The following is a 72,089-nucleotide window of genomic DNA, read 5'->3' on the forward strand; positions in this document are numbered from 1 at the left end:
GTACTTTGTTGAAGCAACTTTGGGAGTGATTACAGCCTTGATTCTTCTTGGGTATGACGCTACAAGCTTGGCACATCTGAATTTGGGGAGTCTTCCATCTCAAGCTCTGTCAGGTTGGATGGTTGCTGCACAGCTACAGTTGAAGTCGGAAGTTTACATACAGCTTAGCCAAATACATTTAAACTCAGTTTTTCACAATTCCTGACATTTAATCCCAGTAAAAATTCCCAGTCTTAGGTCAGTTAGGATCACCACTTTATTTTAAGAATGTGAAATGTCAGAATAATAGTAGAGAGAATGATTTATTTCAGATTTTATTTCTTTCATTACATTCCCAGTGGGTCAGAAGTTTACATACACTCAATTGGTATTTGTTAGCATTGCCTTTAAATTGTTTAACTTGGGTCAAATGTTTCGGGTAGCCTTCCACAAGCTTCCCACAATCAGTTGGGTGAATTTTGGCCCATTCCTCCTGACAGAGCTGGTGTAACTTTGTCAGGTTTGTAGGCCTCTTTGTTTGCACACGCTTTTTCTGTTCTGCCCACAAATTTTCTACAGGATTGAGGTCAGAGCTTTGTGATGGCCACTCCAATACTTTGACTTTGTTGTCCTTAAGCCATTTTGCCACAACTTTGTAAGTATGCTTGGGGTCATTGTCTATTTGGAAGACCTATTTGCGACCAAGCTTTAACTTCCTGACTGATGTCTTGAAATGTTGCTTCAATATATCCAGATAATTTTCCTGCTTCATGATGCCATTTATTTTGTGAAGTGCACCAGTCCCTCCTGCAGCAAAGCACCCCCACAACATGATGCTGCCACCCCGTGCTTCACGGTTGGGATGATGTTCTTCGGCTTGCAAGCGACCCCCTTTTTCCTCCAAACAAAACGATGGTCATTATGGTCAAACAGTTCCATTTTTGTTTCATCAGACCAGAGGGCATTTCTCCAAAAAGTATGATCTTTGTCCCCATGTGCAGTTGCAAACCGTAGTCTGGCTTTTATATGGCAGTTTTGGAGTAGTGGCTTCTTCCTTGCTGAGCGGCCGTTTATGTTATGTCTATAGGACTTGTTTTACTGTGGATATAGATACTTTTGTCAATTTTCTCCTCCAGCATCTTCACAAGGTCCTTTGCTGTTGTTCTGGGATTGATTTGCACTTTTCGCACCAAAGTACGTTCATCTCTAGGAGACAGAACGCGTCTCCTTCCTGAGCGGTATGACGGCTGCGTGGTTCCATGGTGTTTATACTTACGTACTATTGTTTGTACAGTCATGGCCAAAAGTTTTGAGAATGACACAAATATACATTTTCACAAAGTTTGCTGCTTCAGTGTTTTTAGACATTTTTGTCAGATGTTACTATGGAATACTGAAGTATAATTACAAGCATTTCATAAGTGTCGAAGGCTTTTATTGACAATTACATGAAGTTGATGCAAAGAGTTTCTTTATCCGCCCTGGCATGCTGTCAATTAACTTCTGGGCCCCATCCTGACTGATGGCAGCCCATTCTTGCATAATCAATGCTTGTAGTTTGTCAGAATTTGTGGGTTTTGTTTGTTCACCCGCCTCTTGATGATTGACCACAAGTTCTCAATGGGATTAAGGTCTGGGGAGTTTCCTGGCCATGGACCCAAAATATTGATGTTTTGTTCCCCGAGCCACTTAGTTATCACTTTTGCCTTATGGCAAGGTGCTCCATCATGCTGGAATAGGCATTGTTTGTCACCAAACTGTTCCTGGATGGTTGGGAGAAGTTGCTCTCGGAGGATGTGTTGGTACCATTCTTTATTCATGGCTGTGTTCTTAGGAAAAATTGTGAGTGAGCCCACTCCCTTGGCTGAGAAGCAACCCCACACATGAATGGTCTCAGGATGCTTTACTGTTGGCATGACACAGGACTGATGGTAGCGCTCACCTTGTCTTCTCCGGACAAGCTTCTTTTCCAGATGCCCCAAACAATCGGAAAGGGGATTCATCAGAGAAAATGACTTTACCCCAGTCCTCAGCAGTCCAATCCCTGTACCTTTTGCAGAATATCAGTCTGTCCCTGATGTTTTTCCTGGAGAGAAGTGGCTTCTTTGCTGCCCTTCTTGACACCAGACCATCCTCCAAAAGTATTTTCCTCACTGTGCATGCAGAACAACTCTCACCTGCCTGCTGCCATTCCTGAGCATGCCCAGCAAGCTCAGCTCAGGCTTGGGCAGGTGCCCTGATCCCGCAGTTGAATCAACTTTAGGAGACGGTCCTGGCGCTTGCTGGACTTTCTTGGGCGCCCTGAAGCCTTCTTCACAACAATTGAACTGCTCTCCTTGAAGTTCTTGATGATCCGATAAATGGTTGATTTATGTGCAATCTTACTGGCAGCAATATCCTTGCCTGTGAAGCCGTTTTTGTGCAAAGCAATGATGACGGCACATGTTTTGCATGGTTGACAGAGGAAAAACAATGATTCCAAGCACCACCCTCCTTTTGAAGCTTCCAGTCTGTTATTCGAACCCAATTAGCATGACGGAGTGATCTCCAGCCTTGTCCTCATCAACACTCACACCTGTGTTAACGAGAGAATCACTGACATGATGTCAGCTGGTCCTTTTGTGGCAGGGCTGAAATGTGGTGGAAATGTTTTTGGGGGATTCAGTTGATTTGTATGGCAAAGGGGGACTTTAATTCGTCTGATCACTTTTCATAACATTCTGGAGTATATGCAAATTGCTATCATACAAACTGAGGCAGCAGACTTTGTGAAAATGTATATTTGTGTCATTTGTTCTCATAACTTTTGGCCACGACTGTACAGATGAACGTGGTACCTTCAGGCGTTAGGAAATTGCTCCCAAGGATGAACCAGACTTGTGGATGTCTACACATTATTTTCTGAGGTCTTGCGTGATTTCTTTTTGCTTGACATCATGGGAAAATCAAGAGGCACTGAGTTTGAAGGTAGGCCTTGAAATACATCCACAGGTACACCTCCAATTGACTGAAATTATATCAATTAGCCTATCAGAAGCTTCTAAAGCCATGACATAATTTTCGGGAATTTTCCAAGCTGTTTAAAGGCACAGGCAACTTAGTGTATGTAAACTTCTGACCCACTAGAATTGTGATACAGTGAATTATAAGTGAAATAATCTGTCTGTAAACAATTGTTTGAAAAATGACTTGTGTCATGCACACAGTAGATGTCCTGACCAACTCGCCAAAACTATAGTTTGTTAACAAGAAATTTGTGGAGTGGTTGAAAAACAAGTTTTAATGACTCCAACCTAAATGTATGTAAACTTCCGACTTCAAATGTATTTTCAGGTTTCTCGAGATGTTCGATCGAGATGAAGTCCGGGCTCTGGCTGGGCCGCTCAAGGACATTCAGAGACTTGTCCCGAAGCCACTCCTGCGTTGTCTTGACTGTGTGCTTAGGGTTGTTGTCCTGTTGCAAGGTGAACTTTCGACCCAGTCTGAGGTCCTGAGCGCTCTGGAGCAGGTTTTCATCAAGGATCTCTCAGTACTTTGCTCCGTTCATCTTTGCCTCGATCCTGACAAGTCTCTCAGTCCCTGCCATTGAAAAACAGGGATGGTGCCAGGTTTTCGGCCATTCAGGCCAACGAATTCAATCTTGGTTTCATCAGACCAGAGAATCTTGTTTCTCATGGTCTGAGAGCCTTTAAGTGCCTTTTAGTAAACTCCAAGCAGGCTGTCATGTGTGTTTTCCTTGTTTCTGTCTGGCCACTCTACCATAAATGGCTGATTGGTGGAGTGCTTCAGAGATGGTTGTCCTGCTGGAAGGTTCTCCCATCTCCACAGAGGAACTCTGGAGCTCTGTCAGAGTGACTATTAGGTTCTTGGTCACCGGCTCAGTTTGGCCGGGTGGCCTGCTCTATGAAGAATTTTGCTCTTAACTGACTTGCCTAGTTAAATAAATACATTTTAAATATGTTTCCCCATTTATCTGTGTCTGGTGTCAGCTAGTTACTGGCTAGCTAGGCCTTCATCTGTGTCTGGTATTAGTTACTGGATGGAACAAAAGGGTGGGAAAAGTTGTTCAAAACGCAGACTCAGTTGTCATGTCAACACATCCATTAACGTGCCACAAGAGACATGCCAAACGGGAGATGTACAACACATTTTTACACCATTGATGCAATTTCAATGTTGTTTGAGTTGCTTTGTGTATCACCACATTTGCTTGAGATGGAGTAGAGTAGCAGGGGGGACTATGTAGGTGATAGAGGGTGTGTTGACCTCCTGCCCTGTTCCCTGTCACTGCTCACTGCATTCAAGTTGCTTGGCGTTTCAAAGAGCTGTCAGTCAAGGCGAACTCATGAATATAAGCTCCTCGTCCACTCTTGTGTCTTGTATTCCGTCAATTACTAAGGAAAACTGAGTGATCGGATGGTATCGGCTATTCTTCAGATTACGTCATTGCTTATTAAGTTAAGAATCCCGTTCTGTATCTTACCGCTAGTTTAATCATGGTTGCGCGTTTTTAAACCAGCTCTGAAGGACTGTCATCTTCTGCCTTTTTAAAAAGTTGTTACAGATTTCCGCGTTCTTCCTCATGATCTCTTAAAACCTGTTTGGGATAGGGGGCAGCATTTTCACGTTTGGATGAAAAGCGTGTCCAGAGTAAACTTCCTGCTACTCAGTCCCAGTTGCTAATATATGCATATTATTAGTAGATTTGGATAGAAAACACTCTGAAGTTTCTAAAACTGTTTGAATGATGTCTGTGAGTAAGTATAACAGAACTCATATGGCAGGCGAAAACCTGAGAAAAATCCAACCAGGAAGTGGGACATTCGAGTTTGTAGTTTTTCAACTCTTTGCCTATCGATTATAGTGTCTATGAGGTCAAATTGCACTTCCTAGGGCTTCCACTAGATGTCAACAGTCTTTAGAACCTTGTTTGGTGCTTCTACTGTAAAAGAGGGGGGAATGAGAGGGGATTGAGTCAGTGGTCTGGCAGAGTGCCATGAGCTGACCACGCGCGTTCACGTGAGAGTTAGCTTGAGTTCCATTGCATTTCTGAAGACAAAGGAATTCTCCGGTTGGAACATTAGTGAAAGCGGAACCCCGTTCCCAGACAGGTTTAAGGCCTCACTCTGTCTTGCTAAGTTCTTCACTGAACCTACAATCTTCGTTAGAAAATGTCTTGCTTCCAGTAGATAACTCTGAGTCCTACTGTCTTGCTTGCAGTAGATAACGCTGAGTCCTACTGCCTTGCTTCCAGTAGATAACTCTGAGTCCATATGGGTTGGTTCTAGTGCACTCACTGTAACTGAGCTGCAGTGGGAGTGACTTTTAGCATGAGCTGAGAACTTCTCAATAGTCTCGTTCCAATTTCTAAAGCCAGTGTTGACAAATGCAGGATCTGATATTGTGCCAAAGGGAGTCCTCTTATTCAGAAAAAAAATGTTGGTGCAATGGAAGCATAAAACTCCCTATAAAAAGAGGTGCTGTAATGCAGCCAGGGGAAATCTTGAAACCACATCTCTTGAAATTACAAAGTCAGCTCGTGTCTGAATAACAATAAACTTGGGATGTGATTGATTTGGCTTTGTGCTGGTGCTAATATCCATCACTTGTATCTGTTTTGTTATAGCACTTGGGCTACAGTCAGCAAAGATGCAGAGTTGAACTGATAGTGGCTTTTAACTCAAAATCTCACCCGATGACCTGTTCGTCCTCTCCCTGCCTCAACATGGGTTCGTCATCTCTCTCTCTATATTGCCTGTCTTTGAACCCTGCCAATATCATATGACCAAATGTCAATATCATATGACCAAATGTCAATATCATATGACCAAATGTCATTATCATATGACCAAATGTCATTATCATATGCCCAAAATGACATTATCATATGACCAAATGTCATTATCATATGACCACATGTCATTATCATATGACCAAATGCCATTATCACAAGACCAAATGCCATTATCATATGACCAAATGTCATTATCATATGACCAAATACCATTATCATATGACCACATGTCATTATCATATGACCAAATACCATTATCATATGACCAAATACCATTATCATATGACCAAATACCATTATCATATGACCAAATACCATTATCATATGACCAAATACCATTATCATATGACCAAATACCATTATCATATGACCAAATGTCAATATCATATGACCAAATGTCAATATCATATGCCCAAATGCCATTATCATATGACCAAATACCATTATCATATGACCAAATGTCATTATCATATGACCAAATACCATTATCATATGACCAAATGCCATTATCATATGACCAAATACCATTATCATATGACCAAATGTCATTATCATATGACCAAATACCATTATCATATGACCAAATGTCATTATCATATGACCAAATACCATTATCATATGACCAAATACCATTATCATATGACCAAATGTCATTATCATATGACCAAATGTCATTATCATATGACCAAAATGATGGGGTTAGTTTATCAACATGAATTAGATTCTGCTTTTATTAGCCACATTATTTATTTACTGTGTCAAAAAAATATAATTTTTCTCAAAACATATGTGTTTTACCCTTAAGTGTGTGTACATTACTGTATTTATTTGTGGGATATTATTTTTTCAACAGGAAAAGTTCCTATATAGCTTGAATGCCTCCTAAAACACTTTTTAAATAATGTTCAGTAAATAGTTAAATAATTGTTAAATGTAAAGATATATATTTATATATATATATATATATATATAAATATATATATATATATATATATATATATATATATATATATATATATATATATATATATATAGTTATGTATGTTTGTATGTATGTATGTATTTGTCTGCTAATACAGGGCTATTAAAGAACCAGTGCACTACTTTTGGTAAAAATATATATTTTCCAAAATATACTATACTTATTTTTTATTTTAATTATTTTATATTCTTCTGATTCTTCAGGGGGTGCTGCCGCACTCTCAGCAGCCCTTCTTCCAGTGGCTATGTGCTTGTGTAATTCTCTCCCAGGTTGACGGTATAACAAACAGAGTGTGAAGAAGCTGACTTGGTAGCTCTCAGCACGAACGTGCATTATTTAATTCTCCTTGTAAATTGTTTATCACGTTCATATTTACCCATATATCTAGTAATTCATGTATCCTACATGTATATACTGTTATTTTCCACTTTTGCCAGTATCACAAGTATTTACTGTACACAAGGGTAATTATGTGTTGTGGAAATATTTGATCGAGTTGCATCCCATAGGGCGGTGCACAATTGGCCCAGCGTCGTCCGGGTTTGGCCCCGGGGGTAGGCCGTCATTGTAAATAAGAATTTGTTCTTAACTGATTTCCCTAGTTAAATAAAGGTTACATTGTGACGCATTTCAGTTTCATATTTACAGTGCCTTCGGGAAAGTATTCAGGCCGCTTTATTCTTTTCACATTTTGTTATGTTACAACATTATTCTGAAATGGATAAGAAAAAAATTATCCTCAGCAATTTACACCCCCCCCCCCCCCCCAATAATGATGAAGCGAAAACATGTTTTTAGAAATGTTAGCAAATTTATTTTCAAAACAAACAGAAATACGTTATTGACATAAGTATTCAGACCCTTTACGATGAGACTCGAAATTGAGCTCAGGTGCATCCTGTTTCCATTGATCATCCTTGAGATGGTTCTACAACTTGATTGGAGTCCACCTGTGGTAAAATCAATTGATTTGACATGATTTGGAAAGGCACACACCTGTCTACATAAGGTCCCACAGTTGACAGTGCATGTCAGAGCAAAAAAACCAAGCCAAGAGGTCCAAGGAATTGTCCGTAGAGCTCCGAGACAGGATTGTGTCGAGGCACAGATCTGGGGAACGGGACCAAAACCATTTCTGCAGCACTGAAAGTTCCCAAGAACACAGTGGCCTCCATCGTTCTTAAATGGAAAAAGTTTTGTCACCGCTGTATCCACACCCAGTGTTGTTTCTAATGCTTGTACGACTCATCTGACTTCAGATTGTGTTATGTTGTTTCTGTCTGTCTTGTTCAATATTAAATTCAAGCATTTAATTTTTCTATTTCTCTTAACGTTGGAGTATTATTTTGACTTCCAGTATTTAAGTAATAGCTTCTTCAATTTATGTGACAAAGAATATTGTTCAACCCATTCGGTATCTCACTATCAATCAATCAAATGTATTTCTAAAGCCCTTTTTACATCAGCCGATGTCACAAAGTGCTGTACAGAAACCCAGACAGAAAAACCCAAACAGCAAGTAATGTAGATGTAGAAGCACAGTAGCTAGGAAAAACTCCCTGGAAAGGCCAGAAGCTAGGAAGAAACCTAGAGAGGAATCAGGCTCTGAGGGGTGGCCAGTCCTCTTCTGGCTGTGCCGGGTAGAGGTTATAACAGAACATGGCCAATCAGAGTTAGAGAGATAGACGATACTGTCCAACGATACCCCCGGAAAGGGCCAAACGGGCAGGATATAACCCCACCCACTTTGCCGAAGCACAGCCCCCACACCACTAGAGGGATACCTTCAATTACCAACTTACCATCCTGAGACAAGGCCGAGTATAGCCCACGAAGATCTCCCCCACGGCACGAACCCGGACAGGAAGATCACGTCAGTGACTCAACCCACTCAAGTGACGCACCCCTCCTAAGGACGGCATGGAAGAGCACCAGTAAGCCAGTGACTCAGCTCCCCCCCGTAATAGGGTTAGAGGCAGAGAATCCCAGTGGAGAGAGGCGAACCGGCCAGGCATAGACAGCAAGGAGGGTTCGTCGCTCCAGTGCCTTTCACCCTCACATGCCTTGTCTTGAAATATGCAGATAGACGGATTACAAGTAAACTTACATTGTAAAACTTCTGACAGCCAGCTTTATAGCACTTTCAGAAGGCGTGAATTATTAACGCATTGGCAACATGACTCTGCTGTTGTGCTGTAGAATTTGTGAATTTTTGTCTCTTGTATAATACATTCTGTAAATGAGTTTATACTGGATTAAGTGTACATTTTAGTTAACTGTAATTTAATTGGTTATGTTCCAACATTCCCTCCATCTTGTGCCCAGACCAGTTATTTTTAAATCTTGGTTCCAATCGGTTATATATTTTTCTTAGAGGTTGTCAGTTGGATAGGCTCTCTGAAAGGTTTTCTACAGCTTACCTGTCATGTGAGTGTATTTTTCTGACCCAGATAGGATTCCCTCAATATTTCTCTGCTGTCCAAAAGCTTTAAGGTTGAATTTTCGTGATATAAAACTTTTTAGTTGCAGAAAGTTTTCATACCCCTTGATTTATTCCACAGTTTGTTGTTACAGCCTGATTTTTAAAATGTATTAAATATATGTTTTCTCACCCATCTACACGTAATAACCCATTGTGACAAAGTGTAAACATGATTTTAGAAATGTTTGCAAATGTTTTGAAAATGAAATACAGAAATATCTAATTTACATAAGTATTCACACTTTTGAGAAAATACTTTGTAGAAGCAGCTCTGACAGCTGTGAGGCTTTCTGGGTATGTCTCTTAAGAGCTTTGCACACCTGGAGTGTACAATATTTGCACATTATTCTTTTCAAAATGTTTCAGACTCCTGTCAAGTTGGTTGTTCATCATTGCTTGACAGCCTTTTTTCAAGTCTTGCCATAGATGTTCAAGCAGATTTAAGTCAAAACCGTAACTAGGCAACTCAGGAACATTCTATGTCGTCTTGGTAAACAACTCCAGTGTATATTTGGCATTGTGTTTTAGGTTATTGTCCTGCTGAAAGGTGAATGTATCTCCCAGTGTCTGTTGGAAAGCAGACTGAACAAGGTTTTCCTCTAGGATTATGTCTGTGCTTGGCTCTAGTCCATTTAATTTTATCCCCAAACAAACGTCCATGCCGATGACAAGCAGACCCATAACATGATGCAGCCACTAACATGCTTGAAAATATGAAGAGTGGTACTCAGTGATGTGTGTTGGATTTGCCCCAAACATAACGCTTTGTATTCATGACAAAGTCTATTTATTTTCAGTTGTATTTTAGTGTATTGTTGCCAACAGGATGCATGTTTAGGAATATTTTAACTCTGTACAAGATTCCTTATTTTCCCTCTGTCAATTAGGTAAGTATTGTGGAGTAACTACAATGTTGTTCATTCATCCTCAGTTTTTTCCTATCACAGCCATCTATAACTGTTTTACAGTCACCATTGGCCTCATGGTGAAAATCCCTGAGTGGTTTCCTTCTTCTCCGGCAACTGAGTTAGGAAGGATGCCTGTATCTTTGTAGTGACTGGGTGTATTGATACACTATCCAAAGTGTAATTAAAAACTTCACCATGCTCAAAGGGATATTCTGTGTCTGCTTTTTTTTTTTTTTTACCCATCTACCAATAGGTGCCCTTAGTTGCGAGGCATTGGAAAACCTCCCTGATCTTTCTGGTTGAATGTTTGAAATACACTGCTCGACTGAGGGACTTTACAGATAATTGTATGTTAAACACTATTATTGCACACAGAGTGAGTCCATGCAACTTATTATGGGACATGTTAAGCACATTTTTATTCCTGAACACATTTACGCCATAACAAAGGGGTTGAATACTCAAGACATTTCATCTTTTCATTTTTTTTTTTACTAATTAGTATCGTCTATCTAATTTTTACTAATTATGGAAAAACATAATTCCACTTTGACATTATGCGATATTGTGTATAGGCCAGTGACACAAAATCTCAGTTGAACCCATTTTAAATTCAGTCTGTAACACAACACACTGTGGAAAAGGTCAAGGGACTGTGAATGTATTCTGAAGTCACTGTGTTTGAAAATGTCTACATTCGTCAGTCTAAACAAAAATGCATTTTTAAATTCTGTCATGGAAATAGTAGTATTTCCTGTCCCGACGTCATTAACGGTTTCTCTCCCTTTAGTTTTCCATTTGGGCCTATTCTATTTCCAGAAAAGCCAAGGATAGTTCGATAGGGTTGTGGTTTTTAGGGAGTGATATTGGTTATTGTTAGAAAACGTTTCATTTTCTTCCATTTTTCTTCCAAACTATGAAGTTATTGATGTTCTTAGCTTTTATTAATTTTGAAAAAAAAACGAAAACGTGAAAAGATTCTGTGAAATAACCCCAAATAATTCTGGGGATTGAGAATGCGAATACAACAGAGGTTCTCAAAGACCATGATGGACATAATGAACGTTGCTCTGGTTTGAACCTAAACTCCAGGTCATGTAAATATGAAGGAGATAAGGACCACGTACTGCATGTCATTAATTATTAATGTTTTGAATGGCCATGGCCACCCTGTACAGTTGGGCCCATGCAAGAGCAGGGTTGAAGGCATGGAAAAGGGTAACTATTTGCTATTTTGAAGAATCTCAAATCTCAAATATATTTTGATTTGTTTAAGACTTTTTTTTTTGGTAACTGCATGATTCTATATGTGTTACTTCGTTGTTTTTTGATGTCTTCACTATTATTCTACAATGTAGAAAATAGTAAAAATAAATAAAAACCATAGAATGAGTAGGTGTTGTATAAGGTTTGACCCCGGCAGTGTATAATACCGTTCAGGTAATCGGTGTGTCCAGACTCTTAGGAATTTGAAATTCTGCTCTTAATCTGATTTTAAGGAATTTACCTTTAAAATTTGATGATTTGATCATTCTCTCGTCTTCTCGGCGGAGGAACTGTTTCGGCTGTTGACGAGTTAGCCCCATTCATCATCAACGCATCTTGGCGACAACATCAACCCAGCCTTTCCAGACTCTGAAGTCAGGAGGACTTTGAGTTAGGTGTCAGTGTCACGTTCTGACCATAGTTCTTGTGTGTTTTGCTTGTTTTAGTGTTGGTCAGGACGTGAGCTGGGTGGGAATTCTATGTTGTGTGTCTAGTTTGTCTGTTTCTGTGTTCGGCCTAATATGGTTCTCAATCAGAGGCAGATGTTTTGTGTTGTCTCTGATTGGGAATCATATATAGGTGGCTTGTTTTGTGTTGGGGATTGTGGGTGGTTGTTTCCTGTCTCTGTGTTTTCTCTGCACCAGCTAGGACTGTATCGGTTTGCCACTTTTTTGTTATTTTGTATTGTTGTAAGTGTTCACTGTTTTCGTTTAATTAAACATGTTGAGCACTGGCTATGCTGCGTGTTGGTCCGATCCCTGCTACACCTCCTCTTCTAGTGAAGAGAGGGAAGGCTGCCGTTACAGTCAGCCATGCTGGAACAATCAAGCACTTCAAAATTATAAAGGGTTTAGGGTTAGCCCTTTATAACAATGTCTCGAGGACAGACTTCGTAAATATTGAGCGTCTGACAAAATTACGAAAGATTTTAGCTTTTGAGTTTATGCTGCACCTTTTCCCTTTTTAATGATGATATGACTTTATCCCACAACACTGCATTTCTCAATTGCTCAGAAAACAGATCTCTCTCTCTCTCATCCTAAAAATGTTATATGATCCCTGACCCCCTTTACCCTCATGTCAATCATTAACCATTACACCCACCCCTCAGCTCACCGACCGCCAACAACCGCCCACCACAATACCCCCCCCCCCCCCCCGCAACCCCATCTCCGGTATAAAGGTCCAGCTGCAGCCCAGGCAACTTTACACTGTGCTCTCTCCAGAACTTTCTCCTGGACACAGACGACTGCTCTCTTTAGCTATTTCTCTCTCTCTCTCTCTCTCTCTCTCTCTCTCTCTAGCTCTCTCTCTCTCTAGCTCTCTCTCTAGCTCTCTCTCTCTCTAGCTCTCTCTCTCTCTCGCTCTCTCTAGCTCTCTCTCTAGCTCTCTCTCTCTCTAGCTCTCTCTCTAGCTCTCTCTCTCTAGCTCTCTCTCTCTCTAGCTCTCTCTCTCTCTAGCTCTCTCTCTCTCTCTAGCTCTCTCTCTCTCTCTAGCTCTCTCTCTCTCTAGCTCTCTCTCTCTCTAGCTCTCACTCTCTCTAGCTCTCACTCTCTCTAGCTCTCACTCTCTCTCTAGCTCTCACTCTCTCTCTAGCTCTCTCTCTCTCTAGCTCTCACTCTCTCTCTAGCTCTCACTCTCTCTCTCTAGCTCTCTCTCTCTAGCTCCCTCTCTCTCTCTAGCTCTCTCTCTCACTCTCTAGCTCTCTCTCTCACTCTCTCTCTCTCTCTCATCATGGGACTGCTCTCCCAGACACTGTGCCTGGCCCTGGCTTTCTGCCACGTCGCCCCACAGTAAGTAGCCACGCTGAGCATTCTGCTCTCACCCTCATATTCAGTGTGGATATTATTTATGCATTATAGAGAGGTTGTTAGTGCCAACCATTATGTCTAGGTGACTTCAGATACGACTAGTTGAAAACATGCTTTCAGATTTGTTTGTCTGGTCTGGTCACACTACAGTGGGATGTCAATAACACAGAGGACAGTGGTCTGGTCACACTGCAGTGGGATGTCAATAACACAGAGGACAGTAGTCTAGTCACTACAGTGGGATGTCAATAACACAGAGGACAGTAGGCTGGTCACTGCAGTGGGATGTCAATAACACAGAGGACAGTAGGCTGGTCACACTGCAGTGGGATGTCAATAACACAGAGGACAGTAGGCTGGTCACTGCAGTGGGATGTCAATAACACAGAGGACAGGAGGCTGGTCACTGCAGTGGGATGTCAATAACACAGAGGACAGGAGGCTGGTCACTGCAGTGGGATGTCAATAACACAGAGGACAGGATGCTGGTCACTGCAGTGGGATGTCAATAACACAGAGGACAGTAGACTGGTCACTGCAGTGGGATGTCAATAACACAGAGGACAGTAGGCTGGTCACACTGCAGTGGGATGTCAGTAACACAGAGGACAGTGGTCTGGTCACACTGCAGTGGGATGTCAATAACACAAAGGACAGAAGGCTGGTCACTGCAGTGGGATGTCAATAACACAGAGGACAGTGGTCTGGTCACACTGCAGTGGGATGTCAATAACACAGAGGACATTGGTCTGGTCACTGCAGTGGGATGTCAATAACACAGAGGACAGTGGTCTGGTCACTGCAGTGGGATGTCAGTAACACAGAGGACAGTGGTCTGGTCACACTGCAGTGGGATGTCAATAACACAGAGGACAGTAGGCTGGTCACTGCAGTGGGATGTCAATAACACAGAGGACAGTAGGCTGGTCACACTGCAGTGGGATGTCAGTAACACAGAGGACAGTGGTCTGGTCACTGCAGTGGGATGTCAATAACACAGAGGACAGTGGTCTGGTCACAATGCAGTGGGATGTCAATAACACAGTGGTCTGGTCACTGCAGTGGGATGTCAATAACACAGAGGACAGTAGGCTGATCACTGCAGTGGGATGTCAATAACACAGAGGACAGTAGGCTGGTCACTGCAGTGGGATGTCAATAACACAGAGGACAGTAGGCTGGTCACTGCAGTGGGATGTCAATAACACAGAGGACAGTAGGCTGGTCACTGCAGTGGGATGTCAATAACACAGAGGACAGTAGGCTGGTCACTGCAGTGGGATGTCAATAACAAAGTGGTCTGGTCACACTGCAGTGGGATGTCAGTAACACAGAGGACAGTAGGCTGGTCACACTGCAGTGGGATCTCAACAACACAGAGGACAATAGGCTTGTCACACTGCAGTGGGATGTCAATAACACAGAGGACAGTGGTCTGGTTACTGCAGTGGGATGTCAATAACACAGAGGACAGTAGGCTGGTCACACTGCAGTGGGATGTCAATAACACAGAGGACAGTAGGCTGGTCACACTGCAGTGGGATGTCAATAACACAGAGGACAGTATGCTGGTCACTGCAGTGGGATGTCAGTAACACAGATGACAGTAGGCTGGTCACACTGCAGTGGGATGTCAATAACACAGAGGACAGTGGTCTCGTCACTGCAGTGGGATGTCAATAACACAGAGGACGTAGGCTGGTCACAATACAGTGGGATGTCAATAACACAGAGGACAGTTTGCTGGTCACTGCAGTGGGATGTCAGTAACACAGAGGACAGTTTGCTGGTCACTGCAGTGGCATGTCAGTAACACAGAGGACAGTGGTCTGGTCACTGCAGTGGGATGTCAGTAACACAGAGGACAGTGGTCTGGTCACTGCAGTGGGATGTCAGTAACACAGAGGACAGTAGGCTGGTCACACTGCAGTGGGATGTCAGTAACACAGAGGACAGTAGGCTGGTCACACTGCAGTGGGATGTCAATAACACAGAGGACAGTAGACTGGTCACACTGCAGTGGGATGTCAATAACACAGAGGACAGTGGTCTGGTCACACTGCAGTGGGATGTCAATAACACAGAGGACAGTAGGCTGGTCACACTGCAGTGGGATGTCAATAACACAGAGGACAGTAGGCTGGTCACACTGCAGTGGGATGTCAATAACACAGTGGACAGTAGGCTGGTCACTGCAGTGGGATGTCAATAACACAGAGGACAGTGGTCTGGTCACTGCAGTGGGATGTCAATAACACAGAGGACAGGGGTCTGGTCACTGCAGTGGGATGTCAATAACACAGAGGACAGTAGGCTGGTCACTGCAGTGGGATGTCAGTAACACAGAGGACAGTAGGCTGGTCACACTGCAGTGGGATGTCAGTAACACAGAGGACAGTAGGCTGGTCACACTGTAGTGGGATGTCAATAACACAGAGGACAGTGGTCTGGTCACTGCAGTGGGATGTCAATAGCACAGAGGACAGTAGGCTGGTCACTGCAGTGGGATGTCAATAACACAGAGGACAGTGGTCTGGTCACACTGCAGTGGGATGTCAATAACACAGAGGACAGGGGTCTGGTCACTGCAGTGGGATGTCAATAACACAGAGGACAGTAGGCTGGTCACTGCAGTGGGATGTCAGTAACACAGAGGACAGTAGGCTGGTCACACTGCAGTGGGATGTCAGTAACACAGAGGACAGTAGGCTGGTCACACTGCAGTGGGATGTCAGTAACACAGAGGACAGTAGGCTGGTCACTGCAGTGGAATGTCAATAACACAGAGGACAGTGGTCTGGTCACACTGCAGTGGGATGTCAATAACACAGAGGACAGTAGTTTGGTCACACTGCAGTGGGATGTCAATAACACAGAGGACAGGGGTCTGGTCACTGCAGTGGGATGTCAATAACACAGAGGACAGTGGTCTGGTCACACTGCAGTGGGATGTCAATAACACAGAGGACAGTAGGCTGGTCACTGCAGTGGGATGTCAGTAACACAGAGGACAGTAGGCTGGTCACATTGCAGTGGGATGTCAGTAACACAGAGGACAGTAGGCTGGTCACACTGCAGTGGGATGTCAATAACACAGAGGACAGTAGGCTGGTCACTGCAGTGGGATGTCAATAACACAGAGGACAGTAGGCTGGTCACTGCAGTGGGATGTCAATAACACAGAGGACAGTAGGCTGGTCACTGCAGTGGGATGTCAATAACACAGAGGACAGTGGTCTGGTCACACAGGTTTTGTGCTTTCTCAAGGCCTGATTATATAAACATGTTTTCTATTTGGATCAACTGTACACTGCTGAGATAACAAGGTCTGCATTTCATCTTGTCTTTTCAGGAACCTTGAAGTCATTGTGAAAGGTGAGTTTGGGGAAAGTAAAGGGGTGAGATACGTAGTCGGTTTTACAACTGAATGTATTCAACTGAAAGGTGTCTTCCTGCATTTAACCCAACCCCTCTGAATCAGAAAGGTGCGGGGGGTCAACCTTAATCAACATCCACGTCTTCGGCGCCCGGGGAACAGTTGTTGTTGGGGGTTAACCGCCTTGCTCAAGTGCAGAATGGCAGATTGATTTGATTTTGAAGGCAACCCTGCCATTAACTACTTGTCATTTTCAATTAGTTTATTTCTATGTTATGACCTGGTTCAAAGGCTATACCGCATCAAGTGCAATGTAAGAACAATCAACACAGACAACTGAGCAATGGTCGCTAATATCCAGAGAGAAAACACCACTGGCATCATATTTCGCTGGTGTATTTTGTCAGAATAAGATCAATCAGGATAGATTTCATTGGGCCTTGTGGATTTGGCCGTGGTTATCTTGGTTATCTTGGTTATCAGCTTGGTTATCAGCTGGGTGAAATTTAGCTCAGCACAAATATCTTTCAAAACAATTCAGACTAAGATCGTTCATTATTAATAGTTCAAAGTTATCATTCTTAGATAGCAAGTCAGTTTGTCAGGAGAACATGGGGGAAGCCAAGGGAGCAGGGCAATTTAAATTCCCACTAACGTTAGCTGGATATTAATACCAAAGCCAACATAGGTTTTCAAACTGTTTAGGAAGCTGCTAAGGAGCCTTTTGGTCCTAGACTTCGCGCTCCAGTATCACTTGCGGTAGCAGAGAGAACAGTCTATGACTTGGGTGACCGGAGTCTTTGACAATTTTTTTAGGCTTTCCTCTGACACCGCCTGGTATAGAGGTCCTGGATGGCAGGAAGCTTGGACCCAGTGATGTACTGGGCCGTACGCACTACCCTCTGTAGCGCGTACGGTCAGATAGCGAGCAGTTGCCGTACCAGGCGGTGCTCTCGATGGTGCAGCTGTATAACTTTTTGAGGATGTTTTTATAACTTTTTATAAACGGATAAAGGATAACTTTTTGTGGACACCAAGGAACTTGAATCTCTGAACCTGCTCCACTACAGCCCTGTTGATGAGAATGGGGGAGTGCTCAGTCCTCTTTTTCCTGTAGTCCACAATCATCTTCTTTGTCTTGATCACGTTGAGGGAGAGGTTGTTGTCCTGGCACCACACTACCAGGTCTCTGACCTCTTCCCTATAGGCTGTCTTGTCGTTGTCGGTGATCAGGCCTACCACTGTTGTGTCATCGGCCAACTTAATGATGGTGTTGGAGTCGTGCCTGGCCGTGCAGTCATGAGTGAACAGGGAGTACAGGAGGGGACTGAGCACGCACTCCTGAGGGGCCCCTGTGTTGAGGATCAGCGTGGCGGATGTGTTGTTACCTACCCTTACCACCTGGGGGCGCCATGTCAGGAAGTCCAGGATCCAGTTGCAGAGGCAGGTGTTTAGTCCCAGGATCCTTAGCTTAGTGATGAGCTTTGAGCGCACTATGGTGTTGAACGCTGAGCTGTAATCAATGAATAGCATTCTCACATAGGTGTTCTTTTTGTCCAGGTGGGAAAGGGCAGTGTGGAGTGCAATAGAGATTGCATCATCTGTGGATCTGTTTGGGCGGTATGCAAATTGAAGTGGGTCTAGGGTTTCTGGGATAATGGTGTTGATGTGAGCCATGACCAACCTTTCAAAGCACTTCATGGCTACAGACGTGAGTGCTACGGGTCGGTAGTCATTTAGGCAGGTTACCTTAGTGTTCTTGGGCACAGGGACTATGGTGGTCTGTTTAAAACATGTTGGTATTACAGACTCGGACAGGGAGAGGTTGAAAATGTCAGTGAAGACACTTGCCAGCTGGTCAGCGCATGCTCGCAGTACACGTCCTGGTAACCCGTCTGTTGACCTGTTTAAAGGTCTTACTCACATCGGCTGCGGAGAGCGTTATCACACAGTCTTCCGGAACAGCTGGTGCTCTCATGCACGTTTCAGTGTTATTTGCCTCGAAGCGAGCATAGAAGTAGTTTAGCTCGTCTGGTAGGCTTGTGTCACTGGGCAGCTCTCGGCTGTGCTTCCCTTTGTAGTCTGTAATGGTTGCAAGCCCTGCCACATCCGACGAGCGTCAGAGCCGGCGTTGTACGATTCGATCTTAGTAATGTATTGACGCTTTGCCTGTTTGATGGTTCGGCGGAGGGCATAGCGGGATTTCTTATAAGCTTCCAGGATAGAGTCCCGCTCCTTGAAAGCGGCAACTCTAGCCTTTAGCTCAGTGTGGATTTTGCCTGTAATCCATGGCTTCTGGTTGGGGTATGTACATACGGTCACTGTGGGAACGACGTCATCGATGCAATTATTGATGATGTCAATGACTGATGTGGTGTACTCCTCAATGCCATCAGAGGAATCCCGGAACACTATTATCCCAGACCTTCCCGCTGAAAAACATCCCCACAGCATGATGCTGCCACCACCATGCTTTACTGTGGGGATGGTGCCAGGTTCCCACCAGATGTGATGCTTGGCATTCAGGCCATAGAGTTCAATCTTGGTTTGATCAGACTAGAGAATCTTGTTTCTCATGGTCTGAGAGTCTTTAGGTGCCCTTTGGAAAACTCCAAGTGGGCTGCCATGTGCCTTTTACTGAGGAGTGTCTTTCGTCTGGCTACTCTACCGTAAAGGCCTAATTGGTGGAGTGCTGCAGAGATTGTTGTCCTTCTGAAAGGTTCTCCCATCTCCATGGAGGAACTCAAGAGCTCTGTCAGAGTGACCAATGGGTTCTTGGTCACCTCCCTGACCAAGTCCCTTCTCCCCCGATTGCTGAGTTTGGCCTGGTGACCAGCTCTAGGAGGAGTCTTGGTGGTTCCAAACTTCTTCCATTTAAGAATGTTGGAGGCCACTATGTTCTTGGGGATCTTCAATGCTGCAGAATTGTTTTGTCACCCTTCCCCAGATCTGCGCCTTAATAAAATTCTGTCTCGGAGCTCTACGTGCAATTCTTTTCACCTCATGGATTGGTTTTTGCACTGTCAACTGTCGGACCTTATATAGACAGGTGTGTGCATTTCCAAATCACGTCCAATCAATTGAATTTACCACAGATGGACTCCACTCAAGTTGTAGAAACATCTCAAGGATGATCAATGGAAACTGGAGGCACCTGAGCTCAATTTCGAATCTCATATCAAAGGGTCTGCATACTTATGTAAATAATGCATTTCTGTTTTTTATTTTTAATACATTTCAAAATGTTTAAACCTGTTTTTCGCTTCGTTATCATGGGGTATTGTGTGTATATTTCTAAGGATTTTAGAATAAGGCTTTAACATAACGTGGAAAAAGTCAAGGGGTCTGAATACTTTCCAAAGTAACTGTACATAATAGACTGATAATCTTCAGCTTTACTTATGAAACAGCCTACAAGGCAGAATCCTGATTTATAGACCTCTGAGGTTGCTTATGAATCTAAACAAGCTCTGTGGCTGATATTGTATCTGATCAGCCCGTCAGCAAGGGAGTTCACCCACTCTGTACATTTTTTTATATTATCCATAAATATGATTTATAAACTTATAAATTAATTTATAAAGCATGATGTTAGTATGACATGTACAATCAATAAAAACGTTGATCTATATTTTATCAATACTTCCACTTCCATTCATAGAGTTTATTTTGTGATCTCGACAAAACAGCTTTTGTTATGTCGTGATCATAAAGGTAAATAACATGAAGGAATATTTGTTTTTGGTCATATGTCTTCTCTGGACTTGCGTACTATATAAATTCAGGGGGGAAAAAAGAAACTACCCTTTTTCAGGATCCTGTTTTTCAAAGATAATTCTTAAAAATCCAAATAACTTCACAGATCTTTATTGTAAAGGGTTTACCCCCCTCCAGGTGTTGCCCATCCTCCCCATTATCCCCTGTGTATTTATACCTGTGTTCTCTGTTTGTCTGTTGCCAGTTCGTTTTGTTTCGTCAAGCCTACCAGCGTTTTCCCCTCTGCTCCTGTCTCTCTATTTGTTCCTGTTTCCTAATTTTCCCGGTGTTGACCATCCTGCCTGCCCCGACCCTGAGCCTGCCTGTCGTCCTGTACCTTTACCCCACCTTTCTGGATTACTGACCTCTGCCTGCCCCAACCCTGAGCCTGCCTGCCGTCCTGTACCTTTACCCCACCTTTCTGGATTACTGACCTTTGCCTGCCCCGACCCTGAACCTGCCTGCCGTCCTGTACCTTTACCCCACCTTTCTGGATTACTGACCTTTGCCTGCCCTTGACCTGCTTTTTGCCTGTCCCTGTTCGATTAATATACTGTTGTTACTTTAGATGTTGTCTGTATCTGGGTCTTAACTGAAACGTGATACGACCTTAACCCAATTGAGATCGAATGGGATGAGTTGGACCGCAGAGTGAAGGAAAAGCAGCCAACAAGTGCTCAGCATATGTGGGAACTCCTTCAAGTCTGTTGGAAAAGCATTCCAGGTGAAGCTGGTTGAGAGAATGCCAAGAGTGTGCAAAGCTGTCATCAAGGCAAAGTGTGGCTACTTTGAAGAATCTAGAATCTAGAATATACTGTATTTTTATTTGTTTAACACTTTTTTGGGTACTACATGATTCCATGTGCTTTTTCATAGTTTTGATGTCTTCAATATTATTCTACAATCACAGTGGGGTACAAAAATAAAGAAAAACCCTTGAATGAGTAGGTGTCCAAACTTTTGACAAGTGCTGTATGTGGACACCCCTTCAAATGAGTGGATTCGGCTATTTCAGCCACATCCGTTGCTGACAGGTGCATAACATTGAGCACACAGCCATGCAATCTCCATAGACAAACATTGTCAGTAGAATGGCCTTACCAAAGAGCTCAGTGACTTTCAACGTGGCACCGTCATAGGATGCCACCTTTCCAACAAGTCAGTTCGTCAAATTTCGGCCCTGCTAGAGCTGCCCCGGTCAACTGTAAGTGCTGTTATTGTGAAGTAGAAACTTCTAGGAGCAACAACGGCTCAGATATAAACAATATAAAAGATATCATACATTTTCAATCCGCACAAAAAGCTTATTTCTCTCTAATTTTGTTTTACATCCCTGTTAGTGAGCATGTCTCCTTTGCCAAGATAATCCATCTACCTGACAGGTGTGGCATATCATATCATTACACAGGTGCATCTTGTGCTGAGGACAATACAAGGCCTCTCGAAAATGTGCAGTTTTGTCACAACAATTACAATGCCACTAACATCTCAAGTTTTGAGGGAGAGTGCAATTGCCACGCTGACTGCAGAAATGTACACCAAAGCTGTTGCCAGAGAATTGAATGTTAATTTCTCCTCCATAAGCTGATTACAACTCTATTTTAGAGAATTTGGCAGTACGTCCAACCGGCCTCACAACCACAGACCCCGTGCATGGCTCAGTGTGGGCGAGCGGGTTTGCTGATCTCAACGTCGTGAACAGCATGGGCCCCATGTCACAAGAACATATACACACTTTCTGGAAGCTGAAAAATGTCCGCCCTGCTAGAGCTGCTCCGGGTCAACCGAAAGTGCTGTTTATTAAAAAGTAGAACGTTTAGGAGCAACAACGGCTCAGCCGCAAAGTGGTAGGCCACACAAGCTCACGGGAACATAACCGCTGAGTGTTGAAGCGCATAGCGTGTAACAATCGTTTGTCCTCGGTTGCAACCGAGTTCCAAACTGCCTCTGGAAGCAACGTCATGAAATGGGTTTCCGTGGCCGAGCAGCCGCAACACAAGCATAAGATCACCATGCGCAATGCAAAGCGTCGGCTGGACTGGTGTAAAGCTCGCCACAGTTAAACTCTGGAGCAGTGGGAACATTTTCTCTGGAGTGATGAATCTTTCCCAGAAGAGTGGAGACTGTTATAGCAGCAAAGGGGCGACCAAGTCCATATTAATGCCCAGGATTTTGGAATGAGATGTTGGGGATGGTCATCTGCACACAGCAGAGACACATAAAAGGGGGGGGGAGCTAAAACAGCACATTGTGAGAACAGCAGAGACACATAACGGGGGGGGGGGGGGGGGGGGGCTAAAACAGCACATTGTGAGAACAGCAGAGACACATAACAGGGGGGGGAGCTAAAACAGCACATTGTGAGAACAGCAGAGACACATAACAGGGGGGGGGGGGTTAAAACAGCACGTTGTGAGAACAGCAGAGGCTCATAACAGGGGGGGAGTTAAACAGCACGTTGTGAGAACAGCATAGGCACATAACGGGGGGGGGGGGGGTTAAACAGCACATTATGAGAACAGCAGAGACACATAACAGGGTGGGGGGGGGGGGGGACAACATGGTAGCAGTACCAATCAACAATGGCATTGTTTTCAGTTAACCTCTTACTGCAGTGGGCTAAATCAGGGTCGCACATAGGGATTCTGGGTAGTCTTAAACAAATCTACTTTGAAACAGAAGTATATTCACCTCACACACACGTTTATGGGCTTTAAAAAAAAAAAAGACAACACCTGTACCACGTCAGGTATAGAGTTGAAATGTATTCAATTTTGAGTTTACATCCCAATATTACACGTTATTTACATCACAGAAGACTGAACTATAACACAACATAGAAACACCAGATTTTCAGTTTGAAAATAAATTATGCTTATTCATCTGAAATACCCAGAAAGGCCACTATGTAATTTTATATAATTCCAAATAAACTGAAAGTTACCAACATTATGGTAGTTTACTGGTCAACTTTGAAAGTTTCCGGTAATATACCCTCCCTTTTGTATCAGGAATCGAGGTAAGACCCAGATGTAGACACGTAAAATTCACAATAGTTTAATAATCGAACAGGGGCAGGCAATAGACAGGTCAAGGCAGGCAGGGGTCAGCAATCCAGAAGTGGGGCAACGGTACCAGACGGCAGGCAGGCTCAGGGTAGGCAGAGGTCAGCAATCCAGAGGTGGGGCAAAGGTACAGGTCAGCAGGCAAGCTCAGGAAGAGTGGTCAGGCAGGCGGGCTCAGAGTCAGGACAGGCAAGGGTCAAAAACCAGGAGGAAGAGAAAAAGGAGAGACTGGGGAAAAGCAGGAGCTGAGAACAACAACGCTGATTGTCATGATAAACAAGACGAACTGGCAACAGACAAACAGAGAACACGGGTATAAATACACAGGGGATAATGGAGAAGATGGGCGACACCTAGAGTGGGGGTGGAGAAAGTCACAAAGACAGATAAAACAGATTAGGGTGTGACACTTTGAAAGTTTCCAGTAATACACTCTTCCTTTGCAACCCTAGCTGGACCAGATCACCATGGAGCCCAGATGGACCGTTGTGAAGAGATTGAGTTTGATGCGATCACCCCACGGACGCCAAGAGAATCACCTACTTCTTCAAGGGTAACTAACTGACACGTTCCATTATGCACCACAATTTAAATAAGTAGCTAGGTTTCCATTCAATTGGCGACAGATTTTCATGTGAATATTCAAAAGTCCGCAAAAATGAAAATATAAGTATTTTCCTCACCAGTCGTGCGTTTCCACCAAACGGATTTGTAGCAGATTTAAAAATCAGTGGGTGACGATGTAGTGCACTGTAACGATCTTCTAAGGGAGGAGACCAAAACATAGAATGTCCACCCCAACTCACGCCCTGACCAAACCAAAATAGAGACATAAAAAAGGATCTCTAAGGTCAGGGCGTGGAGATGTAGTGCACACAAAATGTACTTTTTTTGCTTATGTTTTTATGTACCTAATAAAAATTGAAAGTTCAATGTGTTTCCCCATCTCATTTTCAACTCTAACGATTTAGATTTGTCACAAAAAACTGTTAAGTTAAATAGCAAATGTTCCTGGTCTTGGCATCTGTGCTCTAGCCAAGAGCTGGCAGACACAGAGCGGTTAGGCCAGTCTACATGAGGAGATTATTATGGACAATGAGACCCTTCTATATTTATTGGAAAAAGAGCATAAAGATTACCGTGCACTTTCACAACCCTGTGAAGTTATAGCATCATTTATTTTGTCAGTAGCCTAATTAACTGTGTGGTTTCCCGAGTCGTAGTTTGAGGACCACACACCGTGTCATCACTTTATTTAACTAGGCAAGTCAGTTAAGGACGAATTCTTATTTACAATGACGTTCTACCAAAAGGAAAAAGGCCTCCTGCGGGGACGGGGGCTGCGATTTAAAAATATAGGACAAAACACACATCACGACAAGAGAGACAACACAACACTACATAAAGAGAGACCTGAGGTAACAACATAGCAAAACAGCAACACACAACAACACAGCATGGTAGCAAAACAACATGACAACAACGTGGTAGAAACACAACATGACAACAACATGGTAGCAACACAACATGACAACAACATGGTAGCAACACAACATGACAACAACGTGGTAGCAACACAACATGACAACAACATGGTAGCAACACAACATGGCAGCAGCACAACATGACAACAACACGGTAGCAACACAACATGACAACACCATGGTAGCAACACAACATGACAACAACATGGTAGCAATACAACATGACAACAACATGGTAGAAACACAACATGACAACAACATGGTAGCAACACAACATGACAACAACATGGCAGCAACACAACATGACAACAACATGGTAGCAACACAACATGACAACAACATGGTAGCAACACAACATGACAACACAGCATGGTAGCAACACAACATGACAACAACATGGTAGCAACACAACATGACAACAACATGGTAGCAACACAACATGACAACAACATGGTAGCAACACAACATGACAACAACATGGTAGCAACACAACATGACAACAACACGGTAGCAACACAACATGACAACAACATGGTAGCAACATAACATGACAACAACACGGTAGCAACACAACATGACAACAACATGGTAGCAACATAACATGACAACAACATGGTAGCAACATAACATGACAACAACATGGTAGCAACACATCATGACAACAACATGGTAGCAACACAACATGACAACAACATGGTAGCAACACAACATGACAACAACATGGTAGCAACACAACATGACAACAACATGGTAGCAACACAACATGACAACAACATGGTAGCAACACATCATGACAACAACATGGCAACAGAACAACATGGTAGCAACACAAAACCTGGTACAAACATTATTGACATGAAGTTATATCAATATTTGTGCATAAAGGCGTTTCCGCCGCCATTTCTCACATAATTAAATTTACAGACACAAAAAGATCCCAGCGGGTCAAATGAACAAACGATCTGTCGGCATTCATAAAGTTGTACTGAAACTTTATTTAAACTTCACTTTATTTTTTATATACGGTATGACTTTACTTGCATAAAAACTGTGGATGGAAACGTGGTTAATGAGTGACGTGGTTAATGTGGTTAATGTGGTTAATGAGTGACGTGGTTAATGAGTGACGTGGTTAATGTGGAAACGTGGTTAATGAGTGACGTGGTTAATGTGGTTAATAAGTGACGTGGTTAATGAGTGACGTGGTTAATGTGGTTAATGAGTGACGTGGTTAATAAGTGACGTGGTTAATGAGTGACGTGGTTAATGAGTGACGTGGTTAATGAGTGACGTGGTTAATGTGGTTAATGAGTGACGTGGTTAACGTGGTTAATGAGTGACGTGGTTAATGTGGTTAATGAGTGACGTGGTTAATAAGTGACGTGGTTAATGAGTGACGTGGTTAATGAGTGACGTAGTTAATGAGTGACGTGGTTAATGAGTGACGCGGTTAATGTGGTTAATGAGTGACGTGGTTAATGAGTGACGTGGTTAATGAGTGACGTGGTTAATGAGTGACGTGGTTAATGAGTGACGTGGTTAATGAGTGACGTGGTTAATGTGGTTAATAAGTGACGTGGTTAATGAGTGACGTGGTTAACGTGGTTAATGAGTGACGTGGTTAATGAGTGACGTGGTTAATGAGTGACGCGGTTAATGTGGTTAATGAGTGACGTGGTTAATAAGTGATGTGGTTAATGAGTGACGTGGTTAATGAGTGACGCGGTTAATGTGGTTAATGAGTGACGTGGTTAATGAGTGACGTGGTTAATGAGTGACGTGGTTAATGAGTGACGTGGTTAATGAGTGACGTGGTTAATGAGTGACGTAGTTAATGAGTGACGTGGTTAATGAGTGACGTGGTTAATGAGTGACGCGGTTAATGTGGTTAATGAGTGACGTGGTTAATGAGTGACGTGGTTAATGAGTGACGTGGTTAATGAGTGACGTGGTTAATGAGTAAACGTGGTTAATGAGTGACGTGGTTAATGTGGTTAATGAGTGACGTGGTTAACGTGGTTAATGAGTGACGTGGTTAATGAGTGACGTGGTTAATGAGTGACGTGGCTAATGAGTGACGTGGTTAATGAGTGACGTGGTTAATGTGGTTAATGAGTGACGTGGTTAATGAGTAAACGTGGTTAATGAGTGACGTGGTTAATGTGGTTAATGAGTGACGTGGTTAATGAGTGACGTGGTTAATGTGGTTAATGAGTGACGTGGTTAATAAGTGACGTGGTTAATGAGAGACGTGGTTAATGAGTGACGTGGTTAATGAGTGACGTGGTTAATGAGTGACGTGGTTAATGTGGTTAATGAGTGACGTGGTTAATGAGTAAACGTGGTTAATGAGTAAACGTGGTTAATGAGTGACGTGGTTAATGTGGTTAATGAGTGACGTGGTTAATGTGGTTAATGAGTGACGTGGTTAATGTGGTTAATGAGTGACGTGGTTAATGAGTGACGTGGTTAATGAGTGACGTGGTTAATGAGTGACGTGGTTAATGTGGTTAATGAGTGACGTGGTTAATGAGTGACGTGGTTAATGAGTGACGTGGTTAATGTGGTTAATGAGTGACGTGGTTAATGAGTGACGTGGTTAATGTGGAAACGTGGTTAATGAGTGACGTGGTTAATGAGTGACGTGGTTAATGAGTGACGTGGTTAATGAGTGACGTGGTTAGTGTGGTTAATGAGAGACGTGGTTAATGAGGAAACGTGGTTAATGAGTGACGTGGTTAATGAGTGACGTGGTTAATGAGTGACGTGGTTAATGAGTGACGCGGTTAATGTGGTTAATGAGTGACGTGGTTAATGAGTGACGTGGTTAATGAGTGACGTGGTTAATGAGTGACGTGGTTAATGAGTGACGTGGTTAATGTGGGTAATGAGTGACGTGGTTAATGAGGAAACGTGGTTAATGAGTGACGTGGTTAATGAGTGACGTGGTTAATGAGTGACGTGGTTAATGTGGTTAATGAGTGACGTGGTTAATGAGTGACGTGGTTAATGTGGTTAATGTGGAAACGTGGTTAATGTATCATGTGTCTATGTACAGATTTTTTTTTTTTTTTACTTTCAAATAAAATCAATCAATCATCAGCCATGAACCCCATCTGTCTCTCAGTATTGATAAGTCATAATTCGACTATTATCTATTATTGATCAGTATTATTATTGATGATCAGTATTATTATTGATCAGTATTATTATTGATCAGTATTATTATTGATCAGTATTATTGCTACTATTGTCACGGATCCCTCCGGGAACGTTCATTACGCTCACCTGTCCCCTTTTCCCACGGATTAGTACTTGTATACGTGTGCTCTTTGGTTTCCATTGGACTGTTGATTATTGTTACAATTTCCGTTAGTGCGTGTGAGGACCTGTGCTGTGTGTTTTGGGCTTTCGTGCCCTTGTGGATTGAGCAGATGATTACGGGTCTCGTCCCGTGTGTTAATCATTGTGCGCGTTGTGTTATTTATTCAAGGTACTACTCGCTCTTTTGTTTTGGGTTTCTACCCTGTGTTTTGTTACGTGTTTGTTTGATCTTCGTCCCCGTGCCTTTACACGGCGCGCCGTAATTTGGGCTTAATTAAAAACCCTTTTTACGCATTCCTGTATCTGTCTCCCGAATCATTTATGCCAACGTGACAACTGTTATTGATCAGGATGTTTAGATGCATCCCAGACCTCTCTAGAAAACAGTGATGGAAAGTTGTTGCCTAGTGGACGATCTTTATTAATCTGAGTTGACCGACTATGTGGATTTGGTTCTGCCAGGTGACCACACGTGGGCCGGCTTCCACGGTCCCTCTGAGCTGATCAACGGTTCCTACAAGGAGCTGGACGAGCATCATCACCTGGGTCACATTGATGCCGCTTTTTGTCTCCACCAGCCTAACGACGAAGACCATCTGCATACCTACTTCTTCCTGGTATTAACATTTCACTTCCTGTTTTTACCATTCCAGTGAGCAAAATGTGTCGAACGATGTCTTTTCAACGTCTTTTAAATCCCAAAATTGATTTTCAACTCCTAGGGATATCTACTGAAACATTGGCATGGTTGGGTAGGTTACTTTCTAAATTCTAATTTGTTACAGTTGCTAGTTACCTGTACAACATTGTAATCAGTAATGTAACTTTTGGATCATCCAAATTCAGTAACATATAATTGGATTACTTTCAGTTACTTTTGGATTACTTTCAGTAATAGGCATTTAGAAGAAGACAAAAACGATCCATCAAACGCATTTGATGTGTCATCGTAGTGGTCTTTGATTGGTGGTCATCATTTGATGTGTCATCGTAGTGGTCTTTGATTGGTGGTCATCATTTGGTGTGTCATCGTAGTGGTCTCTGATTGGTGGTCATCATTTGGGTGTGTCATTATAATGGTCTCTGATTGGTGGTCAGACTCACTCAGGTGGAACAAACTTAAACTTGCACCTTTTTTTTCAATTCTGAATTAAAAACAAAGATGTAATAATGTAAATTTTTGTCAAACATCCTTTCTGAATTTAAAACTAATCCAAGAAGTAATCATCTAGTTTTTCAAAAGTATCTTTAATATTTGCCGGTTAACGTAACTGATTACATTCACCGTTTTTTGTTGTTGTAATCAGATAACATCTCTCCGGGAAGAAGAAGGGCGGTGGTGTATGTTTCATGATTAACGACTCATGGTGTGATTGTAACCACATACAGGAATTCAAGTACTTTTGTTTACCCAACCTAAAAGACATTCACAAGCATTTTGCTTCCCCCGCAATAACATCTGCTGAACACATGTATGTGACAAATACAAAATGATTTGATTTGACATGTAACTAATTACATCAGTTCCTCCACAAACCTGAACATTGGTCCTGTCCAGAAACACCCTTTATACCCAGATATTAAAAAGACTGGATTGGCCTTAACAATATGGTAGTAGCTCCACTCTCCTCTCCTGCATCTCCTCCTCTCTCCACTCTAGGACAACAAGGTACTAAACGATATGGTAGTAGCTCCACCCTCCTGTCCTGCATCTCCTCCTCTCTCCACTCTAGAACAACAAGGTACTATACGATATGGTAGTAGCTCCACCCTCCTCTCCTGCATCTCCTCCACCCTCCTCTCCTGCATCTCCTCCACTCTCCTCTCCTGCATCTCCTCCACTCTCCTCTCCTGCATCTCCTCCACTCTCCTCTCCTGCATCTCCTCCACTCTCCTCTCCTGCATCTCCTCCTCTCTCCTCTCCTGCATCTCCTCCACTCTAGGACAACAAGGTACTAAACGATATGGTAGTAGCTCCACCCTCCTCTCCTGCATCTCCTCCACTCTAGGACAACAAGGTACTAAACAATATGGTAGTAGCTCCACTCTCCTCTCCTGCATCTCCTCCACTCTAGGACAACAAGGTACTAAACGATATTGTAGTAGCTCCACTCTCATCTCCTGCATCTCCTCCACTCTAGGACAACAAGGTACTAAACGATATGGTAGTAGCTCCACTCTCCTCTCCTGCATCTCCTCCTCTCTCCTCTCCTGCATCTCCTCCTCTCTCCACTCTAGGACAACAAGGTACTAAACAATATGGTAGTAGCTCCACTCTCCTCTCCTGCATCTCCAGCTCTCTCCACTCTAGGACAACAAGGTACTAAACGATATTGTAGTAGCGCAACCTTGCCCTCTGATAGGTTATAAAGATTCCTCTCCTCTCTCTTCTCTATGACAACAAGGTGTTCAGCTACCACGAGCGTAGCCATGTCCTGGAGACGGGCTTCCCCAAGGACATCTCTGAGGTGGCTGACCTCTGACCTCTGTCCTGTGTTTTCTCTGGTGCAGGACACCAAAGTGTTCAGCTACTACAAGCACCAACTGGAGACTACTACTGTTTCCATGGACACCAGTTCACCAAGTTCCACCCTTGGTCCGGAACTGTGACGGGGAAGTACCCCAAAGACGCCCGCGACTTCTTCATGAAGTGCCCCAACTTCAGTGAGTCCAGGGGGTGCAGCTGAACAGAGATTTCAAACACAGCTGACATCTTAAAGTTGACCAGACATTTTGTATGGTTGTTATTAAAGGTAGACTCAGCAAGAAAATAAATAGCAGTAGTGTGTGAATCTCTTCAACAACTAAGAGTGTTGAAGCGCGAATCTGAACTTCTTCGCTGTTTTATGTCCCGTAGCTACCACGTTGTACTGTAGCAGCGTGAAGCGAACCCGTGCAGAGCCGTGTAGCGTGAAGCGAACCCGTGCAGCGCCGGGCAGCGTGAAGCGAACCCGTGCAGCGCCGTGCAGCGTGAAGCGAACCCGTGCAGCGTGAAGTGAACCCGTGCAGCACCGGGCAGTGTGAAGCGAACCCGTGCAGCGCGAAGCGAACCCGTGCAGCGCCGTGCAGTGCGAAGCGAACCCGTGCAGCGTGAAGCGAACCCGTGCAGCGTGAAGCGAACCCGTGCAGCGTGAAGCGAACCCGTGCAGCGCGAAGCGAACCCGTGCAGCGCGAAGCGAACCCGTGCAGCGCCGTGCAGTGCGAAGCGAACCCGTGCAGCACCGGGCAGCGTGAAGCGAACCCGTGCAGCGTGAAGCGAACCCGTGCAGCACCGGGCAGCGTGAAGCGAACCCGTGCAGCGTGAAGCGAACCCGTGCAGCGTGAAGCGAACCCGTGCAGCGCGAAGCGAACCCGTGCAGCGCGAAGCGAACCCGTGCAGCGCCGGGCAGTGTGAAGCGAACCCGTGCAGCACCGGGCAGTGTGAAGCGAACCCGTGCAGCACCGGGCAGTGTGAAGCGAACCCGTGCAGCACCGGGCAGTGCGAAGCGAACCCGTGCACATGCGCAGATAGCATTCCGCTACACCCGCAATAACATCTGCTAAACACGTGTATGTGACCAATAAAATTTGATTTGATTTGTGTGACTGTGTGAGAGAAAAGTCTTGCATCGCTGAGCCTACCTTTTTTTTATGTGCTTCTGGGGATGTTTCTGATTTGATCATGATGCCACCCAGGCCGTTGGAGCGACCACACGGAGAGGGAGCGTTGCAGCCACGCCCCCCTGGACGCCATGACAGAAGACGGCCCGGAGAAATCCTTCGCCTTCAGAGGTGTGTATGGCTTTGTTTTGACCCGGTGTGTGTGTGTACCTGTGAGTATTCATATTGTGTTTAACCTCTGGTTGTGTACCTGTGTGTGTATTCATATGGTTGTATTAACCTGCACTGTAGCCTTTTATTATAAAAGACAAATGTTTTGACCTATCTGGTTAAATAAAGACAAAATAAAATAAATACTCCTATCTTAAATCTTTCCAAAACTGTCTGCCCGCTTATTACATGTGATTATTACTTGCAGAAGAATGGGTGGTGTAATGATGGCTGGCATGCCTTCCCAATCGCTCAAACCTTCAAGGAACTGCAGAGGTGACTGCAGCCTTCTTTTACGCTGGCCACCTGCACTTAATCAAGGTGAGAGAGAGGGAGGGAGGGATGGAGGGATGGAGAGAGAGAGGGAGGGGGAGAGAGGGGGGGAGGCAGAGAGAGGGAGGGAGGGAGGGAGAGGGGGGGAGGCAGAGAGAGGGAGGGAGGGAGAGAGAGAGGGAGAGAGGGAGGGGCAGGGAGAGAGAGGGATGGAGGGATGGAGAGAGAGAGGGAGGGAGGGAGAGGGAGGGAGGGAGAGGGGGGGAGGCAGAGAGAGAGAGAGAGAGAGAGAGAGAGAGAGAGAGAGAGAGAGAGAGAGAGAGAGAGAGAGAGAGAGAGAGAGAGAGAGAGAGAGAGAGAGAGAGAGAGAGAGAGAGAGAGAGAGAGAGAGGGAGGGAGGGAGGGAGGCAGGCAGGCAGGGAGGCAGGCAGGCAGGCAGGCAGGGAGGGAGGGAGAGAGGGAGAGAGGGAGAGAGGGAGAGAGGGAGAGAGGGAGAGAGGGAGAGAGGGAGAGAGGGAGAGAGGGAGAGAGGGAGAGAGGGAGAGAGGGAGAGAGAGAGAGAGAGAGAGAGAGGGAGAGGGAGAGGGAGAGGGAGAGGGAGAGGGAGAGGGAGAGGGAGGGAGGGAGGCAGGGAGGGAGGGAGAGGGGCAGGGAGGAAAAGGCCATGGGCCCCATCACACATTAGCTGGAGCTGATTTCCAGTGTTTGTCCCTCGATGGGCTTCTTGTAATAACAATAATTTGATTTATATTATATTGATATTTCCACCTATAGTAGGTGCTTTTACATAGTGAGGTGGGAAACTCGCCTCTTACACAACCAATGTGTAGCACACACTTGTAATGTTTCTTCACTGATGTATGTTGTGCCAACAGGAGGAGCAGCTGTTTCTGTATGAGTCTGGTGGGCAGCTTTACCGCCTGGTGGTGTGATTCCCCTGAAAGATGCGCTGGAGATCCATGGCCCGTTGGACACTGCTTTTATCTGTGGAGAACATTCCATTTTGCACGTCATCAAGGGTGCGGTGCTAACCTTCTTTATTTCCCCCCCTCCATACATTTACAGGCACGCGTAGAGCGTAGTGTAATGTATACCGGAAAAAGCATTAACGTATAAACACAACAATCATCACTTCCGTGTCACATGACCTGATCCCCATACCTGGGTCGTATTTATTAGTGTTCACCGTAGCGAAACGTTTTAATAAAAACAGAAAACCAAAGCAATCGTTTTCTTACAGGTATTCTTACCCTCTGTTTCAGTCCATTTGGTGCCCTAATGAATATGACCCTTGTCACATGATAAGATCTTCATTTCTCTCCAATGCAGTGAACCAGATGTTTGACATTGAGCTGGTCTCCACTCTGAGAGGAGTGGTCAGGGAGTCCAGGCTGCCCTTCCCCGAAGGTGGACGCTGCCGTGTGTGGCCCCGACGGAATCAGGGTGTTTGTGGGAGCAGGTTACTTCCACTACGAGACCCCTATGCTGCTGGCTTACAGCAAGATCATGCCCTGAGCCACACAAGATATCGCTGGAGATGTTTGGCTGTGGATGTAACGGATGTGAAATGGCTAGCTAGTTAGCGGGTACGCGCTAATAGCGTTTCAATCGGTTACGTCACTTGCTCTGAGACTTGAAGTAGGGTTTCCCCTTGCTCTGCAAGGGCCGCGGCTTTTGTGGAGCGATGGGTAACGCCGCTTCGTGGGTGACTGTTGTTGATGTGTGCAGAGGGTCCCTTGTTCGCGCCCGAGGTCGGGGCGAGGGGATGTACTAAAGTTATACAGTTACATGGACACCATGGGACGAATCAGTCGCTGACTATGCACGCCCCAAATCCTCTAACTTGAGATCCTCTTAACTCTGACTTTTGCCTTATTCATTCAGTAGCCCTGTCCAGCAGTCATATGAATGTTATTCATATTTTTCATAATTTTATAAATAATAAACGTAATTAAAAGAATATGTGGATAAATCTGGTGTTTCTATGTCAAACGATTTTGACATAGAATGTCAAACGATTCAGAATGTCAAACGATTCAGTCTTCTGTGGTGTATATAACGTGTAATATTGGGATGCAAACTCAAAATTGAATACATTTCAACTCTATATCTGACATGGTACAGGTGTCGTCTTTTTTTTTTAAGCCCATAACCATGTGTGTGAGAAGTGGATACTTTTGTTTTAAAGTAGATTTGTTTAATATTACCCAGAATCCCTCTGTGTGACCCTGATTTAACCCACTGCAGTAAAAGTTTAAGGTCACTGAGAGTTTTGTATTTAAACTCGAGTCATTCATGTGTATCTCAAGTTATCCTGAAGATTTGATGAGGCATCGATTGGGTTAAGTCAAGACTGACAGTTTCTGATCAAATGTACCGAAAAGTGTGTTCAGTGTTTTCATTGAGTATTTAATGTCAGTATTTATATTTGCAACCAGGAAGAATGATCCTACCTCATATCTCTACTTCTATATCTAATGGTAAATACAGCTGTTGTCTGTCTGACATGAACAAATAGTATTACACAGATAATACTTCTGCTTTTATTGTGTCCATGTCTTCCCAACGAATATCACAGTCACTCTTTCAATAAACTTACAATATAACACAGTTCCAATAACCTTTAGTGTTTCATACTATACATATCTATATATATATACACTGCTCAAAAAAATAAAGGGAACACTTTGTAATGATACTCTAAATCCTCCTCCTCCTCAGACGAGGAGAGGAGAGAGGGATCTGAAGACCAATGTGCAGCGAGGTATGATGACATGATTTCTGTATTTCACGACAAAACAACAAACACGACGTAGACAGAAAACGAACTATACTTGAAAAGATACAAAATAACAAAACGAAAGTAGACTGACCTAAACATGAGAACTTACATAGAAACGAAGAACGCACGAACAGGAACAGACTACATACACACCGCAACAGTCCCGTGTGGTACGAAATAACATACAGACACAGGAGACAACCACCCACAAACAAACAGTGTAAAACACCTACCTTAATATGGCTCTCAATCAGAGGAAATGAAAACCACCTGCCTCTAATTGAGAGCCATATCAGGTCACCCTTAAACCAACATAGAAACAGAAAACATAGACTGCCCACCCAAACTCACGTCCTGACCAGCTAACACATACACAAACTAACAGAAAACAGGTCAGGACCGTGACACACTTAAACAACACAATGTAACTCCAAGTCAATCACACTTCTGTGAAATCAAACTGTCCACTTAGGAAGCAACACTGATTGACAATAAATTTCACATGCTGTTGTGCAAATGGAATAGACAAAAGGTGGAAATTATAGGCAATTAGCAAGACACCCCCCAAAACAGGAGTGATTCTGCAGGTGGTGACCACAGACCACTTCTCAGTTCCTATGCTTCCTGGCTGATGTTTTGGTCACTTTTGGATGCTGGCGGTGCTCTCACTCTAGTGGTAGCATGAGACGGAGTCTACAACCCACACAAGTGGCTCAGGTAGTGCAGTTCATCCAGGATGGCACATCAATGCGAACTGTGGCAAAAAGGTTTGCTGTGTCTGTCAGCGTAGTGTCCAGAGCATGCAGGCGCTACCAGGAGACAGGCCAGTACATCAGGAGACGTGGAGGAGGCCGTAGGAGGGCAACAACCCAGCAGCAGGACCGCTACCTCCGCCTTAGTGCAAGGAGGTGCACTGCCAGCGCCCTGCAAAATGACCTCCAGCAGGCCACAAATGTGCATGTGTCTGCTCAAACGGTCAGAAACAGACTCCATGAGGGTGGTATGAGGGCCCGACGTCCACAGGTGGGGGTTGTGCTTACAGCCCAACACCGTGCAGGACGTTTGGCATTTGCCAGAAAACACCAAGATTGGCAAATTCGCCACTGGCACCCTGTGCTCTTCACAGATGAAAGCAGGTTCACACTGAGCACATGAGCACATGTGACAGACGTGACAGAGTCTGGAGACGCCGTGGAGAACGTTCTGCTGCCTGCAACATCCTCCAGCATGACCAGTTTGGCGATGGGTCAGTCATGGTGTGGGGTGGCATTTCTTTGTGGGGCCGCACAGCCCTCCATGTGCTCGCCAGAGGTAGCCTGACTGCCATTAGGTACCGAGATGAGATCCTCAGACCCCTTGTGAGACCATATGCTGACACATGCACATTTGTGGCCTGCTGGAGGTCATTTTGCAGGGCTCTGGCAGTGCACCTCCTTGCACTAAGGCGGAGGTACCGGTCCTGCTGCTGGGTTGTTGCCCTCCTACGGCCTCCTCCACGTCTCCTGATGTACTGGCCTGTCTCCTGGTAGGGCCTGCATGCTCTGGACACTACGCTGACAGACACAGCAAACCTTTTTGCCACAGTTCGCATTGATGTGCCATCCTGGATGAACTGCACTACCTGAGCCACTTGTGTGGGTTGTAGACTCCGTCTCATGCTACCACTAGAGTGAGAGTACCGCCAGCATTCAAAAGTGACCAAAACATCAGCCAGGAAGCATAGGAACTGAGAAGTGGTCTGTGGTCACCACCTGCAGAATCACTCCTGTTTTGGGGGGTGTCTTGCTAATTGCCTATAATTTCCACCTTTTGTCTTTTCCATTTGCACAACAGCATGTGCAATTTATTGTCAATCAGTGTTGCTTCCTAAGTGGACAGTTTGATTTCACAGAAGTGTGATTGACTTGGAGTTACATTGTGTTGTTTAAGTGTTCCCTTTATTTTATTGAGCAGTGTATAAGTTTGTCCGAAATGTATGAAGTGTTGGGCTAATATGTTGGATAGATTTTTTTTATTTTGCGTTCTTATTTAACCTTTATTTAACTGATTATTTAATAGATGTCTGAACAGGTAGGCAAAACATGTTCCACTTTTTCAGAATTCACTCAAATGCCAGTACTAATAACAGTACTAATAACAGTACTAATAACAGTACCAATAACAGTACTAATAACAGTACTAATAACAGTAGTAATAACAGTAGTAATAACAGTACTAATAACAGTAGTAATAACAGTAGTAATAACAGTAGTAATAACAGTAGTAATAACAGTACTAATAACAGTAGTAATAACAGTACTAATAACAGTAGTAATAACAGTACTAATAACAGTAGTAATAACAGTAGTAATAACAGTACTAATAATAGTACTAATAACAGTATTAATAACGATACTAATAACAGTACCAATAACAGTACCAATAACAGTACTAATAACAGTAGTAATAACAGGTGTAATAGCAGTAGTAATAACAGTACTAATAACAGTACTAATAACAGTAGTAATAACAGTACCAATAGCAGTACCAATAGCAATACTAGTAACAGTACCAATAACAGTGGTAATAACAGTACTAATAACAGTAGTAATAACAGTACTAATAAAAGTAGTAATAACAATAGTAATAACAGTAGTAATAACAGTACTAGTAACAGTAGTAATAACAGTACTAATAACAGTAGTAATAACAGTAGTAATAACAGTAGTAATAACAGTACTAATAACAGTACTAATAACAGTGGTAATAACAGTAGTAATAACAGTACTAATAACAGTAGTAATAACAGTACTAATAACAGTAGTAATAACAGTCCTAATAACAGTATTAATAACAGTAGTAATAACAGTAGTAATAACAGTACTAATAACAGTAGTAATAACAGTACTAATAACAGTACTAATAACAGTAGTAATAACAGTAGTAATAACAGTACAAATAACAGTACCAATAACAGTACTAATAACACTACTAATAACAGTACTAATAACAGTACTAATAACAGTAGTAATAACAGTACTAATAACAGTACCAATGACAGTACTAATAACAGTAGTAATAACAGTAGTAATAAGAGTACTAATAACAGTACCAATAACAGTACTAATAACAGTACTAATAACAGTAGTAATAACAGTACCAATAGCAGTACCAATAGCAGTACTAGTAACAGTACCGATAACAGTAGTAATAACAGTACCGATGACAGTACTAATAACAGTACCAGTAACAGTAGTAATAACAGTACTAATAACAGTACTAATAACAGTACTAATAACAGTAGTAATAACAGTACTAATACCAGTATTAATAACAGTACTAATAACAGTAGTAATAACAGTACTAATAACAGTACTAATAACAGTAGTAATAACAGTACTAATAACAGTTGTAATAACAGTACTAATAACAGTACTAATAACAGTAGTAATAACAGTAGTAATAACAGTACTAATAACAGTACTAATAACACTACTAATAACAGTACTAATAACAGCACTAATAACGGCAGTAATAACGGTAGTAATAACAGTACTAATAACAGTACTAATAACAGTAGTAATAGCAGTACTAATAACAGTACTAATAACAGTACTAATAACAGTAGTAATAACAGTAGTAATAACAGTACTAATAACAATACCAATAACAGTAGTAATAACAGTAGTAATAACAGTAGTAATAACAGTACTAATAACAGTACTAATAACAATACTAATAACAGCACTAATAACAGTAGTAATAACAGTACTAATAACAGTACTAATAACAATACTAATAACAGTACTAATAACAATACTAATAACAGTAGTAATAACAGTACTAATAACAGTACTAATAACAGTACTAATAACAGTACTAATAACAGTAGTAATAACAGTAGTAATAACAGTACTAATAACAGTAGTAATAACAGTACTAATAACAGTAGTAATAACAGTACTAATAACAGTAGTAATAACAGTCCTAATAACAGTATTAATAACAGTAGTAATAACAGTAGTAATAACAGTACTAATAACAGTACTAATAACAGTACTAATAACAGTACCAATAACAGTACTAATAACAGTACTAATAACAGTAGTAATAACAGTAGTAATAACTACCAATAACAGTAGTAATAACAGTACTAATAACAGTAGTAATAACAGTACTAATACCAGTATTAATAACAGTACTAATAACAGTAGTAATAACAGTACTAATAACAGTACTAATAACAGTAGTAATAACAGTAGTAATAACAGTAGTAATAACAGTACTAATAGCAGTACTAATAACAGTACTAATAACAGTAGTAATAACAGTACTAATAACAGTACTAATAACAGTACTAATAACAATACTAATAACAGCACTAATAACAGCAGTAATAACGATAGTAATAACAGTACTAATAACAGTACTAATAACAGTAGTAATAGCAGTACTAATAACAGTACTAATAACAGTGGTAATAACAGTACTAATAACAGTACTAATAACAATACCAATAACAGTAGTAATAACAGTAGTAATAACAGTAGTAATAACAGTAGTAATAACAGTAGTAATAACAATAGTAATAACAATACTAATAACAGCACTAATAACAGTAGTAATAACAGTACTAATAACAGTACTAATAACAATACTAATAACAGTACTAATAACAATACAAATAACAGTAGTAATAACAGTATTAATAACAGTACTAATAACAGTACTAATAACAGTAGTAATAACAGTACTAATAACAGTACTAATAACAATACTAATAACAGTAGTAATAACAGTAGTAATAACAGTACTAATAACAGTAGTAATAACAGTAGTAATAACAGTAGTAATAACAGCACTAATAACAGTAGTAATAACAGTACTAATAACAGTACTAATAACAGTACTATACTAATAACAGTACTAATAACAGTACTAATAACAGTACTAATAACAGTAGTAATAACAGTACTAATAACAGTACTAATAACAGTACTAATAACAGTAGTAATAACTGTAGTAATAACAGTAGTAATAACAATACTAATAACAGTACTAATAACAATACTAATAACAGTAGTAATAACAGTACTAATAACAGTACTAATAACAATACTAATAACAGTAGTAATAACAGTAGTAATAACAGTAGTAATAACAGCACTAATAACAGTAGTAATAACAGCACTAATAACAGTAGTAATAACAGTAGTAATAACAGTACTAATAACAGTACTAATAACAGTACTAATAACAGTAGTAATAACAGTACCAATAACAGTACCAATAACAGTACCAATAACAGTACTAATAACAGTACCAATAACAGTACTAATAACAGTACCAATAACATCAAGAGTTCTCATTCTAATTGTATGTGTTATTTTGATATAATTTAACAGGCAGTGTTGTTGTTGTTGTTTTTTAAACACATGAATCACGATGTGAGTCATGTGTCCAAAGGAGGAATTACCAGTCCCCCTGAGGGCCCTTCGGTAAAAATGCAAAGTGATTTTCTTCACATGTCTGCCTGTAAAAGGAAAACATATCTGCTGGTAGGACAGTTACTCCAAATGGATTGAAGGACTGGTTTTCTGATCCACGCACGTACATTTTTTTTTTTTTTTTTAAGGGATCTCATATCTGTATTCCCAGTCATCTGAAATCCACAGATTAGGACCCAAGTTAATGTATTTCAATTGACTGATTTCCTTATTTGAACTGTAACTCGGTGCATTTAAAATGAAAAATGTTACATATTGTGTTAATTTTTTTGTTCAGTGTAACACGTCATTTTGGTAGTAGCAATCTGAATAATTTTAAACCCACTACCAACTCGCCTGCTGTTAATGCTACCACGAAATTATGGAAATTACCGTCTTGGGACAGAGCCAGATGCTTATGCTTATTGGCTGCTTTGGTCAGGGTCACCAGGTGTAAAAAAATAAAATAAACAATGTTTCATTGACCAGTCAAAACCCACCCACAAGGCTAGAAAACCTGCCCAAAATGAGTTTGCTACAGCAAGACAGGACTTGCCACATTTATTCAATAGGTGTCTCCATAATGACAATTTAAATACAACTGGTAAAATTCCTTTAGCTTGTTCTCTGCATTTCTTTGTTATTGGTTCATCACACCAAATGAGTTAATCAGAACTATACTCAGCAAAAAAAGAAGCTGTAACGTCCTGACCAGAGTTCTTATGTGTTTTGCTTGTTTAGTGTTGGTCAGGACGTGAGCTGGGTGGGAATTCTATGTTGTGTGTCTAGTTCGTCTGTTTCTGTGTTCAGCCTAATATGGTTCTCAATCAGAGACAGCTGTCAATCGTTGTCCCTGATTGAGAATCATATATAGGAGGCTTGTTTTGTGTTGGGGATTGTGGGTGGTTGTTTCCTGTCTCTGTGTTTGTGGTCTGCACCAGAGAGGACTGTTTCGGCTTTCACGTTTTGTTATTTTGCTATTGGTTAATCTTCACCGTTTATTCTGTTGATTAAACATGTTGAAGACTAACTGCGCTGCATTTTGGTCCTCTCATTCATCCCAGGAAGAAAGCCGTTACAGAAGCGTCTCTTTTTCAGGACCCTGTCTTTCAAAGATAATTCGTAAATATCCAAATAACTTCACAGATCTTCATTGTAAAGAGTTTAAACATTGTTTCCCATGCTTGTTCAATGAACCATAAACAATTATTGACATGCACCAGTGGAACGGTCGTTAAGACACTAACAGCTTAGAGACGGTAGGCAATTAAGGTCACAGTTATGAAAACTTAGGACACTAAAGAGGCCTTTCTACTGACTCTGAAAAACATCAAAAGAAAGATGCCTAGGGTCCCTGCTCATCTGCGTGAACGTGCCTTAGGCATGCTGCAAGGAGGCATGAGGACTGCAGATGTGGCCAGGGCAATAAATTGCAATGTCCATACTGTGAGACGCCTAAGACAGCGCTACAGGGAGACAGGACGGACAGCTGATCGTCCTCACAGTGGCAGACCACGTGTAACAACACCTGCACAGGATCGGTACATCCGAACATCACACCTGCAGGACAGGTACAGGATGGCAACAACAACTGCCCGAGTTGCACCAGGAACGCATAATCCCTCCATCAGTGCTCAGACTGTCCGCAATAGGCTGAGAGAGGCTGGACTGAGGGCTTGTAGGCCTGTTGTAAGGCAGGTCCTCACCAGACATCCCCGGCAACAACATCTCCTATAGGCACAAACCCACTGTTGCTGGACCAGACAGGACTGACAAAAAGTGCTCTTCACTGACGAGTCGCGGTTTTGTCTCACCAGAGAGGGGGGCAGATTCGTGTTTATCGTCGAAGGAATGAGCGTTACACTGAGAACGGTACTCTGGAGCGGGATCGATTTGGAGGTGGAGGGTCTGAAATGGTCTAGTGGTATGGTGGTATGTCATAGCATCATTGGACTGAGCCTGTTATCATTGCAGGTTACTGGGAAGACATCCTCCTCCCTCATGTGGTACCCTTCCTGCAGGCTGATCCTGACATGACCCTCCAGCATGACAATGCCACCAGCCATACTGCTCGTTCTGTGTGTGATTTCCTACAATACTGGAATGTCAGTGTTCTGCCATGGCCAGGGAAGAGCCCGGATTTCAATCCCATTGAGCACGTCTGGGACCTGTTGGATCGGAGGGTGAGGGCTAGGGCCCCCCAGAAATGTCCGGGAACTTGCAGGTGCCTTGGTGGAAGAGTGGGGTAACATCTCACAGCAAGAACTGGCAAATCTGGTGCAGTCCATGAGGAGGAGATGTACTGCAGTACTTAATGCAGCTGGTGGCCACACCAGATACTGACTGTTACTTTTGATTTTGACCACCCTCCTTTGTTCAGGGACACATTGTTACATTTCTGTTAGTCACATGTCTGTGGAACTTGTTCAGTTTATGTCTCAGTTGTTGAATCTTGTAGTGAATGGTTAAAACGTATGTTTTTTTCAGACAGGCTGTTAATGTAAGTCATATTGCTTTACAAATAATTATATTCTAACTGGAGTATATAAATCGAATAAGCCCCAACATTTTTCTTTTAGGCTTCTTTTATTTCATAAAAAATGTCAATTCATGTGTGGGTGCAGGCAGCCTATTGCCTAAGTCATCCATCCCTCTGGAGCAAGATGGAAAGGAAAGAGAGAGAGAGAGGAGATCCATCATGGGTCCATCATGAATCCTCCATGAGTCCATCATGAATCCTCCATGAGTCCATCATGAATCCTCCATGAGTCTAGTACATCAAGAGAGTTTTAATAGTCAGTAATGGAGTTAATCAGTTCATGATTAACAGGATGCAAGTTAAGTATTTATAATTAAGCATTTCAAGGTAAGGTCTACTACACCTGTTGTATTCAGAGCATGTGACAAATACAATTTGACTTGATTTGATCTGACTTCAAACTTTCTGGCCAATGCTAGCTTGCTACATATAGGGCTCCAGACCAAAACAAAATCATCACCTGTTCCTGAATCACCCCAAAGTACCTGAACCATCTCGAAGTACCTGAGTCATCCCGAAGTACCTGAATCACCCCGAAGTACCTGATTCACCCCGAAGTACCTGAATCACCCTGAAGTACCTGAATCATCCCGAAGTACCTGAATCACCCCGAAGTACCTGATTCACCCCGAAGTACCTGATTCACCCCGAAGTACCTGATTCACCCCGAAGTACCTGAATCACCCCGAAGTACCTGAATCACCCTGAAGTACCTGAATCATCCCAAAGTACCTGAATCATCCCGAAGTACCTGAATAACCCCGAAGTACCTGAATCATCCCAAACTGAAGATAAACTGTCTGAAATTAAAATACTTGCCAACATGTGTCTACTCTAGGATTCTAAGTCTTTCACAGTGATTTAAAAGGCTAATTAGAGTAGCCTGAAATAGATAAATGAGGCTGTCAGACATTCAAATAAAAAGGTCAACATTGGAATAATATTTAAATCTATTTTGCATAAATATACATAAATAATTAGCCTAAGTCTAAAAGTGTATCCTAAGTTAAATGCTATTGGTTACAGCCTCTCATGTCCACACCGATGCTGACATGAAGGACACACCAGAAAATGTAGCCAGATTTAATAATCTTTCTTTTTTCTCCAGAAATGTAAGCTAAACGGCTGTCATGTTTGACAGTTATAATGTAAGATAATTAACAGTAAGGTCTAAAGTCTTGATTCTCTAGATATTCACAGTTCATTCAGATCAAATGGGCACAAGAACAGAGAAAACTAAAGGCCAGTTCCTGTTGCACAGCGTACACTTTACCCACCTTCACAATCCGAGCGAAGCCAGTCACAATTCACAATCCAGGTCATATTAGTAACCCTTGTTGCTGATTGCGTCTACATCCTCCCCTGGATCATCATATTAAACCTCTTTCATGTGACTTACGCTTTCTGAAGTGTTTTCCAGCTAATTTCATTTGGGAACATTTGCTCATGTTGTATTCATTTAGAAAATGTCATCCCTCCCAGCACTGTCCCAGAGTCTGATATGTCATCCCAGAACTGTCCCAGAGTCATCCCAGAACTGTCCCAGAGTCTGATATGTCATCCCAGAACTGTCCCAGAGTCTGATATGTCATCCCACAACTGTCCCAGTGTCTGAAATGTCATCCCATAACTGTCCCAGAGTCTGATATGTCATCCCAGAACTGTCCCAGTGTCTGAAATGTCATCCCATAACTGTCCCAGAGTCTGATATGTCATCCCAGAACTGTCCCAGTGTCTTATATGTCATCCCAGAACTGTCCCAGAGTCTGATATATCATCCCATAACTGTCCCAGTCTGATATGTCATCCCAGAACTGTCCCAGAGTCTGATATGTCATCCCATAACTGTCCCAGTCTGATATGTCATCCCAGAACTGTCCCAGTGTCTGAAATGTCATCCCATAACTGTCCCAGAGTCTGATATGTCATCCCATAACTGTCCCAGTCTGATATGTCATCCCAGAACTGTCCCAGAGTCTGATAAGTCATCCCATAACTGTCCCAGTGTCTGAAATGTCATCCCAGAACTGTCCCAGAATCTGATATGTCATCCCAGAACTGTCCCAATCTGATATGTCATCCCAGAACTTTCCCAGTGTCTGAAATGTCATCCCATAACTGTCCCAGAGTCTGATATGTCATCCCAGAACTGTCCCAGTGTCTGAAATGTCATCCCAGAACTGTCCCAGAGTCTGATATGTCATCCCAGAACTGTCCCAGTGTCTGATATGTCATCCCATAACTGTCCCAGAGTCTGATATGTCATCCCAGAACTGTCCCAATCTGATATGTCATCCCAGAACTTTCCCAGTGTCTGAAATGTCATCCCATAACTGTCACAGAGTCTGATATGTCATCCCAGAACTGTCCCAGAGTCTGAAATGTCATCCCAGAACTGTCCCAGAGTCTGATATGTCATCCCAGAACTGTCCCAGTGTCTGAAATGTCATCCCATAACTGTCCCAGAGTCTGATATGTCATCCCAGAACTGTCCCAATCTGATACGTCATCCCAGAATTTTCCCAGTGTCTGAAATGTCATCCCATAACTGTCCCAGTGTCTGAAATGTCATCCCAGAACTGTCCCAGAGTCTGATATGTCATCCCACAACTGTCCCAGTGTCTGATATGTCATCCTATAACTGTCCCAGAGTCTAATATGTCATCCCATAACTTTCCCAGAGTCTGATATGTCATCCCAGAACTGTCCCAGTGTCTGAAATGTCATCCCATAACTGTCCCAGAGTCTGATATGTCATCCCAGAACTGTCCCAGTGTCTTATATGTCATCCCAGAACTGTCCCAGAGTCTGATATATCATCCCATAACTGTCCCAGTCTGATATGTCATCCCAGAACTGTCCCAGAGTCTGATAAGTCATCCCATAACTGTCCCAGTGTCTGAAATGTCATCCCAGAACTGTCCCAGTGTTTGATATGTCATCCCATAACTGTCCCAGAGTCTGATATGTCATCCCAGAACTGTCCCAATCTGATATGTCATCCCAGAACTTTCCCAGTGTCTGAAATGTCATCCCATAACTGTCCCAGAGTCTGATATGTCATCCCAGAACTGTCCCAGTGTCTGAAATGTCATCCCAGAACTGTCCCAGAGTCTGATATGTCATCCCAGAACTGTCCCAGTGTCTGATATGTCATCCCATAACTGTCCCAGAGTCTGAAATGTCATCCCAGAACTGTCCCAATCTGATATGTCATCCCAGAACTTTCCCAGTGTCTGAAATGTCATCCCATAACTGTCCCAGAGTCTGATATGTCATCCCAGAACTGTCCCAGAGTCTGAAATGTCATCCCAGAACTGTCCCAGAGTCTGATTTGTCATCCCAGAACTGTCCCAGTGTCTGAAATGTCATCCCATAACTGTCCCAGAGTTTGATATGTCATCCCAGAACTGTCCCAATCTGATATGTCATCCCAGAATTTTCCCAGTGTCTGAAATGTCATCCCATAACTGTCCCATAGTCTGATATGTCATCCCAGAACTGTCCCAGTGTCTGATATGTCATCCCAGAACTGTCCCATAGTCTATGTCATCCCAGAACTGTCCCAGTGTCTGATATGTCATCCCAGAACTGTCCCAGTGTCTGATATGTCATCCCAGAACTTTCCCAGTGTCTGATATGTCATCCCAGAACTGTCCCAGTGTCTGATATGTCATCCTATAACTGTCGCAGAGTCTGATATGTCATCCCATAACTGTCCCAGTGTCTGATATGTCATCCCAGAACTGTCGAAGAGTCTGATATGTCATCCCATAACTGTCACAGAGTCTGATATGTTATCCCAGAATTGTCCGAGAGTCTGATGTCATCCCAGAACTGTCCCAGAATCTGTTATGTCATCCCAAGAACTGTCCCAATGTCTGATATGTCATCCCAGAACTGTCCCAGTGTCTGATATATCATCCCAGAACTGTTGTAGAGTCTGATATGTCATCCCAGAACTGTCCCAGTGTCTGAAATGTCATCCCAGAACTGTCCCATAGTCTGATATGCCATCCCAGAACTGTACCATAGTCTGATATGTCATCCCAGAACTGTCCCAGTGTCTGATATGTCATCCCAGAACTGTCCCAGTGTCTGATATGTCATCCCAGAACTGTCCCAGAGTCTGATATGTCATCCCAGAACTACCCCAGTGTCTGATATGTCATCCCAGAACTGTCCTAGAGTCTGATATGTCATCCCAGAACTGTCACAGACTCTGATCTATCATCCCAGAACTGTCCCAAAGTCTGATATGTCATCCCACAACTGTCCCAGTGTCTGATATGTCATCCTATAACTGTCGCAGAGTCTGATATGTCATCCCATAACTGTCCCAGTGTCTGATATGTCATCCCAGAACTGTCCCAGAGTCTGATATGTCATCCCATAACTGTCCCAGAGTCTGATATGTCATCCCAGAACTGTCCCAGAGTCTGATATGTCATCCCAGAACTGTCCCAGAGTCTGATGTCATCCCAGAACTGTCCCAGAGTCTGATATGTCATCCCATAACTGTCCCAGAATCTTCTATGTCATCCCAGAACTGTCCCAATGTCTGATATGTCATCCCAGAACTGTCCCAGAGTCTGATTTACCTTCCCATAACTGTCCCAGAGTCTGAAATGTCATCCCATAACTGTCCCAGTGTCTGATATATCATCCCAGAACTGTTGCAGAGTCTGATATGTCATCCCAGAACTGTCCAAGTCTGACATGTCATCCCAGAACTGTCCCAGTGTCTGAAATGTCATCGCATAACTGTCCCAGAGTCTGATATGTCATCCCAGAACTGTCCCAGTGTCTGATATGTCATCCCAGAACTGTCCCAGAGTCTGATATGTCATCCCAGAACTGTCCCAGAGTCTGATATGTCATCCCAGAACTGTCCCAGTCTGATATGTCATCCCAGAACTGTCCCAGTCTGATATATCATCCCAGAACTGTCCCAGAGTCTGATATATCATCCCAGAACTGTCCCAGAGTCTGATATATCATCCCAGAACTGTCCCAGTCTGATATATCATCCCAGAACTGTCCCAGTGTCTGATATGTCATCCCAGCACTGTCCCAGAGTCTGATATGTCACCCTAGCACTGTCCCAGAGTCTGTTATGTCATCCCAGAACTGTCCCAGTGTCTGATATGTCATCCCAGAACTGTCCCAGTCTGATATGTCATCCCAGAACTGTCCCAGTGTCTGAAATGTCATCCCAGAATTGTCCCAGTGTCTGAAATGTCATCCCAGAACTGTCCCATAGTCTGATATGTCATCCCAGAACTGTCCCAGTGTCTGATATGTCATCCCAGAACTGTCCCAGTGTCTGATATGTCATCCCAGAACTGTCCCAGTGTCTGATATGTCATCCCAGAACTGTCCCAGTGTCTGATATGTCATCCCAGAACTGTCCCAGAGTCTGATATGTCATCCCAGAACTGTCACAGAGTCTGATCTATCATCCCAGAACTGTCCCAGAGTCTGATATGTCATCCCACAACTGTCCCAGTGTCTGACATGTCATCCTATAACTGTCGCAGAGTCTGATATGTCATCCCAGAACTGTCCCAGTGTCTGATATGTCATCCCAGAACTGTCCCAGAGTCTGATATGTCATCCAATAACTGTCCCAGAGTCTGATATGTCATCCCAGAACTGTCCCAGAGTCTGATATGTTATCCCAGAACTGTCCGAGAGTCTGATGTCATCCCAGAACTGTCCCAGAGTCTGATATGTCATCCCAGAACTGTCCCAGAATCTGTTATGTCATCCCAGAACTGTCCCAATGTCTGATATGTCATCCCAGAACTGTCCCAGTGTCTGATATATCATCCCAGAACTGTTGTAGAGTCTGATATGTCATCCCAGAACTGTCCCAGTGTCTGAAATGTCATCCCAGAACTGTCCCATAGTCTGATATGCCATCCCAGAACTGTCCCATAGTCTGATATGTCATCCCAGAACTGTCCCAGTGTCTGATATGTCATCCCAGAACTGTCCCAGTGTCTGATATGTCATCCCAGAACTGTCCCAGTGTCTGATATGTCATCCCAGAACTACCCCAGTGTCTGATATGTCATCCCAGAACTGTCCTAGAGTCTGATATGTCATCCCAGAACTGTCACAGACTTTGATCTATCATCCCAGAACTGTCCCAAAGTCTGATATGTCATCCCACAACTGTCCCAGTGTCTGATATGTCATCCTATAACTGTCGCAGAGTCTGATATGTCATCCCATAACTGTCCCAGTGTCTGATATGTCATCCCAGAACTGTCCCAGAGTCTGATATGTCATCCCATAACTGTCCCAGAGTCTGATATATCATCCCAGAACTGTCCCAGAGTCTGATATGTCATCCCATAACTGTCCCAGAGTCTGATATGTCATCCCAGAACTGTCCCAATCTGATATGTCATCCCAGAACTTTCCCAGTGTCTGAAATGTCATCCCATAACTGTCCCAGAGTCTGATATGTCATCCCAGAACTGTCCCAGAGTCTGAAATGTCATCCCAGAACTGTCCCAGAGTCTGATATGTCATCCCAGAACTGTCCCAGTGTCTGAAATGTCATCCCATAACTGTCCCAGAGTCTGATATGTCATCCCAGAACTGTCCCAATCTGATACGTCATCCCAGAATTTTCCCAGTGTCTGAAATGTCATCCCATAACTGTCCCAGTGTCTGAAATGTCATCCCAGAACTGTCCCTGAGTCTGATATGTCATCCCACAACTGTCCCAGTGTCTGATATGTCATCCTATAACTGTCCCAGAGTCTAATATGTCATCCCATAACTGTCCCAGAGTCTGATATGTCATCCCAGAACTGTCCCAGTGTCTGAAATGTCATCCCATAACTGTCCCAGAGTCTGATATGTCATCCCAGAACTGTCCCAGTGTCTTATTTGTCATCCCAGAACTGTCCCAGAGTCTGATATATCATCCCATAACTGTCCCAGTCTGATATGTCATCCCAGAACTGTCCCAGAGTCTGATAAGTCATCCCATAACTGTCCCAGTGTCTGAAATGTCATCCCAGAACTGTCCCAGTGTTTGATATGTCATCCCATAACTGTCCCAGAGTCTGATATGTCATCCCAGAACTGTCCCAATCTGATATGTCATCCCAGAACTTTCCCAGTGTCTGAAATGTCATCCCATAACTGTCCCAGAGTCTGATATGTCATCCCAGAACTGTCCCTGTGTCTGAAATGTCATCCCAGAACTGTCCCAGAGTCTGATATGTCATCCCAGAACTGTCCCAGTGTCTGATATGTCATCCCATAACTGTCCCAGAGTCTGAAATGTCATCCCAGAACTGTCCCAATCTGATATGTCATCCCAGAACTTTCCCAGTGTCTGAAATGTCATCCCATAACTGTCCCAGAGTCTGATATGTCATCCCAGAACTGTCCCAGAGTCTGAAATGTCATCCCAGAACTGTCCCAGAGTCTGATATGTCATCCCAGAACTGTCCCAGTGTCTGAAATGTCATCCCATAACTGTCCCAGAGTCTGATATGTCATCCCAGAACTGTCCCAATCTGATATGTCATCCCAGAATTTTCCCAGTGTCTGAAATGTCATCCCATAACTGTCCCATAGTCTGATATGTCATCCCAGAACTGTCCCAGTGTCTGATATGTCATCCCAGAACTGTCCCATAGTCTGATATGTCATCCCAGAACTGTCCCAGTGTCTGATATGTCATCCCAGAACTGTCCCAGTGTCTGATATGTCATCCCAGAACTTTCCCAGTGTCTGATATGTCATCCCAGAACTGTCCCATTGTCTGATATGTCATCCTATAACTGTCGCAGAGTCTGATATTTCATCCCATAACTGTCCCAGTGTCTGATATGTCATCCCAGAACTGTCGAAGAGTCTGATATGTCATCCCATAACTGTCACAGAGTCTGATATGTTATCCCAGAATTGTCCGAGAGTCTGATGTCATCCCAGAACTGTCCCAGAATCTGTTATGTCATCCCAGAACTGTCCCAATGTCTGATATGTCATCCCAGAACTGTCCCAGTGTCTGATATATCATCCCAGAACTGTTGTAGAGTCTGATATGTCATCCCAGAACTGTCCCAGTGTCTGAAATGTCATCCCAGAACTGTCCCATAGTCTGATATGCCATCCCAGAACTGTACCATAGTCTGATATGTCATCCCAGAACTGTCCCAGTGTCTGATATGTCATCCCAGAACTGTCCCAGTGTCTGATATGTCATCCCAGAACTGTCCCAGAGTCTGATATGTCATCCCAGAACTACCCCAGTGTCTGATATGTCATCCCAGAACTGTCCTAGAGTCTGATATGTCATCCCAGAACTGTCACAGACTCTGATCTATCATCCCAGAACTGTCCCAAAGTCTGATATGTCATCCCACAACTGTCCCAGTGTCTGATATGTCATCCTCTAACTGTCGCAGAGTCTGATATGTCATCCCATAACTGTCCCAGTGTCTGATATGTCATCCCAGAACTGTCCCAGAGTCTGATATGTCATCCCATAACTGTCCCAGAGTCTGATATGTCATCCCAGAACTGTCCCAGAGTCTGATATGTCATCCCAGAACTGTCCCAGAGTCTGATGTCATCCCAGAACTGTCCCAGAGTCTGATATGTCATCCCATAACTGTCCCAGAATCTTCTATGTCATCCCAGAACTGTCCCAATGTCTGATATGTCATCCCAGAACTGTCCCAGAGTCTGATTTACCTTCCCATAACTGTCCCAGAGTCTGAAATGTCATCCCATAACTGTCCCAGTGTCTGATATATCATCCCAGAACTGTTGCAGAGTCTGATATGTCATCCCAGAACTGTCCAAGTCTGACATGTCATCCCAGAACTGTCCCAGTGTCTGAAATGTCATCGCATAACTGTCCCAGAGTCTGATATGTCATCCCAGAACTGTCCCAGTGTCTGATATGTCATCCCAGAACTGTCCCAGAGTCTGATATGTCATCCCAGAACTGTCCCAGAGTCTGATATGTCATCCCAGAACTGTCCCAGTCTGACATGTCATCCCTAACTGTCCAAGTCTGATATATCATCCCAGAACTGTCCCAGAGTCTGATATATCATCCCAGAACTGTCCCAGAGTCTGATATATCATCCCAGAACTGTCCCAGTCTGATATATCATCCCAGAACTGTCCCAGTGTCTGATATGTCATCCCAGCACTGTCCCAGAGTCTGATATGTCACCCCAGCACTGTCCCAGAGTCTGTTATGTCATCCCAGAACTGTCCCAGTGTCTGATATGTCATCCCAGAACTGTCCCAGTCTGATATGTCATCCCAGAACTGTCCCAGTGTCTGAAATGTCATCCCAGAATTGTCCCAGTGTCTGAAATGTCATCCCAGAACTGTCCCATAGTCTGATATGTCATCCCAGAACTGTCCCAGTGTCTGATATGTCATCCCAGAACTGTCCCAGTGTCTGATATGTCATCCCAGAACTGTCCCAGTGTCTGATATGTCATCCCAGAACTGTCCCAGTGTCTGATATGTCATCCCAGAACTGTCCCAGAGTCTGATATGTCATCCCAGAACTGTCACAGAGTCTGATCTATCATCCCAGAACTGTCCCAGAGTCTGATATGTCATCCCACAACTGTCCCAGTGTCTGACATGTCATCCTATAACTGTCGCAGAGTCTGATATGTCATCCCAGAACTGTCCCAGTGTCTGATATGTCATCCCAGAACTGTCCCAGAGTCTGATATGTCATCCAATAACTGTCCCAGAGTCTGATATGTCATCCCAGAACTGTCCCAGAGTCTGATATGTTATCCCAGAACTGTCCGAGAGTCTGATGTCATCCCAGAACTGTCCCAGAGTCTGATATGTCATCCCAGAACTGTCCCAGAATCTGTTATGTCATCCCAGAACTGTCCCAATGTCTGATATGTCATCCCAGAACTGTCCCAGTGTCTGATATATCATCCCAGAACTGTTGTAGAGTCTGATATGTCATCCCAGAACTGTCCCAGTGTCTGAAATGTCATCCCAGAACTGTCCCATAGTCTGATATGCCATCCCAGAACTGTCCCATAGTCTGATATGTCATCCCAGAACTGTCCCAGTGTCTGATATGTCATCCCAGAACTGTCCCAGTGTCTGATATGTCATCCCAGAACTGTCCCAGTGTCTGATATGTCATCCCAGAACTACCCCAGTGTCTGATATGTCATCCCAGAACTGTCCTAGAGTCTGATATGTCATCCCAGAACTGTCACAGACTCTGATCTATCATCCCAGAACTGTCCCAAAGTCTGATATGTCATCCCACAACTGTCCCAGTGTCTGATATGTCATCCTATAACTGTCGCAGAGTCTGATATGTCATCCCATAACTGTCCCAGTGTCTGATATGTCATCCCAGAACTGTCCCAGAGTCTGATATGTCATCCCATAACTGTCCCAGAGTCTGATATATCATCCCAGAACTGTCCCAGAGTCTGATATGTCATCCCAGAACTGTCCCAGAGTCTGATGTCATCCCAGAACTGTCCCAGAGTCTGATATGTCATCCCATAACTGTCCCAGAATCTTCTATGTCATCCAAGAACTGTCCCAATGTCTGATATGTCATCCCAGAACTGTCCCAGAGTCTGATTTACCTTCCCATAACTGTCCCAGAGTCTGAAATGTCATCCCATAACTGTCCCAGTGTCTGATATATCATCCCAGAACTGTTGCAGAGTCTGATATGTCATCCCAGAACTGTCCAAGTCTGACATGTCATCCCAGAACTGTCCCAGTGTCTGAAATGTCATCCCATAACTGTCCCAGAGTCTGATATGTCATCCCAGAACTGTCCCAGTGTCTGATATGTCATCCCAGAACTGTCCCAGAGTCTGATATGTCATCCCAGAACTGTCCCAGAGTCTGATATGTCATCCCAGAACTGTCCCAGTCTGACATGTCATCCCAGAACTGTCCCAGTCTGATATATCATCCCAGAACTGTCCCAGAGTCTGATATATCATCCCAGAACTGTCCCAGAGTCTGATATATCATCCCAGAACTGTCCCAGTCTGATATATCATCCCAGAACTGTCCCAGTGTCTGATATGTCAGTCCAGCACTGTCCCAGAGTCTGATATGTCATCCCAGCACTGTCCCAGAGTCTGATATGTCATCCCAGAACTGTCCCAGTGTCTGATATGTCATCCCAGAACTGTCCCAGTCTGATATATCATCCCAGAACTGACCCAGAGTCGGATATACCATCCCAGAACTGTCCCAGAGTCTGATATATCATCCCAGAACTGTCCCAGTGTCTGAAATGTCATCCCAGCACTGTCCCAGAGTCTGATATATCATCCCGGAACTGTCCCAGTGTCTGATATGTCATCCCAGCACTGTCCCAGAGTTTGGTATGTCATCCCAGAACTGTCCCAGTCTGATATATCATCCCAGAACTGACCCAGAGTCTGATATGCCATACCAGAACTGTCCCAGTCTGATATGTCATCCCAGAACTGTCCCAGTCTGATATGTCATCCCAGAACTGACCCAGAGTCTGATATGTCATCCCAGAACTGACCCAGAGTCTGATATGCCATCCCAGACCTGTCCCAGTGTCTGATATGCCATCCCAGACCTGTCCCAGTCTGATATGCCATCCTAGACCTGACCCAGAGTCTGATATGCCATCCCAGACCTGTCCCAGTCTGATATATCATCCCAGAACTGTCCCAGAGTCCGTTTCAACGGTCCCAGACCTATCACTGGGACTACAGGACGCCCTGGCTGTATAGTATACCCAGAATGAAAGCATATTGTTCCATCCTCTTTCTCTCTCTCTAATACAGTTGAATGATTATTTCTCAGTTTCTCTCCCTTTCTGTGTTGGCTGTAATAAACTCAGAGGCTAGCTGCATGCTGCAGCTCTCTCTCAACACACACATACTCCTCCGGGCCTCCTGCTCCCTCCTCACTCACTCAGTCACTCAGCAACAGACTGTCGCTGGCCTCACTGCCTGATAGTCAATAGCAGCAGGTCACAGTGAAATAATGAATCCGCTTTTTTTTTTTTAAACACCATGAAGGACACGATGCACTTTAGAAGTAGCCCATAAAACCCGTAACTCAGGACCAATACATTTTCACACCAGAGAGAGATTGAGTGTAGATTGTGTGTAATGAGGTGTAATGAGGTGTTGGCAAAGCCGAAGCCATGGCAGCGCCAAACTGGGCAGAGGCCCTGCCAGATTGAACACTGGCCCACCTAATCAAAAGGTTGCAGGTTTGAATCTCCCAGTTGACTAGGGGAAAAATCTGCCGATGTGCCCTTGAGCAAGGCACTTAACCTTAAGTTTCTCTGGATAAGAGTTTCTACTAAAATCATTTGTTGTTTGTGTTTTCTCCCAAAAAATTACACATTTCCCAGAGGCCACTATGGAAGGCTAATTTGTTATAGAGGATTGGAAGCACCTTCGCGGGGGGAGGTCAGGAATTCCCGTCCCTTCTTGAAGTTTTGGGCAGCTGTAGCCCTGACATTGTTCCTAACATCAACAGACTACTAACAGCCATCATCACCCTTCCTATGACTTCACGTAGTGCTGACAGACTCTTCTCCACTGCAGGCCATATTAAAAACATCCATCAGGTATTGCATGTTGACTACACCGTCTCAACAATCTCACCCTGTTGTCCTTTAAAAGGAACCTGAGTGACTCTTTGGACTATGAAAAAATGATCTCGTTCTTCAACACCAAGCCTCGGCGTCTACGCCTTGTACTGTAAAACGTGAAACACACAAGAAAGGTAAGCCTGAATACATTTTCCAATCCAGTGCCGAGCTGGTGTCCGGCCGATACGCTGACCATGGTCCGGAACCCACCTAATGTGTCTAGATTAGATTACAAGTTTAACAGGCACATGTACACAGTTGGGGATGTAAATACAGGGTACAGTAAAAAATCGTAAAGTCCGAATTCAAACAAATGCAGAGAGAAATAAAAATAATACAAGTAATTAAAAAGAGCAGAATTAAAAAATAAATAAAATATACACGCGTTAACACTGCAACAATGGTAAATATATACGTATTAACACTGCAACAATGGTAAATATATACAGTGGGGAGAACAAGTATTTGACACACTGCCGATTTTGCAGGTTTTCCTACTTACAAAGCATGTAGAGGTCTGTAATTTTTATCATAGGTACACTTCAACTGTGAGAGACGGAATCTAAAACAAAAATCCAGAAAATCACATTGTATGATTTTTAAGTAATTCATTTGCATTTTATTGCATGACATAAGTATTTGATCCATCAGAAAAGCAGAACTTAATATTTGGTACAGAAACCTTTGTTTGCAATTACAGAGATCATACATTTCCTGTAGTTCTTGACCAGGTTTGCACACACTACAGCAGGGATTTTGGCCCACTCCTCCATACAGACCTTCTCCAGATCCTTCAGGTTTCGGGGCTGTCGCTGGGCAATACAGTCTTTCAGCTCCCTCCAAAGATTTTCTGTTGGGTTTAGGTCTGGTGACTGGGTCGGCCACTCCAGGACCTTGAGATGCTTTTTACGGAGGAATTAGATGTATGGAATTAGATGTAGGGTAGAATCTGTGGAAACCATGATGTATGGAATTAGATGTAGGGTAGAATCTGTGGAAACCATGGTGTATGGAATTAGATGTAGGGTAGAATCTGTGGAAACCATGGTGTGTGGAATTAGATGTAGGGTAGAATCTGTGGAAACCATGGTGTATGGAATTAGATGTAGGGTAGAATCTGTGGAAACCATGGTGTGTGGAATTAGATGTAGGGTAGAATCTGTGGAAACCATGGTGTATGGAATTAGATGTAGGGTAGAATCTGTGGAAACCATGGTGTATGGAATTAGATGTAGGGTAGAATCTGTGGAAACCATGGTGTATGGAATTAGATGTAGGGTAGAATCTGTGGAAACCATGGTGTATGGAATTAGATGTAGGGTAGAATCTGTGGAAACCATGGTGTATGGAATTAGATGTAGGGTAGAATCTGTGGAAACCATGGTGTATGGAATTAGATGTAGGGTAGAATCTGTGGAAATCATGGTGTATGGAATTAGATGTAGGGTAGAATCTGTGGAAACCATGGTGTATGGAATTAGATGTAGGGTAGAATCTGTGGAAACCATGGTGTATGGAATTAGATGTAGGGTAGAATCTGTGGAAACCATGGTGTATGGAATTAGATGTAGGGTAGAATCTGTGGAAACCATGGTGTATGGAATTAGATGTAGGGTAGAATCTGTGGAAACCATGGTGTATGGAATTAGATGTAGGGTAGAATCTGTGGAAACCATGGTGTGTGGAATTAGATGTAGGGTAGAATCTGTGGAAACCATGGTGTATGGAATTAGATGTAGGGTAGAATCTGTGGAAACCATGGTGTATGGAATTAGATGTAGGGTAGAATCTGTGGAAACCATGGTGTATGGAATTAGATGTAGGGTAGAATCTGTGGAAACCATGGTGTATGGAATTAGATGTAGGGTAGAATCTGTGGAAACCATGGTGTATGGAATTAGATGTAGGGTAGAATCTGTGGAAACCATGGTGTATGGAATTAGATGTAGGGTAGAATCTGTGGAAACCATGGTGTATGGAATTAGATGTAGGGTAGAATCTGTGGAAACCATGGTGTATGGAATTAGATGTAGGGTAGAATCTGTGGAAACCATGGTGTGTGGAATTAGATGTAGGGTAGAATCTGTGGAAACCATGGTGTATGGAATTAGATGTAGAGTAGAATCTGTGGAAACCATGGTGTATGGAATTAGATGTAGGGTAGAATCTGTGGAAACCATGGTGTATGGAATTAGATGTAGGGTAGAATCTGTGGAAACCATGGTGTATGGAATTAGATGTAGGGTAGAATCTGTGGAAACCATGGTGTATGGAATTAGATGTAGGGTAGAATCTGTGGAAACCATGGTGTATGGAATTAGATGTAGGGTAGAATCTGTGGAAACCATGGTGTATGGAATTAGATGTAGGGTAGAATCTGTGGAAACCATGGTGTATGGAATTAGATGTAGCATAGGCCTTTTTTTGTAACCCAGAAATCTGCCATTATTTCAGCCTACAGATGTTTATCATAAATATATTACATCTTACATTCCCCAGGCAGGCCGATTTCGGGTAAAATTAGAGTATAGCCACTTTCCCATGAACGATGACAGCAACGCTGATGTCTGGGTATTTTGTCAGCATTTGTCAGGATTGACAGACACGGCTCCTCCTACTGTACCTGTGTGACCGTGCTCTCCTGCTAATGAAAAGCTCATCTCTCCAATTGAAGAGACGCGTCACAACATGGAAAACACTGACTCCAAACAGAAGCCCCATAGCTTTGGTGTGATATGGGCTTTTCACATTGGCATTTTTACCTTTATTTAACTAGGCAAATCAGTTAAGAACAATTTCTTATTTTAAATGATGGCCTAAGGAACAAGTGCCTTGTTCAGGGGCAGAATGACAGATTTTTACCTTGTCAACTCAGGGATTCAATCTTGCAACCTTTTGGTTACTAGTCCAACTCTCTAACCACTAGGCTACCCTGCCGCCACAAAATGTTTGACATTTTGAGGAATGTTTATGTTATTTGAAACTCAACACAGTCCATTACTTCCACCAAGTTTTCATTATACGATGTGTTCAATTGTACGGTTGAAAAAAACAAATGAAAATCTAGAAAATTATCAACACACCAGAGCACAGTGCTAATGCCTGGGGTATGTACACATGTAGAGAGAAAAAGGTGTACTATGTTTGACTCACACGGCATTATAGGGGGTCAACATTCTGTCGTTCCCTTCAAAGGAATTCTACTACTGATACAGTGTTCTCTGAGAATGCTTGGAAATAGTTTATCGGGAAAGAACGATCAAACTCGCAAAATACATTCTTCATTCCTGGTATGTTAAACATGCAGAGAGGATCAGTAGCAGAGACTCCACTATGTCGTAGATCAAAGACACATTTATATTCTGTACAATACAGTGCAGAGGACAAAACATATGCTGTCAACAGACATTATGTATGAAATATAACATCATTGTGTTTCATACAACTTCACTATGTATCCTGACAATTCTGTCTTGCCAAGGTACCGGGGTGAAATGGACCAACCCATCAAATTACAGAGGTGGGAATGAGTACTATCCAATACCAAAATACAGGAAAGGGGGAGTTGTACAACTGAATGTATTCAACTGAAATGTGTCTTCTGCATTTAACCCAACCCCTCTGAATCAGAGAGGTGTGGGGGGGGGGGGGGGGGGCTGCCGTAATCGACAACCACGTCTTCTGGCGCCCGGGGAACAGCGGGTTAACTGCCTTGCTCGGGGGGGGCAGAACGACAGATTGAGTAGTACTGACGCTTTAGCTTGACCCCTGACCTCTGTCAATTGGAATAATCTAGATGGTTTATGATTGTGACAAGATACAGTACCTGCATAACTAACAGAGCAAAATGATGTCTGTGACATCTATGCCATGGTACCATTTTGCAATATTCATATCAACTCCAGTTGGATATTTAAGTGGTTAATTGCGCAATGTTCCAAATGCCAAACCAGTGGCAGGACTTGGCTCTGTCCAGAACCCAGTGACTCTGTCCAGAACCCAGTGACTCTGTCCAGAACCCAGTGACTCTGTCCAGAACTCAGTGACTCTGTCCAGAACCCAGTGGCTGTCCAGAACCCAGTGGCTCTGTCCAGAACTCAGTGACTCTGTCCAGAACCCAGTGGCTCTGTCCAGAACCCAGTGGCTCTGTCCAGAACTCAGTGACTCTGTCCAGAACCCACTGGCTCTGTCCAGAACCCAGTGGCTCTGTCCAGAACCCAGTGACTCTCTCCAGAACCCAGTGGCTCTGTCCAGAACTCAGTGACTCTGTCCAGAACCCAGTGACTCTGTCCAGAACCCAGTGACTCTCTCCAGAACCCAGTGGCTCTGTCCAGAACCCAGTGGCTCTGTCCAGAACCCAGTGACTCTGTCCAGAACCCAGTGGCTGTCCAGAACCCAGTGGCTCTGTCCAGAACCCAGTGGCTCTGTCCAGAACCCAGTGACTCTGTCCAGAACCCAGTGGCTGTCCAGAACCCAGTGGCTCTGTCCAGAACCCAGTGACTCTGTCCAGAACCCAGTGGCTGTCCAGAACCCAGTGGCTCTGTCCAGAACTCAGTGACTCTGTCCAGAACCCAGTGGCTCTGTCCAGAACCCAGTGGCTCTGTCCAGAACCCAGTGACTCTGTCCAGAACTTTTTTTAAGTGGTTAATTGCTTGATCCCTTCAGGCTATTTACTTCAGTTATTTATATATATATATACATGATTTAATTAGATATGGTAAGCAACTGTAAATGATCTTCCTTAATTAAACTACAAAACCATATGTCTTTTATGCAAATTCTAAATCATAATGTTTCAAAAGTCTGCAGACAGAAAAGGAATGATCTCCCTTGAAAATACAAGCCTCAAATACACATTATCCCAGTAGGCCTGTCAAATATTCACCTTATAAACGTTAGCTAACATTGATATAAAGGGTTCTGAAGTACAATGGTCAGCGGTATTATTTATTTTAGTCTCTACATATTTACCTTGCGGACAGGGAGAAAGGTCCTGATTGTAATCCTGACCCAAGCATGCTCTGGAGTCATCCCTGATCATAAACACAATGTTTGTCTGTGGATACACTGTCTGCAATGTCTTACATAAGACTGGACATAAGCCTGGACATCTACCTCTATTGATTCTGGTATCTGATTGAAGGGATGGATTCACCTTGACCAATGGCAGACACACACAGAATCTCTCCCTGTTTGCAAACGTGTGGGCGTCTTTGTGGGACGGCATGTGATGCCAGGTCTGCCCACGGCTGTGCTCTGGACTGCACACGCACGCAGGCACGCACGCACGCACGCACGCACGCACGCACGCACGCACGCACACACACACACACACACACACACACACACACACACCCCACCTCCTTTGCACTACCCACCTGACTCATCCAGTCCTGGTGTCTACGGTGACAGCCCACAGCCCTGGCTCAGGGATAAAAGACCCGTCCAGCCGCAGACCAGGCACCTTTACCCAGAACTTTCTCCTGTACCCGAAGGACAACATGAAGCTGCTCTCCCAGACACTGTGTCTGTGCCTGGTGCTGGCTCTCAGCTATGCCCACCACCATGCTGGACATAAAGATGGAGGTGAGTGTCGAAAGAGGGCCCTGTGTTTTTCGCTATCATGTGACATAAGATTTAATTCTGTATTATTAAACCTTATCCACAAAGTAGAATTACAACAAAAATGAAAGCGATTGTCTGAGGATGGTGAAAACTGGACAGTTTGATGGGAAACCAGTTTTGAAGAAAGTTTCACATACCAGGTATGTCACATGATGCTGTAAAAACCCAGGGACCTAACCAGTGTCCTTAGATTACTAAGTGTCCTTAGACAGAGACCTAACCAGTGTCCTTAGATTACTAAGTGTCCTTAGACAGAGACCTAACCAGTGTCCTTAGATTACTAAGTGTCCTTAGACAGAGACCTAACCAGTGTCCTTAGATTACTAAGTGTCCTTAGACAGAGACCTAACCAGTGTCCTTAGATTACTAAGTGTCCTTAGACAGAGACCTAACCAGTGTCCTTAGATTACTAAGTGTCCTTAGACAGAGACCTAACCAGTGTCCTTAGATTACTAAGTGTCCTTAGACAGAGACCTAACCAGTGTCCTTAGATTACTTTTAGCTAGACACTACTCATAGTCCCCAGAAGACAACTGAACCAGGTGACTTTTAGCTAGACACTACTCATAGTCCCGAGAAGACACCTGATCCAGGTGACTTTTAGCTAGACACTACTCATAGTCCCGAGAAGACACCTGATCCAGGTGACTTTTAGCTAGACACTACTCATAGACCCGAGAAGACACCTGAAGAGTGGTGACTTTTAGTTTGACGCTACTCATGATGCTACACAATATGATCTTGTTGCCATCTGATGCACATTCAGATGTCATAAAGCAGCACTGCAGAGCTCTCCCTGTCCTCTGCCGTGCCCTGATTGTATTACTGTTGATGAAAAAAACAAAACACAAAACATCCGGGTCAGATGGTTTAGACCCTTTCTTCTTTAAGGTTGCAGCACCTATCATCACCAAGCCTATCTCTGACCTTCTTTTTTAACCTGTCTCTCCTCTCTGGGGAGGTTCCCATTGCTTAGAAGACAGCCACGGTGCATCCTTTAATTTAAGGGGGTAATCAAGCTGATCCTAACTGTTATATGCCAATTTTTATTTTGCCCTGTTTATCAAAAGTGTTGGAAGAACTTGTCAATAATCAACTGACTGGCTTTCTTGATGTCTATAGTATTCTCTCTGCTATGCAATCTGGTTTCCGCTCAGGTTATGGACGTGTCACTGCAACCTTAAAGGGCCTCAATGACGGCACCTTCTAAGCTATGTTGTGCTTATATTTTTATTGACTTGTCCAGAGCTTTTGATACGGTAGACCATTCCATTTTTAAGGAGTATCGGTGTCTCTGAGGGGTCTTTGGCCTGGTTTGCTAACTATGCTGATGAGATATCGTTATAAACACGACCATATACACAAACACCTGCTATACTGATGAGTGAGACAGGAAGCGATGTGAATTATAGAGTTACTAGATGAATGAAATGACAATCCATTCAGACCAGCCTTTCTGATTGAACTTTGTAACTACATTAGTAACAGCAGAGATTTTAGAGGAAGGGATTCAAAAAAGGGACGTTTCCCGTTGAACAAATGTTTCACCGTTTCAGTTTGCCAAGTCCCCTCGCCCCCCTGTTCCCCCCTGCCTAGTGACTAGGCAGATTAATTGCCACAGGCACTTTGAGAACTAGCACAGACCTCAAACAAAATTGTTTCTCCTAGCAAATTTACTTAATGGAAAAACTTCCATTTGGTCTTGTCTTAAAATCGCCCAAAATTTACTCCGGTGACTGTGTGTGGGAAGAAACAGTAATATTTAATTTATCCTATGGCTTTCTCAGGAGATGAGGGACACGAGGGACACGACCATGCCCATCACGCTGGTATTATGCTCGACCGCTGCCAGGGGCTCGAGATGGACGCTGTTGCTGTGACTGAGGAAGGAATCCCTTACTTCTTCAAGGGTGAGTCATGGGCAGAGACGACTCTAGTCCAGCTAGAACCAACTGTCACTCATTTAGTCATTGGTCACAAGCAGAGTATGTGAGCGGAGCTGGAGAAGCTAAGCGTTGAGCAATATTCACAAACCTCGGGCCTTCTCGGACCCTCCGATTTCGCTCCAGTAGCTCTTCAAGTAGCTCTTCAAGTAGCTCTTCAAGTAGCGCTCTAAGTAGAGCTTCAAGTAGCTCTTCAAGTAGCGCTCTAAGTAGAGCTTCAAGTAGCTCTTCAAGTAGCGCTCTAAGTAGATCTTCAAGTAGCTCTTCAAGTAGCGCTTCATGTAGCGCTCTAAGTAGAGCTTCAAGTAGATCTTCAAGTAGAGATCTAAGTAGGTCTTCAAGTAGAGCTCTAAGTAGCGCTTCAAGTAGATCTTCAAGTAGCGCTCCAAGTAGCGCTCTAAGTAGAGCTTCAAGTAGCTCTTCAAGTAGGTCTTCAAGTAGCGCTCTAAGTAGAGCGTCAAGTAGCTCTTCAAGTAGCTCTTCAAGTAGCGCTCCAAGTAGCGATCTAAGTAGGTCTTCAAGTAGCGCTCTAAGTAGCGCTTCAAGTAGATCTTCAAGTAGATCTTCAAGTAGGGATCCAAGTAGCGCTTCAAGTAGGTCTTCAAGTAGCGCTCTAAGTAGAGCTTCAAGTAGATCTTCAAGTAGCGCTCCAAGTAGCGTTTCAAGTAGGTCTTCAAGTAGATCTTTAAGTAGGTGTTAAAGTATATATTCAAGTAGCGAATCAAGTAGCGCTTCAAGTAGATTCAAGTAGTGCTCCAAGTAGCGCTTCAGGTAGATTCAAGTAGCGCTCCAAGTAGCGATTCAAGTAGATTCAAGTAGCGCTTCAAGTAGATCTTCAAGTAGCGCTCCAAGTAGCGCTCCAATTAGCACTCTAAGTAGCGATTCAAGTAGTTTCAAGTAGCGCTTCAAGTGGCGCTTCAAGTGGCGCTTCAGGTAGATTCAAGTAGGTCTTCAAGTAGATATTCAAGTAGGGCTTCAAGTAGCGCTCCAAGTAGTGCACCAAGTAGAGTTTCAAGTAGCGCTTCAAGTAGAGATTCAAGTAGATTCAAGTAGCGCTTCAAGTAGATCTTCAAGTAGCGCTCCAAGTAGCGCTCCAATTAGCGCTCTAAGTAGAGCTTCAAGTAGGTCTTCAAGTAGGTCTTCAAGTAGCGCTCCAAGTAGCGTTTCAAGTAGGTCTTCAAGTAGATCTTTAAGTAGGTGTTAAATTATATATTCAAGTAGAGAATCAAGTAGCGCTTCAAGTAGATTCAAGTAGTGCTCCAAGTAGCGCTTCAGGTAGATTCAAGTAGCGCTCCAAGTAGCGATTCAAGTAGATTCAAGTAGCGCTTCAAGTGGCGCTTCAAGTGGCGCTTCAGGTAGATTCAAGTAGGTCTTCAAGTAGATCTTCAAATAGGGCTTCAAGTAGCGCTCCAAGTAGTGCACCAAGTAGAGTTTCAAGTAGCGCTTCAAGTAGCGCTCCAAGTAGCGCATCAAGTAGAGTCCAAGTAGAACTTCAAGTAGCGCTCCAAGTAGATTCAAGTAGAGATTCAAGTATCGCTCCAAGTAGAAGTTCAAGTAGAGCTTCAAGTAGCGCTTCAAGTAGCGCTTCAAGTAGTGTCCAAGTAGAGCTTCAAGTAGCGCTTAAAGTAGAGCTCCAAGTAGCGCTTCAAGTAGCGCTAAATTCAGGAGCTCAGGGCATCCCCGCCCCAGAATGCATTTGTAGTCTACTTGTGTGCTGCTAACAGCCCCCTTGCTTTAGCTACTGTCATGGGAATTCTCAAAATATTTTCATAAAGAAACTCATAGAAAAACACACAGGTGATAAATCAAGGCGATTTACACTTCGATCACACCGACAGCGAGTTTTTGGCATTTTGGGACACCAGAAATACATTAATTTCCAATGAAACGCTACGTTTGCCTTGCAACATTGCGTTGCAGTTGCAGTGTGTTCGGGGTGTCGTGCTTACGTTGGATTTATCAAACGTACATGCAATGACACTGTCGGTGTGTTCGAAGCCTGACAAAGATGAGGGAGTGTAGTGATGTAGTGTCCACTGTTATGTGTAAGGCTCGACTGCCACCTGCTGGTACGGTGCTAAACTGTTAGGTTACAGACCGAACGTCATTGTTCTACGCGCGGAATATGACAGTTGTTACACGCTGGCTACATGAAATGTCCACACCTAAAGAATCATTGACGAAGCTGAAATGATACTTATACCAAAAGTATAATGGTGTACTTAGTGCACATGCTAAAATAAAGGAATGAGGTGGGTAGATAAGTGTGTCATTGTAGCAAAGTATTTATAAACAAAACATCTGATCTTTTAAACGTTTCGTTCATTTTCGTTCTAGTGTCTATACAAAAGGCCATAAATGAATTTGGCACAAAAGGCCTGGCATATTCCCACGTTCAAGGAGCTTTCCGTTTTTTATAATTTTGTAATTTTGACTATAAACCTTTAAGACTACCTATAGAAACATCAAAAAAACAACTTTGCATCTCTGCTCAGCCTGGAAAGGCTGACCAAAAGGGTGTTTATCATCCCCAGTGAGTAAGTGTAGAGAGGATATTCTCCGCTGACGACCTGGTCTCCAGGTACCATCACATGAGCCTGAAGCCACAGACAGGAACAAATTAATTCTAAAAATGAATTCAAAGGCACTAATAAGTCATTTTTTTATTTAATTTGTATTTAATTCTAAGTAAGTCAGAGCCTATATACACAATTTATAGACTATAAAAGATTTAATGCAACGAAATGTTGTTTAATAAATGATGAGCGCGTTATGTCCCTACCAGTCTATTGTGTCGCACTCGCAAATGCGTCACAATGTATTTTTTTTTGTAGGCTATAGCCTTGAAATAATTGAAATAATTTAGCCTAAAATAATTCATTTTCATTCCTTCTTAGGCTGCCTGTCTGGCTCCTGACCTATTTAGAGTGTTTATATGCTGTTTACAGGAATATGACGTGTAACCTATTTTGAAATTATGTTGGCTTCTTACAATCACCTTTACCTGTTTATTCAAATACTTTTCATTAAAATCCATATGGTTTGTTTGAATACTTAAAAAAAATAAAATGGTTGTTGCAGGTAGTCACAAAAATAGATGTGTGTTGGTTAAATAGTGATTTTTAATGATTCGAGCGAATTTGGAGCAGCGTTTTTTTGTTGTTGTTGCGGAAAGAACACGGAGAGCTGAATAGAAGCACCTCTCCGTGATCGATGAGCAGGATTTCCAACCGCTCAACTCTGCTCACATACTCTGGTCACAAGTCATGTCCTTTCTGTCATCGAACAGGTGCTTTTCAGCAGTAGGCTTTATAAAAAAAATCTATTTTATAAAGCCCTTTTTTTACATCGGTTGTTGTCACAAAGTGCTTTACAGATACCCAGCCTAAAACCTTAAAGAGCAAGCAAATCTCAAAAGAGCAAGCAATGCAGAGGCAGAAAGATAGTGGCTAGGAAAAACTCCCTACAAGGTAGAAACCTAGGAAGAAACCTACAGAGGAACCAGGCTCCAAGTGGTGTCCAATCCATATTGTTTAGCTATTAATGCATACTGAATCAGTTTTGTAAGCTCCAAGTTGAGGAAACTACGGTGGGTTCTGTGGATTGTCCTTTTCTCTATTCCCATGGTGGCTGACCAAATGCGTTCCCTGCCAGGTGACCATGTGTTCAAGGGTTTCCACGGTAAAGCCGAGCTCTCCAACAAATCGTTCGTTGAGCTGGACGACCATCACCATCTGGGGCACGTGGACGCTGCCTTCCTCATGCACTTTCCAGACAAACCCACTGAGCATGACCACATCTTCTTCATGCTGGTACAGTCCATACCTTAAAAACACTTGGTACAGTCCATATATACTGCATCCCTTAGAAACACTTGGTACAGTCCATATATACTGCATCCCTTAGAAACACTTGGTACAGTCCATATATACTGCATCCCTTAGAAACACTTGGTACAGTCCATATATACTGCATCCCGCTACAATAACTCATAAAAGTTCCAATGTTGTTTTGAAGGACTCATACATGTTCTGTTGTTCTAAAGGACTCATACATGTTCTGATGTTGTTCTAAAGAACTCATACATGTTCTGTTGTTCTAAAGAACTCATACATGTTCTAATGTTGTTCTAAAGAACTCATACATGTTCTAATGTTGTTCTAAAGGACTCATACATGTTCTGATGTTGTTCTAAAGAACTCATACATGTTCTGTTGTTCTAAAGGACTCATACATGTTCTGTTGTTCTAAAGGACTCATACATGTTCTAATGTTGTTCTAAAGAACTCATACATGTTCTGTTGTTCTAAAGAACTCATACATGTTCTAATGTTGTTCTAAAGAACTCATACATGTTCTAATGTTGTTCTAATGGACTCATACATGTTCTAATGTTGTTCTAAAGGACTCATACATGTTCTAATGTTGTTCTAAAGGACTCATACATGTTCATGAAAGTTATAATGAACATTTCAAATTTCCATCCAACAAGAACTCATAAAAGTTATATTGTTGCTCTGAGTAGAGGATGAGTAGCTCTGAGTAGCGGATGAGTTGAGGATGAGTTTCTCTGAGTAGCAGATATGTTTCTCTGAGTAGCGGATGAGTAGAGGATGAGTTTCTCTGAGTAGCGGATATGTTTCTCTGAGTAGCGGATGAGTAGAGGATGAGTTTCTCTGAGTAGCGGATATGTTTCTCTGAGTAGCGGATGAGTAGAGGATGAGTTTCTCTGAGTAGCGGATATGTTTCTCTGAGTAGCGGATGAGTAGAGGATGAGTTTCTCTGAGTAGCGGATATGTTTCTCTGAGTAGCGGATGAGTAGCGGATGAGTTTCTCTGAGTAGCGGATATGTTTCTCTGAGTAGCGGATGAGTAGAGGATGAGTTTCTCTGAGTAGCGGATATGTTTCTCTGAGTAGCGGATGAGTAGAGGATGAGTTTCTCTGAGTAGCGGATATGTTTCTCTGAGTAGCGGATGAGTAGCGGATGAGTTGCTCTGAGTAGATATACATTTCATATTATTCACTAAAGAAGCCTGGGCCTAAATCCACTATTTTTGTTTTTAGCTCACTGACTGGGGTGGCTGACCTCTGACCTCTGTCCTGTGTTTTCTCTGGGGCAGGACACCAAAGTGTTCAGCTACTACAAGCACCAACTGGAGACGGGCTTCCCCAAGGACATCTCTGAGGTGTTCCCGGGTATCCCCGACCACCTGGACGCCGCCGTGGTGTGTCCCGCTCCCGACTGTGAGGAAGACACCGTCATCTTCTTCAAGGGTGAGTCAATATCTCAATATTGTGTGATCGATCTCGTTGCAAGGAAACTCTCCAAAAACCTATGGAAGATAACAAGGTATTGTAAAGGCTCTGAAAATAGATCGCCACCATGTGGTGGTGTCCGATAGAGGTGCCGGTTTAGAGTATAGCGTGCGCCCTATGTATTACCCTATGCTTATTACCAGTCAATACTATTAGCACCGCCAATGCTACTATATCCATTACTACTGTGTACTAGCCCATTGCTATACCATTGCTGTTTGTATATATTACATCGATAGTACTAATGTATAGCCAACACTGCTGTTAGTCTGTTGTAATATACAGTATATTACCTGTTTCTTCTGTTCCGTTACACTACCACTATACACTATCACGTTCACTTCTACCTCGTTCACTTCCTGTTTGTTTTGTGTGCTTGTCATGAGTGTGGCAATAAACATGTGTTCTGGACACTACTGGTCTCCTACTGGTCACTTCCAGTAGGCCCAGATCTGGTCCAGGCGGTGGATCCAGGGCTGGCACTGAATCTGGTGGTGTCAGGTCCACGGCGAGCAGATCTGTAAGTACAAGACCAGCATCGGAGTTGAGTCCGGTGACGGCTGGTCCAAGAGCCACACTAGCTGGAGTGTCGTTTGAGGTGCTGGCTTGAGCACCGATAGCTGCAGGTCTGGCTGGCAGTCTGCAGATGGAGGTGGAGCAAGCTGGAGCGCCGGCGACGTACTCGACTTGCTCTGTTTGGTCGCACGGCAGTCTGTAGTACCGGCAACGGTTTATCTGGCTCAGCAGCTGCTCGTGGTAAAATTGTCCATATCATTTATTCCCAGGCGATGAAATCTACCACTATAATGTGAAGACGAAGAAGGTTGAGGAGAAAAAGTTTGAGGGCATGCCCAACTGCACCAGCGCATTCCGCTTCATGGAGCATTACTACTGTTTCCATGGACACCAGTTCTCCAAGTTCGACCCGAAGACTGGGGAGGTGCACGGGAGGTACCCCAAGGAGGCCCGCGACTACTTCATGAAGTGTTCCAAGTTCGGTGAGTGACAAAAGACAACAGCAAGATTGGGTATGTGTTTGAGAGAGCGAGAGATTAAGAGAGAGAGAGGCGGTAAAAAGAGCGAGAGAAAGAGTAAGAGTGGGAGAGAGAGAGAGAGACAGATATTAAGAGAGAGAGAGAGATATTAAGAGAGAGAGAGAGGGGGGGGAGGGGGCAAAGAGAGTGAGAGAGAGAGAAAGTGGGAGAGAGAGAGAGGGAGAGAGAGGGGGGAAGAGAGAGAGAGATAGAGGGGGAGAGAGAGAGAGGGGGGAAAGAATAGGGGCAAAGAGAGCGAGAGAGAGAGGGAGAGAGAGAGGCGGAAGAGAGTGGGGGAAAGAGAGGGAGAGAGAGAAGGGGAGAGAGAGGGAGAGAGAGAAGGGGAGAGAGAGGGAGAGAGAGAGAGGGAGAGAGAGAAGGGGAGAGAGAGGGAGAGAGAGAAGGGGAGAGAGAGGGGGAGAGAGAGAGGGAGAGAGAGGGGGGGAGAGAGACGGGGAGAGTGTGAGCGATAACGAGAGAGAGAGAGGTTGTAGTCTCCTCATCACACCAAACTTGAGAACGAATAATATCTAACACAAACAGCTCACGCTCAAGTATTGTGTTTCTCCTGCAGGAGACACCACAGACCACATCGAGAGAGAGCGTTGCAGCCGTGTGCACCTGGACGCCATCACCTCTGACGACGCCGGAAACATCTACGCCTTCAGAGGTCAGACCACTGTTACTTCCTGTAGCTGGATGTCTTTACCACAATTACTGCAATATTACAACATAAAACAGTCAAATTTCTGCAATGTTACCACATAAAACAGTCAAATTTCTGCAATGTTACAACATAAAACAGTCAAATTACTGCAATATTACAACATAAAAGGGTGACATCACCGCACTACAAACCAATCATCACACTTTTACTGATTTAATGGTCCAATCAATCTTCCCACATTTCTTTGCAAAATGTCAGAATTGCTGCAGCAAAACAAAGCAACTATCACAAACAAATGGCTACGACATCCTGGAGGGATTGATTGTCTAAGTCCAATTCCGATTGACATTATATCATTACATTGAGCGTTTTGAGATTGCTGTTGTGTTTTTTTATTTTTTTATTAATAATATGTTTCTCTTATTTCTCTCCTACTGACCTCTCCTCCCGACCCTTGACCTTTAGGCCACCACTTCCTGGAGCAAGATGCTGGCAATGACACGTGGGCAGCCGGCACCATCGAGAGCGACTTCAAGGAGCTGCACAGCGAGGTGGATGCCAGCTTCTCCTATGAAAACCACCTCTACATGATCAAGGTAAGCTACTGTCGTTTGCTACAGACACGCACGCACACACACACACACACACACACACACAAACACACACACACAAACACACACACACACACACACACACACACACACACACACACACACACACACACACACACACACACACACACACACACACACACACACACACACACACACACACACACACACACACACACACACACACACACACACACACACACACACACACACACACACACCTTGGACAGAAGAAGGCAGATATAAAGAGATCAAGGAGAGATCAGGAAGAGATCAGAAAGAGATCAAGAAGAGATCAGGAAGAGATCAGGAAGAGATCAGGAAGAAATCAGGAAGAGATCAGGAAGGGATCAGGAAGGGATCAGGAAGAGATCAGGAAGAGATCAGGAAGAGATCAGGAGAAGAGATCAGGAAGAGATCAGGAAGAGATCAGGAGAAGAGATCAGGAAGAGATCAGGAAGAGATCAGGAGAAGAGATCAGGAAGAGATCAGGAAGAGATCAGGAGAAGAGATCAGGAGAAGGGATCAGGAAGAGATCAGGAGAAGGGATCAGGAAGAGATCAGGAAGAGATCATTTATATAACAGATTTTCTGAATGAGAGGTAACTCGATCAATCAAGCCCCCGGTTATATAACAGATTTTCTGAATGAGAGGTAACTCGATCAATCAAGCCCCAGTACATTAGTTGTGGGTTTGATGGTTAATTATAGAACCGTGTTCATGTCTGTATCTATGTAATGTATTGCACCATACACTTAAATTTTTTTTTACACATGTACATATTTTAAAACTGGTCAAGAGATAACACAATTAGGTCAATACATTATTTCCATTGTGGTCCCTTTATTAAGCTGTCAAATAAAATCAATAGATCAATCAAATAAAAACAAACAAACACTGCTCTCATTGTGTGCAGGATGACAATGTGTACGTTTACAAAGTTGGGGAGCCCCACACCCACCTGGACGGCTATCCCAAACCCTTGAAGGAGGTGCTGGGAGTGGAGGGCCCTATCGACGCTGCCTTCGTGTGTCAGGACCACCACATCGCTCACGTCATTAAAGGTAAACGTGTGACCGATACTCACCTACGTTATCTACTATATGGGCAATCACTTCGGCCATGTTCAAACGCAACAAATCAA

The 72,089-nt window shown here is 43.4% G+C and overlaps 1 protein-coding gene, 1 long non-coding RNA gene and 1 pseudogene across 2 annotated transcripts in view; 2 read left to right on the forward strand and 1 right to left on the reverse strand.

Moving 5' to 3' along the window:
- Nucleotides 1-7,550: 7,550 nt before the first annotated feature.
- LOC129820814 (uncharacterized) lies at nt 7,551-11,930 on the reverse strand. The gene is made up of 3 exons (XR_008754246.1): nt 11,653-11,930; nt 8,558-8,664; nt 7,551-7,934 (listed from the first exon to the last, which is right to left on the reverse strand). It is a non-coding gene; the product is annotated as an uncharacterized LOC129820814 (long non-coding RNA).
- A 679-nt stretch (nt 11,931-12,609) lies between these two features.
- Nucleotides 12,610-34,920, forward strand: LOC129821563 (hemopexin-like; annotated as a pseudogene).
- Nucleotides 34,921-61,195: 26,275 nt separating this feature from the next.
- Nucleotides 61,196-72,089, forward strand: part of hpxa (hemopexin a) — an 11,766-nt gene continuing 872 nt past the window's right edge. Inside the window, exons 1-8 of the mRNA XM_055877803.1 lie at nt 61,196-61,334; nt 63,161-63,283; nt 66,971-67,128; nt 68,437-68,590; nt 69,418-69,630; nt 70,241-70,336; nt 70,799-70,929; nt 71,862-72,009. Coding sequence (XP_055733778.1) covers nt 61,250-61,334; nt 63,161-63,283; nt 66,971-67,128; nt 68,437-68,590; nt 69,418-69,630; nt 70,241-70,336; nt 70,799-70,929; nt 71,862-72,009 — 1,108 coding nt within the window. The 5' untranslated portion in view covers nt 61,196-61,249. The remainder of the gene's footprint in view (nt 61,335-63,160; nt 63,284-66,970; nt 67,129-68,436; nt 68,591-69,417; nt 69,631-70,240; nt 70,337-70,798; nt 70,930-71,861; nt 72,010-72,089) is intronic.

Source organism: Salvelinus fontinalis, chromosome 23, assembly GCF_029448725.1.
Source record: "Salvelinus fontinalis isolate EN_2023a chromosome 23, ASM2944872v1, whole genome shotgun sequence".
In the NCBI taxonomy this organism is placed as follows: domain Eukaryota; kingdom Metazoa; phylum Chordata; class Actinopteri; order Salmoniformes; family Salmonidae; genus Salvelinus; species Salvelinus fontinalis.